This window comes from Mytilus californianus, unplaced genomic scaffold (genome assembly GCF_021869535.1).
Source record: "Mytilus californianus isolate M0D057914Y unplaced genomic scaffold, xbMytCali1.0.p SCAF_14, whole genome shotgun sequence".
NCBI classification, from domain to species: domain Eukaryota; kingdom Metazoa; phylum Mollusca; class Bivalvia; order Mytilida; family Mytilidae; genus Mytilus; species Mytilus californianus.
Genome location: NW_026262626.1, coordinates 173054 through 245142, shown reverse-complemented (window position 1 = coordinate 245142; position 72089 = coordinate 173054). Strand labels below are relative to the sequence as shown.

The window sequence follows — 72089 nt, the reverse complement described above, 5'->3', positions numbered from 1 at the left end:
TTTAAAGGGGTGCCACAAGGGTCGATATTAGGGCCAACATTATTTAATATCTTTTTAAATGACATTTTCTTTTTTATTCATAAAAGTGAACTCTATGATTATGCAGATGACAACACCCTTTCATACGCAGATAAAGATTTAGATAAATTTATTAATACTCTAGAAGATGAAAGCAAAATTTTGATAAATTGGTTCTCAATAAATAAAATGAAAGCAAATCCAGAAAAATTTCAAGCAATAGCTGTAGGTAAAAAAACTAAAGACAAAAACCTAAAATTTAAATTAGAAGGTAATGAAATAGAATGTGAAGATAACATTAAACTTCTAGGCGTAACGATAGATTTTAAACTAAATTTCAATGAACATGTCTCTATAATATGTAAAAAAGCATCCAAACAGTTAAATATATTAAAAAGAATAGGAAAACACCTGACTAAACTCGGAAAATTAACAATATATTATTCTTTCATAATGTCCAACTTTAATTACTGCCCACTAGTTTGGCACTTTTGTGGGGAGGTTAATACAAAAAAGATAGAGAAAATTCAAGAGAGAGCACTAAGGTTTATCTATGAAGACTATTCAGCAAGTTATGAAGATCTACTCTGCAAATCAAAATCACCATCTTTAAAAATAAGAAGAATGCGATCATTGGCTATTGAAGTTTTCAAAATTATTAATAAAGATTGTCCTGTTTATCTCCATGATTTAATACACTTAAAAGAAAACACTTACTCTTTCAGATACCAGAATACAGCCGACCTACCACATGTAAGAACAACTGCATACGGCCTACAATCTTTAAGGTATGCAGGTGCTAAGCTTTGGAATGAGCTGCCAGATGTGCTACGTAAGCAATCATCTTTAAATCAATTCAAGAACTTGATAAATTCTTGGTCTGGCAGCTCATGCCAATGTTTTGCCTGCAAAACCAGTTAATTTCTGTTCATTATTTTAGGTTTAATGCTTTATTTTCAGCATGGCAATTTTATTTTATTATCTTTACTATAGTGCTTCTGCTGCTTTGTGCTAGTTTTAGTAACTAACTAATCTATATGTGCTTTTAATGTGCAAACCATTTTATTTTTGCTTTTGTGCTTTTATCTCACAAGTGCATGTTTCAGTGTGTGTTTAACTTGTAAGATGCTTTTAAGAACTTTTGTGCTGCATGTTTATATACTGATATGAACTCTTGCTTTATATGTCTAATTTATGTGTGCATGACTTAATATGTATGTTTTGTGTAATTTGTTGCTCTATCGGTTTTAAAAGCTCTTCAGAGCTTATGTTTTATACTTGTATTTGCACATACCGACTCTAAATAAAGCTTTATGTCTTATGTCTTATTAATACCACAAAAGAAAGATTGGGATTGATTTTGGGGATGATGGTCCCAACCGTTTAGGAATTAGGGGCCCAAAAAGGGTCCCAAAACAAGCATTTTTCTAGTTTCAGGATAATAACTTGTGTATAAGTATTTCGATTGCTCTGAAATTGTACCACAATGTTTGATACTACAGGTAGAAGGTTGGGATTCATTTTAGGGGTTATGGGGCCAACAGTTTAGGAATTACATGTAAGGGCCAAAAAGGGGCCAAAAACAAGCATTTTTCTAGTTTCCAGACAATAACTTGTGTGTAAGTGTATGGATCTCTCTGACATTGTACCGCAAGGTTTCATATAACAAAGGAAAGGCTGGTATTGAGTTTGGGGTTAATTGCCCCAAACATGTAGGAATTAGGGGCCAAAAAAGGGCCAAAACAAGCATTTTTCTAGTTTGCAGACAATAACTTGTGTGTAAGAGTATGGATCTCTCTGAAATTGTACTACAAGGTTCCATACTACAAAGGAAAGGCTGGGATTGAGTTTTGGGGTTATTGCTCCAAGGGGGGTTTCAAAAAGTGGGGGGGGGGGGGATTTTTTTCCCAATTTTTTTTAAGGGATTCATATTTTTTTTTCAAAATTTTTAAAATTTCGAATTTTTGAAAAGTTTCAAGAAGAAATCTTCAATTGCACAGTATTGCGCAATAAATTTATAAGATCTTTGACCACATTTATTTTGTGTCAGAAACCTATATTATGTCAAAAATTTGATTACAATCCAAATTCAGACAGTATCAAGCTTGAATATTGTGTCCAAATTTGCCCCAACTGTTCAGGGTTCGACCTCTGCGGTCGTATCAGGCTGCGCTCAGCGAAGCATTTTATTATAAGGATAAAAATGATAAGCATGTTAAGATTCATCTGCCAAGTAATTTTTCAAACCAATTGGACAACCCTATTTGCAGTTATTACATCTGGAATTATAAATTTTACGAGATATCCTGTTCTTTTGTTTTTTTTTTTTGTTTTTTTTTATTATCTTAAATGCTGATAAAGAGATATTATATACATCAAAAATGGCCAGTAAGTTAATCCCTTATAGGAGTTATTGGCTTGAAAAGCATTTTTTTTTTAATTTAAATTTTCAAGTTTTTTTTAAGAAACTATAATAGATGAAGGGAAACTTTAAGTGACAAAAATGTTCAACAAAATTAGATCTACGAATAAGTTAACATGACCAAACTGATCATGTTAACTTTATAGGAGTTATTGCCCTTGAAAGATTATTTACCAAAAGTTTAAATCTTTTGGAGAATCTATGTTGGACATGGATAAACATTAAATGGCAAAGATCTTTAGTAAAATAAGACCTACAAATAAGTTATTATGACCGAAATTGCCAATCGAGCCCTCAAAGGAGTTATTGCCCTTGTTTGACATACACCATTTTATTTTTCAAATATAGGAACTAGATTAAAAGTTTCATTTGGGAAAATGATCAACATGATGACATGTATCCACCCTGAAAATTTTCGAAAAATCTAACCACTTGTTTTTGAGTTATTGCCCTTGAAATGTCTATTTTTATAATTTTTAGCAGTTGTTGGCTGTTATCATGAAAACTTTATGAGGTAGATTAAAAGTGTAAATAAAAAAAATAATAATCAGCATTACATGATATTTTTGGCAACAAGTTTTAGAAGTATTCCCCCTGAAATGTTGATTTTAACTGTTTTTGAAGTTTTGGCTTTTGGTTTCTAAAATCCTATAGGAGCTAGGCTAATAAGTAAATTGCAAAAATGATCAGCAACAGAAAGAGTAACTAAATTATGTGCATATCAAAGTCCTCATCAGCAAACTGGCGATCTTTTTTTTTCATCAGGTGAGCGATAAAGACAGAGTTGTGCCTCTTGTTTATATGTCAAATAAATAATTAACTTTTCTCTGTGAAAAAGCCCACATCCTTACTACAACGCATACAACATGTATTTACGAATGTTGTATACAAAAATGGGTTTTGGAATGAATTAATGATTTTTTGGGATATTTTAAAATAGTTTTAGGGATAGGGGATATTTGTAAAAATATTTATTGGGATATTAGGAGTAAACATTACAGGGATATGGGATATTAGGACAAAAACTTAATGGGATATGGGATATTGATATCCCCCCTAAACAATCCTCATTTATGGGGTGTTTTCGGAGTATCTCCGTTAATATTCGGTACAAAGTTCACATCCGTTCCGTACGTGCTTATGATAAAAAATAATAATTATAATAAATTCTTTATTTAAATAGGGTAACTCATTTAGAACTTGTCTAATTTTCATTGAGGCCCTCAAACAAAATACATATGTACATTCATACATCAAAATACAACTTATAATATATATTTAACCTGTATAGAATTTTCAAGAAAATGATTGTAACAATGTTTCTTGAAAAAATCCACATTACGACACATTTTTATTGTGAATGGTAAATCATTCCATAGGGTGCTATAAACAGTTTCGTATAAAAAACTAGGGGTTATTCCCCGACTTAAAATAACCATGGAGGGAAATCCCTTTTTATTCATATAATTGGTGAAAAAGTATCATGTTTTTTGTATTTGATTGTAAAAATTAGTTAATTAGCTTTCAATTTAAACAGGTTGAATGATTAAAATAATTTTAAAAATTAGATTAAATATACATGTTTTGAGGGGAGACAACACTGTAAACATCCTGTTTTTTTGGCAGTGAAAATTGAAAACTTATTTGCAGCCACTGTAGCTCTTTTCGAAGCAGGAAACCGTACCCTGAAACAAGATTTTTATTAAAGGCCAGGTAAAAACCTATGAATTTCATACAGTTTTGATTATGGGAAATGTGCCTGTATCATGTTTACATGGGTATGCGCATGACCTGATTTCAGGTTTTTTATGTTCAGATTAGGCAACTTTTTCCCCATTTTCTCTGGATAGAACTTTTTACCTATATTAAAAGTACACTATATTTTTATTTCAATATAAACAAGAGAAAATTTTGATTCCAGTGATATCTAGTTTTATACAAGTATCTTTATTAACCATTCCACCATTAAGGGTCACTTAGGCATGGTCCCTTAAAATATGACGTCATAGAAAAAACTGTTGATTGCACCCATACCTTGGTTGCAGAATAAGAAGTATTTGGTCTTGGAACAAAAAGATCGTTATTAGACACAGATCGTAAGTTGCAGTGTTGAACATCATTATTAATTAGCATTGATAAGTATTCAGGTGTTAGTCCATTTACAATTTTATACATTAGAATTGATTGTTGGTATTTTACTCCTTCTGTAAAAGGTAGCAAGTCATTTCGTACCTTGACAATTTCGTACCTTTGCCATTTCGTACCCAAAATTACCATTTTGTACCCAACATTTACCATTTCGTACCCACGATAGAAACCATTTCGTACCCACGATAGAAACCATTTCGTACCCTATGGGCCAAATGCATCTACCATTTTGTACCTCATGGACTAGATACATGTTTACTATTTCGTATCATATATTTGTAAAAGTTATATTTTTTTTTAAGATATAAAACATTTTGAGATGATTTTAATTTTTTTTTTAATATAACATAAATAAAATGCATCCAGCCATATAAATGTTATAAAGACCGATGATTGGTTTGGTTAAGCAGCACTTGGAAACTTTAATAGTTTTAATTACACTTTGTTTGTTTGCAGGATTTATCCTTAATTAATTGTTCAACTCTAAAAATATGAGGTTAATTAACCAACAAAGGAATAATTATCTGCAACTGTTATATATATATAACTATAGTTATTACCAGTTGTGTTCGTCGGGAAATGCTGTGAAAAGGGACACAAGCTGATATTCATCCTAAAGGAAACCACGAATACAAATGTTTGCATAAGAATTTGCACCTTTTGTGACCAATCAAAGAACTTGCTATGGCTTTTTCAGTTTGAGAAATTACATCTTCATTTATTTTGTATCCGTATATCTGACCTTCTAAATTTCAAAAACGTTTGGTAAACATCTTTTTTTCGTGTGTTGCATGTTTTCTAGTGTATACAAAAGTAACAAAATCAATGTAATCGGCAGAAAAGTGAACTGTTACTAAAGCGCCAGCTAATATTTGAAATAAATATTTTCAGTACAAAGTTTTACAGATTTCAAAGAATTTCGTTTATTGACTTTATTCCTATATGTATATGTCTAATAAGTGCTTTAATTTTAAATTTTAGACATTTCTCGTGACCTCTACCGCCTTACAGAAAAAGGTCAACGAGACTGTTTTAACCAAGAAATAAAACACATATAAATCTTCCACGAGGTACGAAATGGCATACATACAAACCTTCCATGAGGTACGAAATGGTATACATACAAATCTTCCATGAGGTACGAAATGTTATACATACAAATCTTCCATGAGGTACAAAATGGCATACATACAAATCTTCCATGAGGTACGAAATGGTATACATATAAATCTTACATAAGGTACGAAATGGCACACATCAATGAGACAGTTTTACCAAGAAATGAAACACTAATAAATCTTCCCTGAAGTACGAAATGGTATACATACAAATCTTCCATGAGGTACGAAATGGTATACATATAAATATTTCATGAGGTACGAAATGGTATACATGTAAATATTCCATGAGGTACCAAATGGTCAAGGTACGAAATGGTCAGGGTACGAAATGGTTTTTGCCAGGGTACGAAATGGGGGGGGGGGGGGGGGTACGAAATGGTTAGGGTACGAAATGACTATAATTTTATGCAGTATGAGTTTTGCTGATTGTTGAAGGCCGTACGTTGACCTAATATAATTGTTTTACTTCTATGTCATTTGGTCTCTGGTGGAGAGTTGTCTCATTGGCAATCATACCACATCTTCTTATTTTTATATATACCAACTACATCCCATACATTGTTTTTAATGTATGTACACATAAAAATATATAAAACGTTGAGCAACCGATTCTATCACAGCGGCATGGGGAATGGACTCCACATTTTTTTCTATTTTTTGTTAACTTATTTCACTTATTTAATGTGTTCTTACTCTCATACGATAATGAAATAACAGGTTTTTTTTATATATATGATGCCTTTCCAGAAGGCCAGGAAGATCAAAAATTTAAAATCATACATCGGCTCGCCTCCGGCACATTTAAACACCATAATATTATGTCCATTAAATCTTACGACATGTATCAAATCATAAATAAACGACTTACCTGTTCGTTTCTGTTGGTGGTTAACTTGGTATGTACAATCACTCAGCTATCAAGAAATTTAGTTTTTTCACTCCTTGGTAGCTTTAATTGCGACAACTCCTTTACTGATGACGGATTGGTGTCAAATGCACACGCCGTATGAAATGCATGAAATGATGAAGTCCGATAAGTTTGAAAGGTTTCCCCAGTTGTTTACAGCTAGCTCTATTTGTTTTTAAATACGGAAAACCTTTCGAAACTTATCGGACTTCTGTTTCGAGGTTATTTCATTTTATTCAACTTTTATTTTTCAAGAATACTCGAAAACGAAAACGGAAATAGATGAAGGATCGACATAATCATGGTTTAGTCCCACATGGGAAATAAATTTGAAAAACTTCTAGAAAATGCTGGTTTTCGTGTCTGTTTACTAAAAGTATTGAAAATAAAAAAAAAGATTATATTTAAGAAACATATATTTATTTTTCATAAAAAAAGTGTGTTATATGTAATCATGGCTTAGTCCCACCTTCTATGGTAAATGTAGTAATTACTCATAGGGGTGGGACTAAACCATGATTAAGTATATATAACTTTTGATAGAAAACAGTCTTTATTTAATCATGGTTTAGTCCCACCTTCCATGCTAATTGAAGTAATTTCCCATAGGGGTGGGACTAAACCATGACAATATATAGACACACTTTTTATGATAAAACAAATATACATTCGTTAAATATAGTACTGTTTTTTATGTAAAATATATAGATACTTATTTCTTTTCCAACGCCTTGAAAAGGATTTTGTTTTTGGGAGATGCCATATCAAAATAGGGGCTTAGAATTTTTTTGGGCTATATAAATTATAAAAATAACATTAAAAATTGTATGACCTTGAACTTTTTAAATTATAAAAATAACAATAAAAATTGTATTACCTTGAACTTTAACCTCTATATATGTCAAGATCAGGTCAGCATTAAAATACAGGTCAAAGTTCCAAAAGGAAAAGAATATGTTAAGAATCATATGACCTTGACCTCTTACTATATATAGGTGAAGGTCAAGAAGATATTTGACCATTATGTATATATATGTTTGACCTCATACTTTTGAAGTAAGGAGGCGATGATCAAAGACTTCTATGATACTTTTTTTTCTAACTTTCTGCATTAAACAAAAAAGAGGCAGCATATAGCATAGGAGGAATCAAAACTCATTAGTGGAAGTAAGACTGTAAAACCATGGCAAAAAGTGGAAAAAAAACGATGAAAAAGCAAACAACAGTCTACAAAACCCTATATAAACATTACATCAAGTGGGACTATAGTAGGTTACTACGGATCATGGCTTGTCCCCACATATAATCAATAAGTGGGACTATCGTAGGACACCATTGATCATTGTGCATCCCGACATAAATAACATGGTTTATTCCCACATATATTACATCAAGTGGGACTATAGTAGGACACTATGGATAATGGTTTATTCCCATATATATTTCATCAAGTAGGACTATCGTAGGACACTGTGGATCATGGTTTCTTCCCATATATATTTCATTAAGTAGGACTATCGTAGGACACTGTGGATCATAGTTTGTTCCTACATATATAACATCAAGTGGGACTAAAGTAGGTTACTACGGATCATGGTTTGTTCCCACATAAATTACATCAAGTGGGACTATAGTAGGACACTATGGATCATGGTTTATTCCCACATACATTACATCAAGTGGGACTATAGTAGGTTACTACGGATCATAGCTTGTCCCCACATATAATACATTAAATAGTATTAAATAATTAGTTGGACTCTTTGGATCATGGTTTATTCCCACATATATTACATCAAGAGGGACTATAGTAGGTTACTACGGATCCTGGCTTATTCCCACATATATTACATTGAGTAGAACAATAGTAGGACACCATAGATCATGGTTTATTCCCACATATATTATATCAAGTGGGTGCTATAGTAGGACACTATGGATCATGGTTTCTTCCCACATATATAACATCAAGTGGGATTAGAGTAGGACACTCTGGATCATGGTTTATTCCAACAAATATTACATCAAGTGGGACTATAGTAGGAGACTATGGATCATGGTGCATTCCCACATATAAAACATGAAGTGTGACTAACATAGGATACTATGGATCATGGTTTATTCCCACATATATAACATCAAGTGGGACTATAGTAGGATAGCATGGATCATGGTTTATTCCCTATTATATTACATCAAGTGGGACAATAGTAGGAGACTATGGATCATGGTGCATTCCCACACATATAACATGAAGTGTGACTAACATAGGATACTATGGATCATGGTTTATTCCCACATATATAACATCAAGTGGGACTATAGTAGGACACTGTGGATCATGGTTTATTTCCACATATATAACATTAAGTGGATTATAGTAGGATATTATGGATCATGGTTTATACCCACATATAGGTTACTACGGATCATGGTTTGTTCTCACATATATTACATCAAGTGGAACTATAGTAGGACTCTATGGATTATGGTTTGTTCTCACATATATTACATCAAGTGGAACTATAGTAGGACTCTATGGATTATGGTTTATTCCCACATGTATTACATCAAGTGGGTCTATAGTAGGACACTATGGGTCATGGTTTCTTCCCACATATATTACATCAAGTGGGACTATAGTAGGACACTATAGATCATGGTTTATTCCCACTTATATTACATCAAGTGGGACTATAGCAGGAGACCGTGGATCATGTTGCATTCCCACATATATAACATGAAGTGTGACTAACATAGGATACTATGGATCATGGTTTATTCCCACATATATAACATCAAGTGGGACTATAGTAGGACACTGTGGATCGTGGTGTATTTCCACATATATAACATTAAGTGGATTATAGTAGTATATTATGGATCATGGTTTATACCCACATATATTACATCAAGTGGGAGTATAGTAGATTACTACGGATCATGGTTTGTTCTCACATATATTACATCAAGTGGAACTATAGTAGGACTCTATGGATTATGGTTTATTCCCACATATATTACATCAAGTGGGTCTATAGTAGGACACTATGGGTCATGGTTTCTTCCCACATATATTACATCAAGTGGGACTATAGTAGGACATTATAGATCATGGTTTATTCCCACTTATATTACATCAAGTGGGACTATAGCAGGAGACCGTGGATCATGTTGCATTCCCACATATATAACATGAAGTTGGACTAAACTAGGATACTATGGATCATGGTTTATTCCCACATATATTACATCAAGTGGGACTAAAATAGGATACTATGGATCATTGTTTATTCCCACATATATTACATTAAGTGGGACTAAAGTAGGACACCATGGATCATGGTTTATTCCCACATATATTACATTAAGTGGTTTAAAGTAGAATACTATTGATCATGGTTTATATCTACATATATTACATCAAGTGGAACTATAGAAGAATGCTATGGATTATAGTTATTCCCAATTATATTACGTCAAGTGGAACTACATTAGGATACCATGGATCATGGTTTATTCCCACATATATTACATCAAGTGGAACTATAGTTAGATGCTATGGATCATGGTTTATTCCCATATATATCACATCAAGTGGGACTAAAGTAGGACACTATGGATCATGGTTTATTCCCACACTTATTAGATCAATAGGGATTATTCTAGGAGATATGGATCATGATGTATTCCCACGTAAAGTACATATATATGGACGAATGCGAGGACGGAATAAAGCATATGAACATATTTTTCAATTATATTGCCTAAGGTGGACAGCTGACTATGCGGTATGGGTTTGCTCATTGTTGAAGGCCGTACGGTGACCTATAGTTGTTAATTTCTATGTCATTTGGTCTCTTGTGGAGAGTTGTCTCATTGGCAATTATACCACATCTTCTTATTTTTAGAGTAACAATGCAAGGATTGAAAAAGACAAATGAATATAGGAAGAAGTCGATGACACAATAAAGGATATTTAGTAGAAGTGGATTGTTATGTCGGATTGTATATCATACTTATAGTCGTTTAAATAGTTAGACTATAGAAGAATAAAATGGATCAGAATTAAGTTTATCTATATTCTTTCGCTGTATTCCTTCCTTGCATTTGAAAGTACAAAAAAACAGAACTCTGAATAAACATCAGATTTTTGCATCAAATTTATTTCGTTTTTGAATTTTTTTTAACAGTGAAAGATAGTATAAACACTAAAACGACCTTGATCTTGACCTACAAATAGGTCATATATCAAGGCCATATAATTTCATACATTTCATCTATATAAAGTAAGAGGTCGTGTACTTTGACCTGAGTTTTTTTATGTTGACATTGACCTATATATAGGTTAAAGGACAAGGTAATACAATTAATATGTTATTTGTTTATATAGATTAAAGGCCAAGGTCATGCAGTGATAAATGTATTTTTTATAATTTATGTACCCCAAAAAAATTCCTAGCCCCTTTTTTTTATTGCATGTCCCCCCCCCCCCCCTCCCCCCCAAAAAAAAAAACAAACAAAAAAACCTTTTCAAGGCGTTGGAAAAGAAAAAAGTGTTATAAATATATAATTATATATAATGGATAAAAAGCAGTACTATTTTATACGAATACTATTTGTTTTATGATAAACAGTGTGTATATATATAATCATGTTTTAGTCCCACCCTTATGGGAAATTACTTAAATTAGCATAGAAGGTGGGCCAAAAGTTTAGTGTTTGAAGAATGAAGACCTATATATATGCTAAATGAAATATTTTCTCTTATGGGTGGTATTAAACCATGATTATATAAACAGTGGTTGAAGAATGAAGACCTATATATAATCATGGTTTAGTCCCACCTTATATTCTTTAATAAAACAAGATCTTGCATCATTGAGTGATTATTATTCAGAAGACGAGAATGGTTTTCAATTCCTTCACAGTTGATGCGGGTATGGTATTTTCTAAAGCACCCGTTGATGTAGAGTACGTCCGAATTTATACTTTGCACATCATTACTGAATTCGGGATTAATATATATAACTTTGTAATAATGTAACCCTCGGCTAATATTTCATATTTATGACCTGAACAAGTTACAAAATATTTTTTTTCAATTTTGTCATTGCTAATGAATATTCTGAAATGATTTAACTTTGACATTACAATAGTGTGCGATATTCTATATTTTAATTTGCTGTTATGTTGCCCAAGGAAGTTAAGTTGTCTGAATAGACCAGAATTAGTAACTTTTAGTTTGTTTGGTTTTTATTTACAGCTTGAACTGATTTTTTTATATACTAACTTCACCATGTCGGTTAATTAAAAGCTCGACAGAGCTTATATTATGTCTTTGTTTTGAAAACCACGCCGAGTCTAGATAAAGCTTATTTATTTATATTTACATTGTATTTGTAACATCATAGTTTATATGTCCTTTTGTCTTTTGTTGTCATAAATATCTCGTCATTGGAGCTGTGTCCAGTAAATATGTTAAACAAAAGTCTGTCATATTGTTAACTCTGTGATCTTTCTTTGTCATTTAACTTTAACAGAGTTAATGTTTACTAAAATAGCATGAACTTTGGTAAAGATATTGTTTTACGGAAGTTGATATAAATCCGAGTTAAATGACTAGCAAAGAATGGTATTGTTGTGGTGGGGAATTCCACACTTTGTATTATTGCATTGTGTGACTATTAAATGATAATTATGAATAGTTTCGCACCATTGCTAACATATAATTTTTTTGTTATGGTCCTTTTCATGATATATATAGCTTCTAATGTTTCTACGTATTTTTACATAAAAAGAAAACTCGTAGACCGTTTGACATAAAGCTTTCATACTTGGTATTATCATTGTCGTCATGTTCTCTTGACCTTGCTTGATCGTTAGTTTGATCTGAAAATACCCCTAATCCGGCGCTATTTGTCCGCCATTACTGGACATCACAAAGGTTCCCGTAAAATTTGACGTCATAATAGAAAATCTTTGACGCCACAATGGAAAAGTGATTGTTGTATGACGTCAATGGCGGCGCAGATTCTCGGGTCAACTGGCGCAGATTTCCAAATAGCGATAAGGAAAATTGTTACGAGAGTTATGTGACTTTGACAATTTTTTTAGTATTGTGACAATAACACCTCGTGAACACAACTCCTCTGAGACCATTTCAAGAAAGCCTTCATACTTGGAATACTAGTGTTTGCCATCATGTGAAGTTGACCATATTATACCCTCATTTTGATTTGACAATTAGTATTGGAGTTATGGGACTTTTACCATATTTTGACTATCGTTCAACAACGTCACATTGTGACACACAATATAATTCTTCATTTGTACGAGCGCGGGGAACATTTCGCAATCTTGTTATGTTCGATTAAAAATGATTACTTCATTTAAATTTTAGCAGATTAGAGTGAATAAAATTAACATAACATAAAGACTGGAACTTAATAATCGGGAAAAAACATGGACTTCTGCTTTTCTGGCTCAAACGCATGTTTCTCTGGATCATCTGTCTGACAGTACTAACTCATAAAGATACTTAATAGAAAATCATAACATCAGGTTGCCTCTTTACCAACATTATCTAGTGAATATGACAAGTACTGGTTTTATATTAGTTCTCTATTACCGAAAGAGACATGTGGAAGTACAAGTGGCATTCGTGTCTTTTCTCGGAGTTTTAATAATAACTATATTTCTCTTAAACATTGGGAAATCTAGTGACAAAATATTACCTCCCCTGTAAACACTGAAAACTAGATCTTTTCAATGTTTGTCCCGTTTTAGCAAGGATTCTATCAATTATAAATTCAAGGGAAAACGTTCTGGTAAATAGTAAAATTAGAAATAAGTTGAAATAAAAACAAAACTTCCATTTAATGTTATCATTTCCCTCCTTAAATATCAAACGACGAGAACAGCAGGCTATAGGAGCTTGATGTTAAATTGGTTTAAAATGTTGCTATGCGAATAAATTCCTGGAGTACCAGCTTCAATTTATTTTTCTACTGGCTGTATACCTCTCTGGAATACTCTTATCCGTATATATAGACAGCTAGATCAGAGAAAGGCGGGGAAAAAATTTAAAAGGAATCGATAGATAAATAAGCAGCAAAGATTAACTCTTTTGAAATTAAGTTACTAAGTAAATTCAAACGAACCTTATTCCGATGTAAACATTGAATATGAATAGATCGAGAAGACCACAAATACATGTACAAAAGTTGAGACGAACTTTTCTTAAAATTGTATAAACAAATAGTAAAAAGATACCTACTTTATAAAGATATCTATCTTAATTTTTTTAATCTGCACAGATAGACTTTTCAATTGTTACATTCACAAAAAGGCAATATTTCTTTATGCCAAGGGCAGACCGATGTACTCGAAAACGTAGATGTGAAAAATAAGTATATTTTGGGAAGTTGTAACATGCTAAGGACTTTGTGGAACATTCTGAGAATTGGTGACCCGAAAGATCTCTTGACTTTGTATGAACATAATTTTTTTCAATTTGTTTTATCAATATGCAGCATAGATTAACATTTTTTAGATTTCAGTTTCACAAGCTTCTAATGCAATTTTCTCGATAAATACTGAACATAAACATTGTGTATTTGCATGCTCATTTGTAATATCACAGTTTAACACCTTATTTCTTTAAAATGTACAATTGTTATTTAGAAATAACTTTTGATCAGAATCGTTACCGGCATTGTTCTCGACTGTATCATAAGAAAAATGAATTTTCTTTTGTTTTCGTTCGCTAGATTTCCCACTGTAAACGTTTTCTCTCTGTCGGATTTCCTATACTTAGTTCTGAGTACCACATGATCTGCTTACTCTTCCGGAGTACTTGAGATCAACCCGTTTTTTTTTATGGGGTTCGTGTTGCTCAGTATTTAATTTTCTTTGGTGTGTGTTCTACACCGTTGTTTGTCTTTATTGGCCGTTTTCTGTTTGTTGCCACGGCATTGTCTGATGAGTGTGATTATCTCTTTGGTATATTTCGTCTCTCTTTTAAGAGGAATACATTTTGGAAATAATGTACTTGTACATAAACAATTATTTTCAATGTAAATGTTTGTTAATTTCTCATATCTCAATTTTAAAAATTGCAAATCAATCTGAGAATATATTTGAAAATACATATAGTAATAGATAAATTCATAAAAAAAGGATGTCGCATTACGGAACTGCATTGCTATGAGGTTCCATCTTCATCTTTAGATTATCATTCATGGTGACACATTAAAAAGCTGTTTTCCTTAATTCGTCAACAGCTTCATGGTGTTGATATCACCGTGCAGACAGAGACATTTTTTCACTCTCTTGATTATCTTGATATATTGTGATTAATATTCATTTTTGACTTAATGATTCGATAAATTATTTTCAATTGTGATCAGATATGGGACAGTTTAAACTGCTACCAGGTTAGTCCCTAAATAAAATCCTTATGACCAAATATGACTCATTAAAGTATTTCAACTGGAGTTACATGGCGGGAGTCACTAAAGGAGCAGGAGCTACTGACCCTTCCTCATCACCTGAGTTCACTAGCTGCGGATTTTAGCGGGGTTCGTGTTGCGTTTGGCCTTTTCTCGTTTTTCTAAGGGAAGAGAAAACTGTGGTACATTACAAGAAAAGTCAATGAAAACGAAAACGTTGACTTAGATTATTTAGACTTCCATCACAATGAAGTTTGTATAGCACTTCCATACTTCTATTTATGGTTTATTGCTACACTAATTGCCAGTCCAAGGATTCCATTCGTCATATATATGTATAGCTTCGGTTCTGATATAAATTGAATGATGATTCTGAACATAAACGGTATTATACAAGCAATGCGTACATTGCGACTTTTTGCCGTTTGATTTAGCTTTTTTTATCATATCTGTGACGATCTTGTTTTGTTAGTTGTTTATTTTTTACATTGATACATATTTTGTATCGTGTTTTTTATAAAATACTAGTTAAGAAAAACACCCAAGCGACATTATACTAGTAATCTAGCGACTTTATACTAGTAATCTATAGTATACACAAGATATTAACATGGGAAAAACTCATACGCAAGGTAACGAAAGTTGTCTCTCTTCCTACAGACAGTCTAGAAATATTATATTGTGAAGCTATATATGCAGGACTCGGGGGTGCGATGGGGACGCTGAATTGCGATGGTCACGCTAAAGTGCGATTGTCTATGTGACGTGTGATACCTAGTTAAAAATCTAAAGATGTGCAATTTTTTTTGAGAGTTGAATTTATTTTATGAGTTAGCATATAAATACCGACTTTTATACAGCTGAAGTAAAAACCATTTACGAGATCTATTTTATTCCTCGCTCTCATTCACAGCAACCGATTAGAATAATGAATTAGCATTTGCATTTCAAACTACTGCCATGATTTTCCGTTATCGTATTAAGCACTGATTTAAATGGAAAATGAATATATAGCGGTCAATTTCTGAACGATTGTATGGGTGTTGGCTTATTTTTGTCCAATATAAAATAAGAAGATGTGATGATTGCCAATGAGACAACTCTCCACCAGAGACCAAATGACAAATAATTTTACAACTCAAGGTCACCGTACGGCCTTCAACAATGAGCATAACCCATACCGCCTATATTTTTAGTAAACTACAATGACACAGTTATGGCTAGAAATGCAATGAATATTTGCGTGACTGTTTTAAATCAAATGGGCAACATTCTTGATGATTTACTTTAAAAAAATATGAGAAGCTGCTTCTAAAAAACAAATTGACTTCTACATGTCTCTCGGACATGTGAACAAGAAAAACATTGAAAATATAGTTTATGTGATCCATTGCACTTCAGTATTAGCACCAACGTAGTTCGGTGTAGCTATCAACAAGATACAATGTCACAATGCCATCATCGAACTTCAGTGTCAAACCATCGCACTTCAGCGTGACCATCGCGGTTCGAAGTACTATCGCGTTCAGAGTCCCACATATAGTAGTTTAGTTAATTTATATGTTTCGGAGTTTAGTGTGACGTCCATTTTCACTGAATTAGTACACATATTTGTTTAGGGGCCAGCTGAAGCCCGCCTCCGGGTGCGGGATTTGCTCGCTGTGTTGAAGACCCATTGGTTGCCTTGGGCTGTTTTCTGCTCTTTGGTCGGGTTGTTGTCTCTTTACACATTCCCCATTTCCATTCTCAATTTCATATATTATATAAATTATACGCTGGACGCACGTCAGACATTAATATTCTCCATTTAGGTAGATTAACTGTATACCAACACCTTAGATTGTAAAATAGCAGTGCACAATCGGTCAAGCTTTTTTCTTAAATCTGCGAATTTTGAGACTGATTGGTAATTTTAAAATGTGTAAGACTGTTTAAGCGAATAAAGAAAAACTAATAATTTATTGCATCACTTATAGACTGTTTTAACACATTTTAAATCAATTTTTTTGCTAAACTTTAGATTTATAAGACCGACAAACCATGATCGTACAATTGTAACTACCCCCCGCGGCCTATTTCACATTTCTATGGGAAAATAATTGTTCTTTTATTCCAATATGATAATTATATATATATTTAGCAACATATTGTTATTGTATAATAATATTGTCTTTATCTATTATTTAGAATAATTATGTTCAACCTAACGACCTTTCGCGCACAAGGAATTACGTTGACACAACCGATCCAGTGTACATGTATATAAACAAGAGGCTCTCAAGAGCCTGAATCGCTCACATTTAATATTTTGGTCATATAAACTTATTTGTAGATCTTACTTTTTTGAACATTTTTGCTGTTTACAGTTTATCTTTATCTATAATAATATTCAAGATAATAACCGAAAACTGCAAAATTTCCTTAAAATCATCAATTCAGGGGCAATAAACTAAAAATCAGATACCCGATTTTGCTGATACTTTCAGGGCAGGTAGACCTTGACCTAATGAATACTTTAACTTCTTGTCTGATTTGCTCTAAATACTTTAGTTTTTGAGATATAAGTCATAAACTGCATTTTACCTTATGATCTATTTTTAGCCATGGCGGCCATGTTTTCTAAGAAAACAGATAATACAACACAAACTTTATTCTAAATGACCTAAGAATCCATCAGCTGAAGTTTGGTTTAATATGGTGCAGTAGTTTCAGAGGAGAAGATTTTTTAAAGTTAGAAAACATGATACACAAATATTGTGTAAAATTGAGTCTTTAAAGGACAATAACTCCTTAAGGGGTCAATTGACAATTTTGGTCATTTATTTTATTTGTAGATCTTACTTTGCTGAACATTTTTGCTGTTTACAGTTTATATTTATCTATAACAATATTCAAGATAATAACCAAAAACTGCAAAATTTCCTTAAAATTACCAATTTAGTGGCAGCAATCAACAATGGGTTGTTAGATTTATCTGAAAATTTCAGGGCTGATAGAACTTGACCTATTGAACATTTTTACCTTGTCAGATTTGCTCTAAAAGCTTTAGTTATTGAGATATAAAAAATATGTTCTATATTTAGCCATGGCGGCCATGTTGTTTCACGAAACAAAAAATAAAACACAAACTTTATTCTAGACACCCTAAGGATCATTCAGCTTAAGTTTGGTTTGTGGTTTGAATTTGTTCAGTAGTTTCAGTGGAGAAGATCTTTTTTGAAATAGTTTACACCGGACGGACGACGGACGACGGACGTCAAGTGATGGCAAAAGCTCACATTTCCTTTTAGGAAAGGTGAGCTAAAAAGAAAGGAGATACTAAAGAGGCATACGAAAATCAGATTTCAAATAAAAACAGACAATACCATGACCAAAAATAAAAACGACGAAAGAACAAACAACAATAGCAGAATTCATTACATTGAAAACTAATGACTGAGCAACACGAACTGCACCAAAAATCGGGGTGAACTCAGGTAATCCGTACAAAATGTGGTACCCGTAATTGCTTAAACAAGTAAACATCCGATAATTAGTCGCTTTCGGGGAAAAGAGGACTGGATTGTGGTTACAACAAGTCGAATATATTCGTAGTCATATTCTATGACGGTGAACCAAGCTATGATGGCGGCCGTTACACTTTCGAAGCGATGACTTAACCAACTTAACCATTTAAACCCCCTGATGCAATAATTTCCTCGTAAATCGTAACCGTCTATCAAGGAAATAAAAAAAAACGCATACCCATGAATAGCGTATCAACTGGGAGATATATAATCCGTATGCAGGCGCCTCATAAAAATACAAGTCGACAAGAGTTGTATTGTTTATAAAGGTCATTTGCATATCAAACAGACGTCGTAAATCTAAAAATCAATACAAAGAGTTTCTTTGAATTTAGCCTTTGTGTGTTCAGATTCATTTATGAAAATTATAAAATTAGTCATTGTTACGCTTTGTGCTGAATGTATGTTATAGTTGACATAATATTAATTTATACTCCATCAAATTGAACAATTTGAACAATTATGGTTTAGTGAAACATTATCATAATTATTGTAACAAATGCACTTAATTTAGCTATCCAACAATATCTTTGTATAATATTATGAACGGATGTTGTAGGAACGACTTATAAGGGACAATGATAACTATAAATATCTATCCTCTATCCTACAATATTAAAACACATTCCTATTCTGCAACGCAGATGTCTCATTTACATTAATTCCCAAAACTGTTATAAATTTTGATTCATACTTTTCGTTCAATATTATTAATCTTTTTTTATATACTGCAAACGTACGAGTTGCGGTGTTTCTATTTTAAACAAACATTTTTTTTAAGTTGGAATGCAATCCATTTCTGTGTTGTGTCAGAGTGTCCTATAACTAGTTTATTAACCGATCATTATTTGTATATAGCATGTATTAACAAAATGGCTTGTAATAAAAAACGTGACCAAATTTTATCAGAATTTGCTGTACTGGGATTTTTATAAAGTTTAAAAAGCTGATTTTATAGATATATAAATTTATACTTAAAATACAATTTAACATGCGATCAGTTTTCTAAGTAAACTATCCTTAATAGAGATTTCCGGACTAGCTACGATTTATTATTGTCACAATAATATTAATAATTATGATATAATAATAACAAAAATAATCATGATAATACTAAATATAATTTAAGTGCCAGCAGTTTGCCGATGTTCAAAAAATGTAAAACAAAAAACAAAAAAAATATTATATATTGATTAATTTTGTAATTAGAATCATGTGCATAACAGTGTAGACGAGACCATTGATTGGCGCGCTAAAATATTCCATTGACTGGGTCAGATTAGGTGAATGTTCGTCTGTAACGCCCACTGCTCACGACGTACTTATTATAGACATTTAAACTGTGGGGTCACCAAAGGGTCTCAACGCCTAAATAAAATAATTCGAAAAACTAATCAGGAATAACATTTGTGTTTTGATTTATATTGAATACTTAAACGTTCTTTACTTGTGTTTTTGTTATGTTTTGATAATTAATTTTTATGATATCGCACGTTCTTTCAGCAAAAGAAAAAAGGATTTTTAAAAACTGGCTTTAAAAGTTACAATGCATGTGTTGATTATTATCTTTTTTCGGACGTCAACGCGATTTAACAATTGCGGTTGTCCAATTATGTCATCTTTTTACTTTTATCTGGTCAGAATTTTATTTAAGAACGAATGCATGATCAACTTTAAAAAGTGTGCAAATACAAAACATATAGACAAAATATACTTCTGTCCTGTCTTTTTCGTACTTGCAAGTTATTAGACAGTAAAAAAGCTATTTGGATCAAGCCTTGTGAAATTTGCATTTACGTTATTGAATAGGTAAAATGTATAGTTTGGTGAACTTTTCTGCTAACTACTATACTTGTGAAAAACACTTGGCAACAGAAACGTATTCAGCTTTTTTTTTAATCGACACAATTTACATAGTAATGGACGACTTCGTACATTTTATGATCGCAAATAAAATATGTATATAATATACTGTGCAATGTAGTTCGTATATTCATTTTTTTTTCTTTTGTTAATGGATTTGCCCGTCTTTCTGGGAGTGATTATTTGTTATTGACTCCTTAAGCTTACTCGCAAATAATTATAACCAAGACTTGCATTATAAAAATGTCCAAACAAACCTTGATTTTCCTTTTTTTTTAAACATACATCTCAGCCATAGATAAGGACTTAATTTCGCCAAGTCTTTAATTTTAAGTTAGTGAGTTGACCAAAGTAATATTGCGGACCATTTGCCAGTTTCCATGCGGTATCCGTGTTTTTTCTCTCGCTCTGTTCTGCATCCACTCAAATTTCGTGTTTGTCATGACAAGGCCATTTGAAGCTTTCATGCTATACAGTGTGTGTTTTGCTTATTGTTGAAGTCGTACGGTGACCTATATTGCTAACGTCTGTTTGTCACTGGAAGGGATTTGTCTGACTGTCTATTACACCACATATTCTTATTTTTATATGCAGTTATATCTATGATAAAATTGAGAATTGAAACGGGGAATGTGTCAAAGAGACAACAACCCAACCAAAGAGCAGAAAATTTGTTTTTCATTAATTGTTTTGTTGTAGATTAGGCCGTTGGTTTTTCTCAATTGGATTATTTCATATTTTTCATGTCGGGGACTGTTGTAGCCGACTATACGGTATGGGTTTTTCTCCTTGTTGAAGGCCGTACGGTTGCCTTTAATTGCTTACATCCACTTCATTTGAACTTTGGTGGATAGTTGTCTTATTAGCAATCATTTTATATAAAGTTGTATCAATTGTGACTTTAGATACATTGGTGTATTGATTTTTGTTTGCGTTACGTATAGTGTCAAATTTGTCGTGCATGTTTAGGACTATTAAATATATTGCAGATAGTTTCGTAGTTAAACGGCTTTAGATCTGTTATACGACAATAATACATAAAAAGATAAAAGGTAGGAAAATTAAAAGAGACCACAACAACAAAGACCATCGAGTCCTGTCCATAAATAGTAAAAATAGACGTTTAATCAACAATGAACAACAAAAAACTCGGATAGCCGGACGTTTGGCTCAAAATTTAGTGGGCTAATCCAGTTTAACATGCAATCCCTCCCTGGCCAGACTTGGTGCAGGCACACAATCCAGTGGGTTAAATCAGTATAACATGCTCACTCCCCAGCCCGACTTTGGCACGATATGTAGCTGTGTATTGCTATGTGTTTGTTTAATCTACATTGACTAGATGTATAGGGGGAGGGTTGAGATCTCACTAAACATGTTTAACCCCGCCGCATTTTTTGCTCCTGTCCCAAGTCAGGAGCCTCTGGCCTTTGTTATTCTTCAAGTTGTATGTTTTTTAATTTTAGTTCATTTATTTGTTTAGGTGTTTAGTATGACGTCCATTTTCACTGAACTAGTGCACATTTTTGTTAAGGGGCCAGCTGAAGTGCGGCTTCGGGTGCGGGATATTATCGCTGTGTTGAAGACCCATTGGTGGCCTTATGCTGTTTTGATTACTCTTTGGTCGGGTTGTTGTCTCTTTGAAACATTCCCCATTTAAACATGTAACCTTCCAACTTTTTTGTGTCTGTCTTTACTATATTTGGCATTAAACAATACAAGAAAAATAAACTACAATCGCAGCTTCCAACAGGATTACAACAAGAAAATTAATTTTAAAAATGCGGTCAAAAGTCAAAATTTGCTCGCAGCGGAAAAATGCAACAGCTTGATATTCATTTGAAATAAAGTAATTGTAATGATTTACACAACGTTACTTTTTCCAATATGAACATTCAAATTATTTTGTTTTTTTGTTGTTTTTGATTAATTTACAACATCTTTACAAAGACCACATTCTGATTTCGATATTAAGTAGACCGTAAAAGCGATGTTCATTATCTTTCTTCAGTTGTAAGTTTAACTTAGTTATTTTGTGTCATGAATTAGTATTGATGTCATCTCGTATGTTTTTAAATATGAAGAAAGGGGTAGTCCGGTTGTCTTATACGTCAATGAGACACAAAAAAACGAAAAAAAATAAAAGAAGGGGCAACATTCATTCTTCAACAAAAGAATACATCACAAGAATATAAGTTTTGTAAGAAAAAGACCAAATTCGCGAGACGTTGTGTAGGACTTGAATAGCCAAGGCAAACTGATAAATATCTGAATGAATGAATCGATTTATGTAAAAAAAATCAAGGTATTAAACAAAAAAATAAAATGATTTTTTAATTATCCGGAACTCTTCACAAACAAAACCTACATGTATGCATTGAATAAATAGTAGGCCACTCTTTTAAAATGATTACAACGTAGAAGTACTTATTTTCGTAATCAATAAGATATTTTGTGAATTAACCCCATCAATTTGAAGTTTTTTACAATGAATAAACGTATTTTTGGATTATTTAATGATATCAGCTCTGAACATTATTATTCTTTAAAATAAAACTGTTGTATGTGATAGTATAAAAAATATTTAAAACAAATCTTTTAAAGTTTTGTGAAAAGAAAGTTTCATTTTATGTATCGAAATGTGGGATTATTTAAATCCCCACTGGAAGGCCTCTGACAGACTGAGTGAGCGTAAAATCATTGTTATCGATAGCCGATGGCAAACAAGTTACACCCAATTTACAATAACCTTGACAAATCTCACTACTAGTCTTGTTTGTAGTCTGCTCGACTGTCTTCTCTACTACTTGATTGTCTATTATAGTCCTTTGTACCCCAATGAATTCTTTAGAAAATTATTTAGTAACGCTTCGAATAACTGGAAATTAGTTTGTTTGGTGTATAAAGCTCATCAATTACTTGATTAATCTTTGTTGTCTAATCTCGTTTGCTAATGGATCATATGTAACTCTGAAGGCATGTTTGTTTCGCGTTGATTTTTTCGCTTGAATTGTTTCACATTTTGTCATGTCGGGGCCTTTAATAACTGACTACAGGCTATCGGGTTTACTAATAATGTTGTAGGCCATATGATTACCTATAGATGCTCTAATCACCTTTATTTTGACTCTGTATGTTAGGGGACTACCACTTGATATTTTGAGGAGGGGTGCAGAATTGTGAAAATGAATAGTCTGGCCTGGTTATGACTTAAAAATAAATAACCTCGCCCAAACAGAATGAATATGCACATTTTACCCAACACAATGCAGTAAATAAAGGTGTACAAAAGTAAAAAGTAATGTTTGCACGTCAAAACCGTACAAAGTTAAAAATTAATTTCCCTCAGAAAAAAATCCACCTTTCCCTAAAAATAGCAACTGGTTGTACCCAAGTTTTCTCATTGGCAATCATACCACTTCTCCTTATTTTATGTATGTCTTTCAAAGAAACAATGCAACAAATTGAAATATATAAGTATACCATAATCGAAAGGACAAATGTTATTCTGGTCCATGAAAGAACCTACATGAAGTGCACTATGTCAGAAAAGACGACATTGACGAATGACGGACGTGTACGGATAGATAATAAACTATATATGTTATACCCAATTTACAATAACCTTGACAAATCTCACTGCTAGCCTTGTTAATAGTCTGCTCGACTGTCTTCTCTACTACTTGATTGTCTATTATTGTCCTTTGTATCCCAATGAATTCTTTAAAAAACTATTTAGTAACGCTTCGAATACCAGATACATGTAATTAGTTGGCTTTGCCGTATAAACTCGTCAATGAGTTGATAAGTCATTGTTATATTATAAATAGCCTCTAACTAAATTTTATTTTATCTAACTGGTTGGGGCATAGTAGCATTCACCCTATGATAGATTTATAAAAAAAGCAATCATATGAAGTTCCTTTTCCCTATTATACTTTCAACAGATATCTGTACCATCGCCCTTCCCTAAAAATTTTTACATTTCACAAAAGAATCACATGTACAAATTTAATTGGATTGATTATAAGGATATGTATAATATACTAAGTATAGCAAGTCCTTTTACAATTAACCACATCCACGAAATATAAAAATTAACGTCGATGCTGTAACTTCTTCTAGACCGTCACATATAGCCATCTCAGTCAATTCACGTGCGTAACTCATATGACTATGCAAATAGTCTCATTACTTTAAAACATACCTCACATGTATTCAAGTCTGTGTGATATGTAGAGGTTGATATGATAAATCTTTATGACGGTGTCCCAAAATAAATATAAGGGTATTTTCGGCGAATCTACTGGGTGAAAGCCACAATTGTTCATGACAACAGTGTCCCCGGGACGTAAGCAATATTTTCCAAATCAATCTAAATCATGTAAAGCATTAGAAAAAAAGTCAACGAGATGAAATACATTAATTTTGAAGGTTCACCTAAAATATTGAAATATTCAATTCCAAATGGCTCATGCATGAAGGAGGTTTTCCGTGTTGGTGGCATTGGAAGTATATTTGTGTAACTCTATAGCCTTTTCCCCTACTGTTGAGTGTCCGTAATTTCTAGATGAAAACTCCATATCGATGAAAAGAATATGTTCGTCCATTATGAACGTCTGTATACTAGTATCTTTATGCCAAGGTCATATATAAAATAATGTGAAATTACCATTATATAGTTTATTTACTACCACTGCACGTCCGTCATTCGTCATTGTCGTCCTTTTTTACATAATGCACTTAATGTAGTATCTTTCATGGATCAGAATAACCTTTGTCCTTTCGATTATGGTATACTTATATATTTCAATTTGTTGCATTGTTTCTATGAAAGACATACATAAAATTAGGAGAAGTGGTATGATTGCCAACGAGAAAACTAAGGGTACAACCAGTTGCTATTTTTAGGGGAAGGTGGATTTTTTTCTGAGGGAAATTAATTTTCAACTTTGTACGGTTTTGACGTGCAAACATTACTTTTTACTTTTGTACACCTTTATTTACTGCATTGTGTTGGGTAAAATATACATTTTCATTTTGTTTGGGCGAGGTTATTTGTTTTTAAATCCTAACCAGACCAGACTATTTAATTTCACAATTCTGCACCCCTCCTCAGAATATCAAGTGGTCGTCCCCTAACATACAGAGTCAAAATAAAGGTGATTAGAGCAACTATAGGTAATCACACGGCCTTCAACATTATTAGCAAACCCGATACCCTGTAGTCAGTTATAAAAGGCCCCGACATGACAAAATGTGAAACAATTAAAACGGAAAAATTAAAGCGAAACAAACATGCCTTCAGAGTTACATGTGATCCATTAGCAAACAAGATTAGGCAACAAAGATTAATCAAGTAATTGATGAGCTTTGTACACCTAACAAACTAATTTCCCGGTATTCGAAGCGTTACTAAATAGTTTTCTAAAGAATTCATTGGGATATAAAGGACAATAATAGACAATCAAGTAGTAGAGAAGACAGTCGAGCAGACTACAAACAAGGCTAGTAGTGAGATTTGTCAAGGTTATTGTAAATTGGGTGTAATATTTTTTTCATATAGTCAAGACGAGTTGTGATATAGAATAATTATCCCACTCGGACTTGGTGTGGCAGTGTAAGATCACTCTCTGGCCTCCGGCCATCGGGGTCTTCATGGGATAACTATTACTTACACGGACACTTTTTATGAATAGAGTCACTCGTGCATTCAGTGAGTTCATAGGCACTGTATCGTACACCTTGTGACCTAATTACCTTGTTTTATAAATATAATTATATGAAAGTGCTCATAAAAATTATAGTTATAAAAAAAGATAACTATGTCCCAAAATGTTTCCATGCACAAACCTCTCGTGGGTTTGCTTAGCAGTTAAGCTGAAATCTTTCAAATCGTCTAAATCGAACTATACGGAGAATTTCCCCTTTTTTATTCGTGTTCAAGGAATTTGCCGAAGTCGAATTGTGACAGCACAAAATCAGTCTCAACGTCAAATAAACTACCATCCATTTTGGATATAGTGATGGAATATGAAAAATATATTGTGCCATGTTATCAATACTTGGATCTACTCGAATATCACATTACTGTTATGAGTATGAAATTAAAGAACAAACAAAAACAAAATTGATTTCCAAAAAAAGTAGCTCACAAAATTTAAAAACGAGACAAATCAATTATTTTTCATTACATATTATTCCCCATAAAAAAGAGAAACAGCTTTTTTTTATATTTATGTATTTTGTTCTTTATTTTATTGATTTTTACAGTATTTATACATGTTGTATTTATGTTTGTCTGATCCCCCCCCCCCCCCCCGCCCCTCCCCCACCTTCAAAATGGGGGAGGGAGGAAGCAAAACATATTTTTAAAGACTAAATTACTCCAAACATCGTGGTACATTTACCGGTATTCACCGTTTTTTTGTTCAATCCTTTTAATTATGCAATCGTCTTGAATGCAAAATGTATTACTTTCTTATTAAAAACGTCGTACAACTCCGATACAAAACAAAAGTAACAAAAAAAACGGGATGGTAACAACCAGCCGTATAGTTTTTTTCTGCACTTGTATTCAGGTCAAGGTCCTCGGCTATCGCCTCGGACTTGACCGTATTTCTTGTGCAGGAAAAACTATACGGCAAAGGTTGTTACCAGCCTGTTTTTTGTTACCTTTGTTTTGTATCTAATACATAAAACAATATATTAAGAACGTGGATTTTATTGTGAATATTTAAGGAAGTTACATATATTGAATAAATATGATTGTAATAATACTATGAATTAACTTATTTTCCTATCTATATAACAAAAAATGAAAAATTGCTCCGTTAAAAATATGAATTGTCAATTGCCTCAGTGGACCATTTGATTTTTGATGGAGGGGGATTTTTTGCTGATAGTATATTCATTTTACACCGATTGATGGAACGGCTAATTCATTTTCATCATGTCGTGGACAAGGTTATTTTTACAGATAATACCAGTCCACACTATTCATTTGCAAAATCACCTCATGTGTGACTGGGGAATATATATATGGTCACTAAGATCTTTTTCCGATCGGCCATAAAACCCTTGCCAAAACAGGGCGTCCGTTTTGCTGTGCGGCATGTACAAGTATTCAGCTTAATCCAGGACGGCCTCTATAACAGGACCTACCTATTGTATGTATTGTGAATGTGTTCTCGTCCTGAACATGCATGAAATATTTGCTACTATACGTTTATCAATCAACAATCAATCAATTATTTTCAAAATCCTTTTTGTTACGCTGTTTTCGCCAACGAAATCATGACATCTATAGAACTCTTAAAGTTGTCCAAATTAATAGAACTATTTTTTTAAGCTACCGACCATTCATCTTCGTGGGACAAAACATTTTTTTTTTTATTACTTTAATAAAAAATACAAATTTTTTTTTCAATGATATACCTAGACATCCATGTTGAATCCCTCACCCTTTATTTTCAAGAAACAAGAAATGAAACATTTTTCTCACTTCCCTCCTGGAACAAATTTATTTTTTTTCTTTTAAAAATTTGAATTTAGACATTTTTTTTCATGTACACATAATTAAAACCGATGTACAGATGAGAACAAATTTAATGTGAAACCAGTGTTCATTACATGAAAGTAATTGTAAAAATTTTTACAGTACGCAGCGTTTGGTTTGAACACGGCCTTAGACGCAGTGGTTGTCGTCTAAAGTTGTTTTTTTTTAAGTACAAAAACGGGAAAGAGTATTTCACATTTGAAAGGTATGTTAAACCAGACTTTAGTTTGACAAACCTGCCACTTTGATGTGTAGTGAAAACAAATAAAACGCCTCCAGCGGAATATAAGGCTAAATAACGTGCATCGTTAGTAACGCTACTATCGAGGTTAGGGGGGGGGGACGGACGGACACGCGATGACTTTGGTCGTTTATTCAAAATACAAAAACAAAAATTCTTGTCTTGTGTCACAATTGCAATGAATTCACTCAGGTCAAAGACAATATGCTGATATTTGTGAATCTAGTCATTACTTCTCTTTGGACATGCCGAAGAGTGTAGATTACTTGAAATCTGGTACCAAAATTGTATGTTCCCTTTTGCGGATATACAACATATTGGTTCTCTCCCCCTGTTATTTAAAATGTATTTGTAGGCGATTTACACTTTATTGCTTCCTCTACACCAAGGGTGTAAACTGCCCATACATGATTACTATTGCAATATCGAAGAAACATCTGCAGGAGGGAAAACACTTTTGTAAATCTTGTCTAATTGGTCTATTTTTTATTTTATCATTATCTTTGTCTACTATACTTTTCAACAGAAAAGTAATAAGGGAAAAAGGTAAAAGAGTCATTGAAGGGGAACCATTATAATAATTTACCTCATATTATTGTATGACCTTATATATCTAGATATCAATACAAAGTGTTTCTCTGAATTTAACCTTTTTATATTAAGATTTATTCATGAACATTATGAAATAAGTGAGCGTTACATTTTAAGCCGAATGTATTTTATAGTGGATAAACTAGTAATACTAATTTAAAACTATTCTCCATTGAATTTAACAATTTGAACAATTTTGATTGGGAAATCATTATCATAATTATTCGAACAAAGCACTTATTCTAGCTATCCAATTGTATCTTTGTATAATATTAAGAAAGGTTGTTGTAGGAGCAAAGATAACCACTACATCTTTATTTATTATCCTACAATATTAAAACACATTCCTATTCTACAGTAATATGTCTCATTTACATTTGTAGGACTAGGAGGTGTGATGGGGACGCTGAAGTGCGATGGTCACGCTGAAGTGCGATTGTTTGCGCCGAAGTGTGTTGGTCATTTCGCGATGGTGTATATGACGCGTGATGGCTAGTTTAAAAGAAGAAGAAGAATGTGCAATTATTTTAAGAGGTAGATAATTTTATTAATAAGTATGTAAACGTGGATTCACAGTTATCATTAAGAAACTTATGGTCATTTCGGTTCATCGTACGAAAAAGAAAAACCTTCTGCAGATATCGAAAATGAGAGGATATGTTACTCCCTTTTTCCCAAAGTATTAAAAGGTTAGAAGGCCCTTATTAATTTCTTCACATTTGGAATATGCATGAACTGAGTATTTGCGACTGGAATTTGAACATCAAACATACATCAATCTATTGATCTTTTTGTTTCACAAATAAGAGAATTGTGCTTTCGATGTCGTTTTGTCTTGTGACATAGATGTAGTGTTTGAGACGGTGATCCGTGATGGGACCATAATAGAGCGGCTATAAAAAGATACTATTCGTATACCTACCCAACATTCCATATTTTCTCCAGCTGCAGTAGTAATTGCATTTCAAACTACTACCACGATTTTGAAATCAGTTCTGGATTTAATGGAAAATAACCTTTGCATGTAGCGTCTATAGTGGTAAATTTTTGAATGATTGTATGGACGTGGGCTTATTTTGTCCGAGCCTATTTACAAAGTAATAAGCAACGTTATAGTTATGACTTGAAATGCAATGACTATTTATTATGACTATTTTAAATTAAACGGCTAATACTCTCGATGTGTTACTTAAAGACCCGAAAAGATTTTTCTAACAAACAAATTGACTTCTACATCGACACGTGAAGATGATAAAACCTACAATAAGTAGATTATGTAACCCATCGTTCTTCAGTGTTACCACCAACTCAGTTCTGTGTTGCAACTTACAATATACCATCGTACTTTAGGGTGATCAAAAACGCACTTCAGAGTAAAACCATCACACTTCAGCGAGACCATCGTGGTTGGGAGTACCATCGCGGTTCAGAGTCCTACACATTTATTTTACAAAACCGTTGGAAATCGTGATATACCTCATAATTAAATATTTTTGTTTTGTTTTGATGTTTTGTTTTCTCACTTATTTGATTTCTCCACAAGGCACAAACTACTTACGCCTTCTGTTTATTTGACGATAGTCAAAATACAATTGCCTGGTCACTTGGGTCAATGTGAACATTATATTAATTCTATTATAATATGCTGTTGATTTTTGGTGGTTTTTATTGAATACATGTCTGTTGTGTAGACTAAGTTGCATATAGTATTGTTCTGCAAATGTTTAAAATAATATTGTTAATGTGATATATGCCCTCCTGTGTCCCTAAATTGGTGCATAAAAATATTCGATTCCATTCTTTTCTATACTGTTAAACAAAATGTAAAATTTGTTTTAAGTTTGAAAGCGTTGTGTCATGGTGTCCTACAACTAGTTCATCCTTGTATATACCTCAATTACATTAATTCACAAAACCGTTGACAATTTTCATTCATACTTTTCGTTCAATATTATGATTCTATTTTTATACACTAACGACATACGAGTTGCGGTATTTATATTTAACACAAAGTGTAACTTTTGTTTTTAGTTTGAAATCAATACCTTAAAATTCATGTGATGTGTCATGGTGTCATGATGTCCTACGACTAGTTTATCCTTGAGTGTACTTAATCAAGCGTTATTCATATGAGGCGTGCATAAATAAAATTATTTCACATTGTTATTAATAGAGATTTCCGGGCTAGAGACATTTTAAAAGCTTTGTTAAAATGATAATATTATTAATAATGATATAATAATAATAATTATCATAACAAAAACAATGATAAAACTAATCCGTATGCAGGTGCCGTTAAAACGTTGCCTGAGAGAGATGGAAAGTTCATATTGGGAAAATCAAAAGTAAAGTTTAGTTCTCTACCGACCCTCAGTGTCAATTTCTCGATGTAAGTCAAGATATGAGACATACTTAACTGTATCTGTGGTATCCTTTATTTCAAGTTCATCCAGATAGATGCAGTGAACAAAGTAATCATTTTTTTTCAATTATTAATTGAAAAGACGTGCTTTTAGTAGCGGATAGCGATATTAAAGGATAAATCATCATAACAATAAAGGAACAAGTCGACAAGAGTTATATTGTTTATAAAAGTCATTTGCACATCAAACAAACATCGCAGATCTAACCAAAGCACTGACGTGCTGATTACTCGGATGAACCCAAAATCTGATGGCTGGCGAATAAATAAAAAAATGTAGAATAACAGTTGCTTTTTCAAGGCAAATATCAAACATTTCAGCCACATTAAGATGTTAACATACTAGTATTTACCATGTAATCAATTGTATAGGGTCTGTGGGCATAGAGGGTCGAAAGTTATCACAAACAAATCAAATGTGTTTTGCACTGTCTGAAGACTGGATATTACATTTAATGAATGCATTTCGATCAGACGTGATTGTGTTTAAAACAGACACCCTTGCCCCGAGACTGGAGAAGTTTACGTGACTTTCATTCTTTACTCATGTGACTCTTGCTTGTGTAAACAGTATGGTTTGGTTGTCCTTTTCCATAAAACTCCACACCGTAGACCTTTTTTTTTTGTTCTTTGAATAGTTTTAAATATTCATAATTAACTAACTTTTTCTTAATCATTCCATGACCCCATCAATGCATAACATATTAGATTCATGTAATTCCTACCATGTTTATAATAGCAATTGTTTTATTTGTCTTGTTGAATTGTTCAAATGGAAGAGGTTAATCACAAAAGCATATATTGGTTCGCTTGGTTTAATCAGTAATGGATCAAGGAACTATTAAAAAGGGAGAGTAGTTACGTGTTAATGAGGGAAGGATGATGGAGCCAAACCTTCTATTATACTAAATAGTAATATTTAAGATATGAATAAGGAGATAATAAGTTAAAAATCAGCGGGTCAGCAACCTAACATAAAAGATCATCATGCATAGACATCTATTGATTATATATTTACACTTATACCTCGGTATGATAGTTTACACTTTTTTGGCATCATAATAATGTGATAAGATCAGACTATAAACCCTGCTTTGTCCTGAACCGACACCCTAAACCTGAGTCTTAACGTGCTTTCTCACAAGGAAACATTCCACTTGTAGACATGTCAGCCTACGCGGACACATTGTTCTGACTTCGAGTCGACCAGTCTATGCTCTTACTCTTAAATGCCGCGTGCCTAGTGGAGAAGCAGCAAAGACATATTTCCAAATCTTTGCTTTGACCCGGCCAGGGTTCGAACCCACAACTTTCAACACTGGAGGGGAGCACCCTACAAAAAGACCACGAGGCAGTAAAAGAAAATTAAAATTAGAATCAATTTTGTAAACCATGTGTTACCACTTGTTTTGTTACTACCTATGATGACTTTAATATCAACTAAAAAAATTGAAATATTTTGAAAGTTCGTTTTGGTGACACACCCTGAAAAATTCTGGATCCGCCCCTGTTGAGTAAAAATCAATACAAAGAGTTTCTATGAATTTAGCGTTGGTGTGTGCAGATTTATTTATGAAAATTATAAAATTAGTTATTGTTACACTTTGTGCTGAATGTATGTTATAGTTGACATAATAATCAAATTGAACAATTTGAACAATTATGGTTTAGTAAAACATTATTATGAATATTGGAAGAAATGCACTTAATTAAACTATCCAACAATATCTTTGTATAATATTATGTACGGATGTTGTAGGAACGACTTATAAGAAACAATGATGACTATTACATATCTATCATCTATCCTACAATATTAAAACACATTCCTATTCTACAACGCAGATGTCTCATTTACATTAATTCACAATACTGTTAGAAGTTTTCATTCATACTTTTCGTTCAATATTATTTATCTATTTTTACATACTGCAAACGCACGAGTTGCGATGTTTCTATTTTAAACAAACATTTTTTTTCAAGTTGGAATGCAATCCTTTCCTGTATTGTGTCATAGTGTCCTATAAAATTTATTCTTTCGTGTATTTAATGAAATGACTAAACCGATCATTATGTATTAAGTTATATAGATACAATGGATAAGCGTGGATTCTTGAAAAAGAAACCATGAGCCCGGAGGGCGAATGGTTTGTTTTTCATGAATCTACGCTTATCCATTGTATCTATAACTTAAACTATTGTGTTAATTTCTTTTCAAAATTAAAGCCTTTTCTTAATTAGAAGGTATTGTAAGTGAGTTTAAATAACCATGTTATCGTGTCCAACGATGCATTGATAAATCTCAGATCACAATTAATTGGTTAACAAATACAAATATAACACTTCTACCTTTAAAGATCTTTATATTAACAGGCATATGAATATTATCTGTTTATACAAAATAAGACATATTCGAAATTATTTCTAATAAAATTGAAAATGGAAATGGGGAAACGTGTCAAAGAGACAACAACCCGACCAAAAAGCATATATAAAGTATATATAATAAGTATGTTATCGAAATTTTTCTAGCACTCTAGGCACATCACGATTTTCTCGCATAGGAATTTGCGAACAAACCTTTGTAAAATTATGTAGTAAAACAGATGAAATCATACTATATTTATAAAACAAAAATTGACAAATAGAATGTAATCATTTTTGTTTCAAACATGTGAAATAGCCAATAACAATAAAAAAAAACCCGGTAAAACTCGCTATTATTACAAAAATATCCACTATAACTTGCAAAATTAGAAAAAAAAAACAGGATAACTTAAGAATTGGAACAACAGAGAGAATACAGGGATTCGAACCTAAACCGACAAATCCCGATCTTTAACTCATTGATTTTAACCATGCTAACCTCGCGGCTACCAACTCATACTATACGACTGCCTATTTTGTCTATATAAAGGTACAAGCCCTGTGTGTCCGATGAACCGATGTATATCAGATGTTCATTTAAATATATATAATAAACATCTATAGTGTAACCCATTGGTAGCTGAGAGGTTTCGTCGGTGTGTTGATGTCAGTCACACATAACAGATTTCAAGGAAGGGTTCGATTCCCAGTGAAGGCATATAAAAAATTACAAAAATTAAAGGTAAGTTTTTAAATTAATTCCATTAGTGAACAGAAATCAGTAAATTAGCCAATTCAAACTTAATGAAATTAGGCACACAACGGAAACTATTGAATATAATTTGGTGAGTCAATTTCAGCGGCAGATTTAGGAAGCGTTGATTCTAGAAAAAGTATCCACGGTAAATAAATAGGCTGACGTCACGACAATGGTTTAACACAATGACTTGTATTCAAAAACGTGATCTAATCTTTATCAGAATTTACTGAACTGGGATTTTTATTAAGTTTAAAAAACTGATTTTATATATAACTTTCTACTTAAAATACATTTAATATGCGATCAGTTTTCTAAGTAAACTATCCTTAATAGAGGTTTCCGGACTAGCGACGCTTTATTTTTGTTACAATAATATTAATAATTATGATATAATAATTATTACAAAAATAATCATGATAATACAAAATACAATTGAAGTTCAAAAAATGTAAAAGAAAAAAAAATTTCAGTATATATTTATGAAAGAAATAGTGAATTTCCCTATTGCACGTAAACTACAAACAAACAGCACGTAGGAAATGAATGCATTAGACATTGCAAAATTAAACTTATTGATACAGTTCCACTTTACGAAAACTTTAATGTATAATTTTAGGTGCCAGTAAGGTCGGATTTTTACAACCGCAATAACGAACTGAAAATCGCTGTACATATTCCAAATGCTTTAATTCTCGTTCTAATGTGATTACATCGTCGTATGTATTAGCAAAATTGCTTCATCAGAATTTATATTAATTTTGTTATTATTTATATTGCAGACTAAGACCGTGTTCACCTTGAGCTAAACTAGGTGTGGTGTAAGTGTACTCTACACTTGAACTAAACTCAATTACGTTCCTGTTGATAAAAATCAATGTTAACGTATATGTAAGAGAATGATAATCCCTTTCTTCGTGATTGAGTACGAGCGTTAGCGAGTACTTATCATGATGAAAGGGATTATCATTCTCTTACAAACTTAAAATATTGTGAAGTGCTCCAGACTCAATTGATCTCTTGATTGGTTTTATTCAAGATTTTGTTTCATTGTCAGTGCAATGTTTATAATTAATGGATGACTTCCCTTTTAGGCATTTCATTTATGTATTGGTCTTAGTGATGTAAGGAAAAACTTTTAATTTGGGAATTTTAATAAATTGTGTTTTAAACATTACATGACACAACGTTACAATGAAATGGTAGAAATTGTATAAGTTTCCTAATTGTGAATACGAGTGTAAATTATGTAATATTTTAGTGAGGAATTATCTTTTTGTTTATTTATAGTTCAATTTGATAAATTCAAAATCAGAGTTTCAACTAAATTGTATTCAACAGCCAATTTTATTCAGGCTCTTTACATCAAATACAACTTAATTAACTTAAATTTAAAAGTTAAAAAAAAATGCTTTTATAGGAAATTCAGAAGTTAATTCAATTTCCTTTCTGTACCCGTATTTTGGAAATGACTCTTCTTACTAACTGCGAATACAGTAATCTGAGTTTTGTTAAGCGTATTAGCTAAAGATTCAGGTTATACTAAATTTAAATTTTTTTTGTCATCTGCTTGACCACAATATTTTTTCATCAAATTGGGGATCAGAATATTTTTTTAGGAAAAAAACATAACCCTGTTCCCTAACTGATACAAAAGTTTACAAGGGAATTTATGATTCAATTCTATGTAATGTACATGCAAATTACGTGTACATGTTGTTTACAGATGTGAACAATTTTCATGTACATGTAATTAAAACCAATTTACAGATGAGAAAAAAATTAACGTGAAACCAGTGTTACATGAAACTATTTGTAAACAGGTTTACAGTACGTAGTGTTAGGTGTGAACACGGTCTTACATTCATTCTTCACAATTAAGGAACACCAAATTCTACACTTTCATTGGTTGAGAGCACTTTCCTGTATTTTAAATTTAGTTTAAAACAGGTTTTGACTACATGCAGTCGATAGTCAATGTAGGCCTTGTGTGGGTTAAGTGTTCATAAAACAAGACAGTAAGAACGTGGATTTTATTGTGAATATTTAAGGAAGTTATATATATTGAATGAATATGATTATAATAATACTATGAATTTACTTATTTTCCTAACTATATGACAAAAACTGAAATATTGCTCCGTTAAAAATATGATAACTTTGATAACCTTAGTGGATCATTTGATTTTTAGATGGAGGGGGATTTTTTGCTGATAGTATATTCATTTTACACCGATTGATGGTACGGCTAATTTATTTTTAGCGCGAAAATTATTTTCACGTTTTGTATGTAACTTTTTCTTGCAAAGTCCTGCATTTTGTAGGACAAACTATTCATTTTCATCATGTCGTGGACAAGGTTATTTTTACAGATAATACCAGTCCACACTATTCATTTGCAAAATCACCTCATGTGTGACAGGGGAATGTATATCAGGTTACTAAGATCTTCTTCCGATTGGTCATAAAACTCTTGCCAAATTAAGGCGTCCGTTATGCTATGCGGCATGTACAAGTACTCAGTCATGTCCATCTTAATCTCGGACGGCCTTTATAACAGGACCTACCTATTGTTTTATTGTGAATTTGTTCTCGTCCTGAACATGCATGAAATATTTGCTACTGTACGTTTATCAATCAACAATCAATAGATTTCAAAAATTTTTTTCACCTATTGTTACGCTGTTTTAGCCAACGAAATCATGACATCTTTAGAACTCTCAAAGTTCTCCAAATCAATAGAACGATTTTCTTGAGGTACCGACCATTCATCTTCGTGGGACACCCGTTTTTTTTTATTACTTTAATAAAAATACAAATAAAAAAGAATTCGATAACATACCTAGACATCCCTGTTGAATACCCCACCCTTCATTTTCAAGAAATCAAACATTTTTCTCACTTCCCACCTGGACCAATTTTTTTTTTTCTTTTTTCTTTTGAAAAATTTGAATTTAGACAATTTTAAGCAATAGTGTTAAAGCTTGACAAGACAAGACAAGACAATTTATTACAACTTAGGCACACGTATGGTGCTACAAAAGGATAACAATTATACATTAACAATTACATATATACTTATACATTTACAAGCAAGACACACAATAAATAAATAAGTGATATCATACAATAAAACTGAAATATACCATATTTGGTTGATTTGTTTGCAGAATTCTTAATTGCAACGTGGATATGAAGTTATTGTAATATGCTATGAATTATGAAAATATTTTTTCAATATGTCTTAGAAACATGCACACTTTTGTTAGCACTGGCACGTTACAGTGTGATAATAGACCAGTAAATTTCAATTGGGAAGGATTTTTTGTGTAATATGTAGGTATATACCTTTCTCTTAAAGACATAATTTGTTTATTGGAACATACAAAAAAATAATGATATTCGTCACCAATTGTATTTGAATCGCAGTGACAACATATACGATTTTCTCTTGGTGTATTTTTCCACCGACCAACTTCGATAGGGATTTTAATATTTGAACATCTAAATTTACTGTAGATGTATCGATCTGCCACTTTAAGATTGAGTAAATATGGCTCTCAGTAAAACATTGTTTTGTATGAAGCATAAAACACACCTCAAGCTGAGTTTGTCATATCAGCAGATAGACTCTGTCCGAATTGGTCAACCAATCTCTGTTTTATTTCTTTTTTAATATCCGAACTTTTGATATAACCCTGTGCATTGCAGACAAAAGAAAATCCTGTATCATCTTAAATTTGTTTCAGGGAAGTTAACCATTTAAATGAGTATTGGCCTGAGTTATGTAAGTTATACATTAACTGATACAAAATCCCAGATAATTTGTTACTACCGCTTTGCACTAGCCTTGACCAAAAGCATAGTAATTTAGTTTTGATATCAATTTTTTAATTGAAATCTGCCAGTTTCCCCATAGACCATATAATTTGGTGTTGTTGATCTAACATTCAAGACCCTTTTTAGGAAACTTAAGTGCACCTTTTCAATCATGTCGACATTTTCATGACCCCAAATTTCCGACCCATAAAGTAAAATTGGAGCGACCATACAATCAAATAGTCGAAACTGCAGATCTGAAGGGATGTTTACATTTCTTAACTTAAAGTATAATGCATACAGTGCTTTTTGTGATTGTTCAACAAGTTTTTTCTTTGATAAATTAAAATTAAATTGTATCTTATTAATAATCCCAGGTAATTACATTTTTTGTATAACTGTCGGTGAGCTGTAACTCCTCGCCCCTTAGCATGAATCTCATATTTCTTTTACGCTTCGCCTTCTCAAACACCATTACTTTTGTCTTATCAATGTTTACATTTAGTTTCCAGTCAGTACAGTATTCATCAAACTTGTTTAACATTATTTGTAAATCGTTAGCTGATTCTGCCAATAATATTGTATCATCAGCATATAATAACAAGAAAATTCGAATATACATGCCTAGTTCATTTATACAACATTCATTTACCTTTTCTAAACCTGTTATATCATGCTGAATAAAATTATTTCCAAGATCATTAAGGAAAAGAGAAAAAAGAAAGGGTGATAAGTTTTAACCTTGCCTAACTCCAATTTCGCACGGAAAGAAATTTGAACAACTCGCGTTATGTCTTACATATGATTTGACATTAGAATAGAGGTTATAAATAGAGTTAAATATTTTGCCTGTTATGTTACTAGAAATAAGCTTTTGTCACAGTCCTACCCTCCACACAGTATCAAAGGCTTTCTTGAAATCTACAAATGTACAGAATAAACGCTTTCCAGAGATTAAATAAAGTTGAATCAAACAGTATAAACTAAATATATTATCAAGTGTGGAGTGACCTTTCCTAAATCCCGCTTGGCATTTTGAAAGTAATTCTATTTCTTGTGCAAACTTGTCTAGTCTGTTATTTAGTATAGCTGTAAATACTTTACCTAAACATGATACCAGTGTAATACCTCGATACGAGTCTGGATCTTTAAGAGCTCCCTTATTTTTATAAATGGAATTAATTATTCCCATTGACCAGATTTCGGGTATGATCCCTGTGTCGAATACAAAATTGAACAATTTCACGTAAAGAGGTAAACATACAGACATGGAATTTTTAATAAACTCGTTTCTTATTCCATCATATCCAGCGGCTTTGTTATTTTTTTAAATTTTTAATGACTTTGATAATTTCGTCCTCGGTAATAGGCCCATTTAAAATTTCGTCGAACTCATTTTACTCTAGATTAGGTAATTGAAACTCTTCCTCTTCAATTGCCACACTTTCGTTAAGCTTTTTAAAATGTGCATACATTACTTCTAGTGAAATTGGACTTTCCTTTTTGTTGTTTCGGAGAAAATCTATTTAAAACTTTCCAAAATTCTTTCGGGTTATTTGTTGATATATTACGAAGCTCTTTTTCTGTCTTCAACTGATAATTTTGAAAACATTTGTTTATTTCTTTTTTTGTATTCATTACTTGCTCTTTTCAGTGACTTCTTATTATTTATACTTTTCTGTTTATTATATTTATATTTTGCCGAGTGAAATTGTTTTCTTTTCAGCTGACATGATTTATTAAACCATGGTTTATTCCTTTTTTTTGGCCCCATGAGTTTTTTTAATCGGATTATTATTAGCAAAGGTTCCAAAAGAATCCTTAGCTGCCTGCGAGTAAAAATTTGTTAAACTAGTTATAACTCTGTTTATATCATTATTATCGTTTTTGAAGGATTCTATTTCATTACACAAATCAAGAACTTTTTCCTCGTTCTTTCTTACATTTTCGATGAATTTGTGTTTATCCTTTTCAATCCATTTTATTGACTTCCTTTTATGTGAACGTTTTTCTTTTTCTATAGTAGTGACCTCTGTTGTGAGTTTGACATGAATGCGGTTATGTACATCTGAGAATAATGCATCAAAAGGAATAATCTTATACTCTTCAATACGCTTAAAAAGGTTTGACGAGACAATAAAATAGTCATTTAAACTGTTGTCTTTCGTAGTAGCCTTACCTATACCCTTATCCGATCCAGTCCTACCCCCTGTAATATACAAATTATTTCTCTTACAAAACTTTCTAATTTATAACCCTGAGTGTTTGGACGCATTTTATTTTCTGAACATCTTTTTAGTGGAATCTTTAATGAAATTAAATTTTGGTAATCATATAAAAAATCGGTTATTTCATCGTCTAAGACCTCTACCAAATTTTCATCTGGAACGACAAAATCCAAAAGGGTTCCAGTTCTGGTATTAAAATCACCAATTAATGAACACAACTGTTCATCATTTCTAAGTGTTACCATCTCCCTTTCTATTTCCTCAAAAGCATCTTTTGATGCATATCTGCTATTTTCTGGTGGTATATAAACACATCCGATCGACATGTTTGATTGGTTTGAAATATTTTTTAGTTGCATCCATTGAACAAATTCACAGTCGGTTTTGATGAACTTGATATTTCTTTCTATTAGTGTACTATATATGACCGAGATGCCACCAGATTTTTTCTTGAAATTTTTTCTACATTTTGAAAAAGAAAGATACCCATCGGGCAAAGATAGCATATCAAATTCATCAATTTTTGATTCAATACATACCAGAATATCGTATTTTTGAATAGTTTCAATGAATTCGGGAATAGTCAATTTAGATTTTAAGCCACACACATTAATACAAGACAATTGTAGCCCCCCAGGTTCATAGTTTAAAAGTTCAGAAGTAACCTTAACTCTTGTAGCGGCGTTGTCCTACACATATTCGTTTTCTTCATTGTTCGTATCGGAGGATTGTGTACGCGTTCGTTTAAACGGTCTAGGTGGTATTGGATGACTTGCACCACTTTGCTCTTGATTGTTTTTCAATAGGGCCCCTCTGTATTCAGATGCTATATTCTGTTCTTCTTCTGTACTTTGATATTGTTTTCCATTAATAAATAGTTTGTCTCGGACCAACTTAACTTGTTTCCCTTCTTGTCTAGCTTTTTTAAGAACCGGGTACAATTTTTTCCGCCGAGTTTCAATCTCTTCCGGGAATTGTTCATTAACTCCAAAGCTCTTTCCTTTTAATTTGTTTGTGTTTCTAAGCACCGCTTCTAGTTCTTTTCTGTATAAAAACTTTGCCACAATAGGCTTTGTGCCATTAAGTCCTGGCTTGCCAAATCTATGGACATTTCCAAGTTCTACATGAAATTCTATTCCGAGTTCGTTGTGCATAAAGCGTCGAAGCTTTTCTTCACAGTTTCCATTTTGTTGAAAACCTAGTCCTGAGAAAATTAGATTGTTTTTCATTGATCTGCACCTTAAATCTAGAAGGCTGTGTTCTATTTGTTTAAAATTTTCTTTCAGATTGTCATTTTCTATTTGTCTTTCAATTTCTGTGTTTCTTCTCTTCATATTCTCGATTTCTTTTTTGTTGCTCGTACACCTTTCAACGACAGTGTCAAGCAACCCTCCTATGTCTTCCACACTTTTTTCAATAAGTGAATTTCTTTTGATTAAATTTAATATCGATGTTTCAATTTCGGTGATTTTGTTGCACATTTGACTAAGCGAGCCATTCATTTCATCTATCTTAGCGAGCTTATCCTCTAATTTCTGTTGCCGCACATCTATTCTTTCAAGGATCATTAAGATTTTATTCATATTTGAATCATTATCGGATTGTTCCATTGCTTTCTTACTTTCCTCGATCAGCGATTTTGTGTTTAGAGCTATGTTGTATATTTGAGGAGGTTAAACAATGGTAACTAACGTTGAAGCACATATTGGTCTTATTTGTATTAAAGCACAAATGGGTAAACATCGGTATTAAAAGGAATAACTATATTAAGAAGTCGACTACACACCTCTATTTAACAGATCCTACTCACAAAATTTTGTTTTGCAATCACACATTTTGTTTATTTCATAATCGAGCTCATACTTAAGTATTGATGATAACAAAGTTCTATACAAAAAATGATGAAAAATGATAAAAACGAAAAAGCAATGTGCTCCGAAAATTAGGAAAAAAATCATTAAATGCATTACTCACTTGAGCCAAAAACATACTTTACCATTTTTACCGCTGTCATTGGTGTGTTTATCAAGATCTAATACCTCTATATGAACAAAAGGAGATGTTGGGTTTACCTTAGTGGTACTGCAACCCAGCGATATAAACAAAACAAACCTATCAAGAGGTTATTTAATAGTCTTCTACGATAAACTGATTCCTATGCATAATGTCAAGTTATAAATCACTCCGTGTCTAAACACGTTACGACTTAATTCCATAGACAATCAGAGATATGACAACCAAACAAAATTCTCAAAAAACTACAAAAAACATTAGAGATATAACTCTTAGAAATACTGACGATGTTCCAGATTGACGACTGGCACATACATATGTGATGAGTTTGAAATAGTTCACCACTCTTTTTTAATCTCCATAAGTGGAATAACAAATTGGTACCTCAAGGAAGACACAATGACATTAAGTACAAGAAAATTTCTTTACTCTTTAATAATGGAGTAAAAGAATTGAATATCAGACACTCTAGTACATGCAAAACGATAAAAAAGATGTATCATAGCGTTGTTATCGAAAGCCAGGTCGAAGAACTTCATCTAATGATATGAAAACTTTGCCGTCCTACACTCTTATATCAGTGGCTCTACTTCAGAGTAGATTCCATATATCAACGGTGTAAGAGAACAGAAACAGAAATATTGTGATATGCATAAACCGCTGATTAAATTTATTTTTCCGGTTACATTACACGATGATTATGACAACTTTAATGGGTTTTTACGTTATTTCTCTCCAATACTACTACATGACTGAACACTACCATTTACTATAATAGTGTTTTGATCTGGTACCAAACAAATATGAAGCGTATGTGCAATTTACAAACGTGTTTTGATTTTTTAAATGTAAATAGTTTGAAGATGTAAGACCGTGTCGATGTACCAATATCTCATTCACGAAAAGACGAAAAAATAAATCAAATACATCAGGAATGGCATATCTATAATGTCATACCTTACTCTCGTACATGTTTGAATTATACGGTCTTCATCTACAGGTGTGTGCTCCTTACACAAAAACCTGCTGCAACAGAGTTATGAAAAACAACGACTGAAATCGACACTACATAAGTTTTACGGTCACCAGCACGAATTGGTTGGCCAATGCGATGTGTCTGTGTCTCAACTCACTAACGACATGTTTTCCTAGACTTAGGTCTTTAGATAAAAGTATAGTCGTATGATCTTACTGATGACAAATTTACCAATTGTGTCCTATTCCTGATAGACATTTTGACTGAATATGATTTTGCATGGCGGGCGGTGCATGCATAGTAGGATACGGTTCGGTACAGTTACCCAGACAATGCTCTCGGTTAAGATTCTTTTGGAGTTCATGTGATTTCCTTAATTTTTATTTCTTGCCTTGATTTGTGTCTTCATAATCGATTTGCAAGATTTGAATATCGATAGACTACTAATGTCGCCTTCATTTACAACATTTATTTAATTATACCATATAGGTTACGGTCATGGAAATCCATGACGTATGGTACTCTTATGAAACAGGTTCAATGGTATATGTAAGTTAACAGCAGCACCTCTCAAGAATTCATACAAATTACGGGCTATGTAGTACACGTTTATCTCTTCAGAAAGCATACGAATGATCAGAAGTCACTCATATCTGATGGATATCAATTCTCAAGTTTTTAGACAGAAATGGTTTTGCAACATAAATATTTACATTTTGCATGAAACCTTGGCAGGATAACCTAAATGATTATTATTTTTAAAAGTATCAAAGTAGAGGTAACAATAGTTTATCGATGTTCCAATCTCAAAAATCAGTTACAAAGATACAATTCAAAGTACAAGCCAAAACTAAACTCCAAAAGAAGTAAGACCGTGTACGTCGACAGGGTCAGCGCCTCATATATGTTTGGATAGTAAGATAACATGTATAAGTGCAATGAAATGAAATTAAGTATTCACGATTCCCCTGCCGCCTGTTGTTTTGTGTGTACAATTTACGATGATACACTTCCGTCTAATAACTTAAACATGAAGCTATTTGTATGATGTGAATATCAAAGATAAAAATATAAAACAATATGATATGATAAAACATTTTACTACATAAATAAGTAACAAAATAACGTACGTAAATACAAAAGTTGAAATAATCTACATGTAAATACTAATGTATGTGTAAATATACAATATGAAAATAGGACTCCTTTTTTGTAATGACAGATCTTTAAAGCTAACAAATTATGATAGAATATAGCGATCTCCTTGGCACAGCCAAATTGTTCATGATACAAAATTTGAACAATCGGAAGTGAATTTGATGCCTCATATAGTATTTTGCATTTATTGGTTTCAGATACATGTATTTGACGTCTGAAGGCGTAAAATGCTAAAAAAAACAACAAGAAAGCCCCAAAAGTAAATTATTATGGACGAAAAAATTAGCTTAGGAACACCTGCACATAAGAAGACACAGTCATCTTTTCAAAAAAATGAATAAAATAGTTGCTATTGTACTAATTGCAAGGCAAAAACATAAAAAAAAATTAAATGAAATCCACTCTTATAATACTTAAAGAAATTATTTTTTTTAAATGGACAACAATTTTCTTTTTTAATATTCATTCATTTTCGCTCCTTTACCTGTTTAATCTCTATTGGTTGCTTGTTCTCTTATCTTTTCACGTGTTTTCGTTTATTATTTTGAAAAATGAAAATTTATATATTATTTTCTCTTCGGTATATATATTGCGGGAGGATTTGTTATTTTCCTGGGGGAGGACTAGGGCACACTGTTTCTTTCGTAGAATTTATAAAACATTTTATATGAAAAACCAACAAAATAATAATGAAGTCTGTACACACCCTTTTCTTGATTTTTATTCTTTTTCATTATCACACCAATAAGAAAACTTATAAATGCTTCATATTTGTAAACGCAATTATATTCATAAAAAAATGTCTTAACATTAAAATTCACATCATTGTATCCAATTCATAAAAAAAACAACCCATTGCACGAAAAGTCTCCCTATCGGAAGAATAAATTTAATTACATTAAAAGTCATAGAAGCCTCGTGCTTTAGAGGTTGAAAAAAAGAAATTGTCTCTCAAATAGTACCTTGATAGATATAAAGTGGTAGAAATGTATAAAACAATTATGAACTACAAGGCAAATTCAAAAAGGGGGAAGTCCCTAAAAACTGACATAATCAAACGCTATCAATAAACTGAACGGTAGAATCTATAGCACAGGAGATTACAAAACTTAAAAGAACAATGCAGTGTATTTCAGTATTAATGCATACTAACGTATGATGATATGAACATCTCTCATGGTGATATTCACCCAAGACTTTGCATCGCAATGGTATTGTTCGGAAAGTTATCAAAATGTTATAAATCGTAAACCATTTACTGTCTAAAACTTCCAATCTTTGTAAGTGTATCCTGAATCATGGTGACTTCACCTGAAATATATATATAAAGCTTAACAGATATGATAGAAGTCTTGATATTTTTTTATGATTAGATCACAAAATAAACTGAATAATAGTCTATTCTGTTATTAGGGATATGAATGTAAAAGGTTATAGACACCCATTATAACACAAACGAATCTTCAATTTTATAAACAAAACGAAAACACAAAACAAAACAGTGGTTAAGTTGTAAAGTTAACTCTACTGCTACATGTATCATATCTGATTGTTTGGAATGTCCATTACGTGAATTTTGTTTAAATGGTGAATATTTCCATAGCCTTTCTTTCTGATTAGTAAGAAAACAGAACATTCTAAAAATTGCGTTCGTTTGAAGTGCTCTTTTTGGTGTACCTTCATCAGTAAAGATTAAACCAGTGTTGCATAAATACGGAGCAAGTTAGGAGCTATATAACCAAATGATAACCTAAAAAGAAATGCCAAATTCATCTCAGGTCAGTTTTTGGTGCTTAGTTTCTTAATAATTTTTTAATGTGGCAACGGGGAATTTCAAATTTATTGATTGATGGATTGGTGTTAAATGCCACTTGCAGCAATTTGGCTATTTCGTAAATATCAGTTTTTATTGACGAATGATTCAGGAGTGCTCGGAGAGAACCACCGACCTTTGGAAGGGGGAATTTTAGATTTTTAGTTTGTTATAAATCAGTTCAGTACCGAATTAAATTTATTCGCAACGACCGAAGCGAATTAAGGCTTGGCATATGATGTTGAAATTTTATTTTTATTGACGAATATTGTTATCTGTTGGTATTTCGCCACATTGATTTTTCATTGGAGAATATTCTATATATTCGAGAATTCATGCATTTCGCATGCTTTCTGAAACACAAAATTGTTAGGTTGCTTCAAACTGTACTTTAATTTCCCTTTTGGTTGTGCATGCTTCTTGAACACAAAGTTGTTAGGTTGCTTCAAACTGTTCATTTCAACTTCGAACTATAAAATACTGTAACTTTTTTCATCAAATGAAGTAATATTCTTTACAGAAATATCAATACGCGATAGGAAATATCAATCCTTATGGTTTGAAAGCGTTTTGATTTGTCAATTGATGAATGGAGTGCTCATATCTCTGTGTAATTGCATTGATGTTTTTGATGTTTTAATGAAGTTTGAAATCAATGAAAACACGATGATGTTGAATTTCTTTGTTTTTGGTATACTACAATATACAATAACTAATCTATCTCTTAATTAACAATGCTCATCCTCAACCACGTGAAACTCAAACTAAAGTTTATACCTTGCAATTCTTTGACTAGAGTAACTACTCCCTTTTTCCCATCGATAACATCTATCCTTTTGGTGAAAGGGTTGTAACGCACATTAAATGAGCGAGGAATCTTAGATGCATAATCTCTAAATTAAACATAATGAGATAATGTAATACTAAACATATAACAACCGCGAACTCATCATTTGATTTTATGTTTTGCAGATACTTATACATTTTGTTTCACCTTCCATCCTACCCATCTACCTGTTGGTGTAACATGTTTCAGAGTCTGTGTTTGCCAAGTACAAATCATACAGTTTAAGGTCTAGTATTGTTTTAACATTACAGTTTAATTAAAACAATCATTTGGCGACATAGTTTCAGTAAGAATTGTTAGACATATATATCTACAACGTATATGTGTCCTTTGGTCTTTTTGTGAACGGTTATTGGCAATCATAAAACATATTGTAATTTTTATATAAAATTTATTCCGGGTATGTCACATGATCGCGTCGTCATATTATTGCGTATGCTGTTGCTGTATTAAATCTACTTTAAAAAAAAAGCCACCTATACATGAACGTCATAATTTCATGCCAGCAACTTATTTGTGTAGCTGTATTGCTGTCTTAATTGCATTTTCAACAGTATTTTTTAAAATTTTATTTGTTTTTGTTAGAAAATAATTGTGAATGCCCTACAACTTTTATATTACAAGTATATTTAACATTACTCAAACACTTCCTTAAACCTCACATTCATAATAATATATATATCTCAAAATTGCTTACTTCATTTTATCTTTAGCAGACTTAAATGAATCAGCAACATAGTATATTGGTTGAAACCTAGTAATAGGATATTCCTGAATAGCTGCTTTTTCTGGCTCAAAATCCCGTCTCTCTGGTTCATCTGTCTGACAGTACTAAATAGTAAACACAGAAATGATAAACCATTTGATCAAGTAATGTTTATTTACGTTTAATTGTGAATATGAATATGAGAAATACTGATACAGTTCTCTATCTAACAACAATCATTATCGACTAATGTACTCCATATTAGTTCATCATGTGATACGAAACTATACATTGATATGTAACAGACGGATTTTAGTGGATTTAACTTGTGCACGTACTATTGCATACCATAGTTTTAGAAATGTAATAATCAAAGGCTTTCTGTGTTAATATGAATAACAATTAATAATCATTTTAGCAAGCACTTGAATAATATCGCCTTAGTACAAATATGTTTTATTGACAATATTGGGACACTAAATGCGAATAAAAGTAAATTTATAAAAGAGTCCGAAACGCTTTTCTTGATTTACCTGCATCAAGAACGCTCCAAACCAAATCATTTGAAAGCCAGGGATGTAAAACTACGTTGAAACGTTAGAAGCTGTATAGCAAAAAAATCATCTTAGGACACTTTCCTGATGGAGTTAGAGCCTAAGTTTCTGAATAATTTCTTAATTTATTAACGGGGAACTTTAGACTAATACTAGTCAGTCCCAAAGCATCGACGACAAAGCTGGTGATATACTCGGCGACTAAATGTCCACCACCTTAAACAAGATACAATTATAGTTTTTTCAAGGCCAAATTGATACAATTAGGGGCTAGGATACACTTACAAGCCAAATATCTACGGGCAAGTCAATTGTCTAGCAGTAGTATGCTTCAGAATTGTAGTGAACATACACCTTTAACAACAAACGGAGCATAAACTGTACGTGTTTTACTAGCTAACGAAAGTGTCTATTTGACAATGAAATATTACGTACCATTTCTTGAATCTTAAGCCAATAACCTTTGCAATTATCTATACCTTTAATTTGGGTTTCCACACATAGAGTGAAATGGTTAGGGCTCTTCTTTTTCGGGATTTGTTACAATTGTGTTGGCACTATTACTAGAGATTGTTTTTCAACAGAGATGTCTTACGCCTAGAAATCATTTTTATTACGATTCAGGTAAATATATACGGTAATTACCTATACAGATTAAAGTTGTGTGTCTTTTTATACGTAAATACTTACTTCTATTTCTCCAAATGAAGACAGAATTCCAGCACCATACGCCTTCACATCTTTTCCTTCACGACAGAGCCCAAACTCTATTGTGAACCAGTACAACTATAATCAAATTAATTGAATTTGAAATTCATATAACTACAGATAGATATAGATAGATGGTGTTTAAAATTATCTCAATTCATTCACAAATCATACCATTTTTATAGGAATATCATAGTATTAATTGGCATTTGATTTGTAAAAATTGAGGAAAAACAAAACACAATCTTTATTACATACGTCTTGTGTATTATTTAATAACATTCCAATTGAAAACTGATTAACGATGTGAAGTATATGTATTGAAGTGTACTACAAAAGTAACTGTAATACCTTTATAGTATGTTCATTATATAACAGAACTGAATACTTTGATTATTTGAACATTTGCCAAACACTTCTCAGAAAATGGTCTGTTAAAGAGGGCAACAGATCAATGATTGTTGATATATAATGATATGTTAACTTTCTTATTCGAAAACCGTATTTCATTTTTCAGTCATGACTAGTGTTATATCGGATGCATTTTTCGTTCCAATCTCTTTCGACCCAAAGATCTTTGTGCCAAAAACAAAAATAATTAGACATTTTTCTCTCAATTTTCCAAGTATCATTTTCTTCAGCGAACACATGCTGTTTTTTTTTTTAAGTTTGAAGACAAACTGCCACTGAAAACGAATGTATCCGTTGATCGACACACTCGCATAGATATCAGCATATATGCTAGATAAAATTAATTGCATAAGCACAGATTAAGTGCACGGAAGGATAAAAAATCTCATTAATATTAATAAAAATACGTCGTACTGGAGAATAGATTTTTTTTTCAAATTTTGTTTACCTGCCTAACGTAAAGCTTCTTAGTCAACTAGAGGATTTCGAGTAATTTAACAAAAGTTTTATGAACTGGCTGTTTCTGTATTTGCCCGGATAAAGATGTTCGCCCAGCCTTATTAATTTATAGATCATATTGTTGTATGGTTTTAGGCCTCTATTATGGTAAAACATATTTTCAAGAATGATTGAGTTGATAGGTTTACGGTATCTCAAAACAGTTAAAAACAAAATTCTCGCTCAACTTTTGTTGTTTGTACCCCAGAACGAACTTTTGCATCCAGCTTCGGGCAAATGTTTAGTTTTCATTTCAACAGCTGTTGACTTCAAACCCAGTAAATAACTGTATTATGTATCTTGGTATCGGTAATATTGGTGTACAAATAAACAGTATAACGGGAATTATACTACTTAAACAAAAATTACATTTTTAAGCTAATGGAATTCATGTTATGTTTAAAATTTGTCACATTTACAAATAAAATCAACTTCTTGGTATTCCAAGGTTTACTCGTAAAATGTAACATACCGTTGCAAGTTTTTTTACATCATCTTCTGCAGCTCCCAAACTGGCTAATCCTAATTCTTGTGAAAACTGTGCAAAATCAGGATCTGCAAACATGGGTACGTGACCAAGCAACTCATGGCAAACGTCTCTGTATATTTAAATGCCAATTGTAAAGACAATGATAACAATAAGTCTTTCCAAAAAAACTTGTCATAGGTAATTTAAATAACTTTTCCAAAATTAATAATGACATAAGGAAACGGAATACATGTTTTAGAATGCATTCGGTATTAAAAGTTCTAGAAACCCATGATATATATATTACCTATAATGTTTAATTTGATAAGGGATGGTTGAGGCATAACTAGTAGACATCTTGAAGCAGTCACAATTCGTCATTTTTCAAAAATGTTAGTTTAGTCTCGAATTGTTTTATTTGGAATTTTTACCAGTGAAGCATCAAAATCTCTAGTCAATAAAAACAGTAGTCAATGCCAATTTTGCGTGTTTCGACATATTTTTCTTTCAATTGAAGATTGTGGTAAAACATTTTTGAGCGTCTGACCTAAACATAAAAATCAGAAAAACCGTCGGCTTCAATAGATTTCCAGTAAAGGATTCAAGTAGTGGTCATAAAAACATATAAGGGTACGAAGTATCCAATAAATATCTCAATTATACTTCTTATTGCTTCTGTTTTCATACGTTATCTTTAGAAGTAATAATGCTTTTAAGTCAGAGTTTGTAAAATAATCAAAGATTCAGTAGTGCCGTTCGTATAAAACAATCAATAAGGCCAAATAAAGTACGAAGCTCAAGTGCATTGAGGACCCAAATTTCTGAAAGGTTTTGTCAAATACAGCTACGGTAATATATTCCTGGGTTGAAAATATTCACAGTTTATAACAGATAATTTATAAATTTGATCATATCAATAATAATTCATGTCAACACAAAAGTGCTGACCACTTGGCTTACAATCAATTATAATAATGTTTTCACTGCTTGCATATTTTGGAGTCGCCAATTACACGAGTAGATTAGTCTTTTAAAATGATAAAATCTTTGTTTTTATTATGTATGCATATGTACATTCATGGATATTAGGCGTAATAATATACTTACGGTTCGGGTGTATAGAGTGGTTTCGAACCATGTCTAATATACTGTGTTGCATGAAAGACACGAAAAGCTAATCCTGCCAGAAAGTCTCTTGATGATAGCAAACCAGCTACTGGTCGTAACGAGAATCCGGAACGATCTGCACAAAACAAGTTATATCAATGTACATATATGAAAGAGTTCATTAAAGATATCAGCTCTCTCTCATATTTCAAAGAAGAAACTTAACTAACAATATTATAATTTGTAGGAAAGGCAGCTGTAGTATGATATCTTATGAGGAAAATATCCACCAGAGACTAAACCAATGAGGCAAATATACAAAGGACGACGGGTCAACTGTACGGCTTTTAATTATAAAAAAAAATACAATATACTAAGCCAGAAAAGAATATAACAAGAGAAATTTTGAAACAACTAATAACAAATGATTTCTGCTAATAAAAAATAACAAAAAATGAGGCAAATATACAAAGGACGACGTTGATTTTTATAACCACGGGTCAACAGTACGGCTTTTAATTATAAAAAAGAATACAATATATTAAGCTAGAAAAGAATATGACAAGAGAAATTTTGAAACAACTAATAACAAATGATTTCTGCTAATAAAAAATAACAAAAAAACAATTGGCACAGACAGCAACCAAGGACCACCGCTAAATAATAGGCTCTTGATTTCGGACTGTCAAATAGAATAAAGCAGAGATAAATGTGTGTGTGTGAGCTCGCAACTGTTCCCTCACCTAATAATGTGGTGTTACATCACAGAATAAGAACAACCTTTAAAATTCAGCGGGAAAAGGCTTACTCGTCACATTGTCACAAGGCAGAAAAAAATTCTTACAAAAAGAAAGGAGAAACAAAATACCGATATAGTGAATACTCGTAGTTATTTAATCAAGCCAATTTCAAATGAATAAACAGTAGTTTTATTTACTTAAATATCACATTTTCTAGAACTAAAGGCGTCTTGTATCCGCCTTCTAAATGCACCATAAAACAAACGAAGTTATTTAATCAAACGTTCAGCTGCACCTGCATATGGAGTATATATCTTGCAGTTTTAGCGACATTCAACGGCTTGCAATAGTTATCATGATTTCCTTGAAGGAAAGATTTGATTAAGAGCTAGCTTTGGAACCAAGGATTCTTTTCATTGAAGTTGAAGTTGAAGTCATCTTTTCGAAAGTTTTACCTAAGCCATCATAATTTTAACGCTGTGAAAATTTTGTGACTGAGAGGACAACGGATATATCCCGCTTGTCGTAGCTACAAATTACTTCATCAATTAAAAGTAACCATCCTGTCCGGTTTATTCTTCCCTTCCTTTAACAATATCTACCGAATCAAGATATTCACTAAATAAGATATCGAGACATGCTCACCCCTCAGAAAGTTTGATATATCTTCCAGCTGTGGAATGTTATCAGGACCATATCCACATTTCTCCTGTAGGAGTGGAAATGCTTCAAGGAATTCTTTACAAGCATGTTTTGGATACAGTGCTGTTAATTTAGTGTAGATGGAATTCCTATTAGAATGCAAACTTTTATTGATTATATTTTTCTTAATACATGTAGCCTATGTCATTACTTATAATTTCTGCCAAAGATGTTTATGTATAAATGCTATTATTTTATGTTCAGTCCCTCCTAATTTGCCTTCCATTATTAATTACATTTACCGTATTAACAATCATTTATCATATTAAAGATATTGGTTATATGCCTCAAGATACATGTAATCTTGATTCCTATTAAATCGTGTTTTGGTGCAGACGTCTCAATCAATACGATTTTAAAAGACTTTCTTATAAGTAGGTTTTTCCACATACAAACTAGTTCTGAGTAGTTCTTGTAGAAAGTAACTATAGCAATTGTGTTGATGTGGTGACATTTGCTGCCGTGTTCCATTGATATGCAACTTAGTCATTTTTTTTAAATTACCGGAAAATTTGAAATTTGATTTTCTGTTCTTTTGACAAAGGTATATTCTAGGATTTTGGCCACTCGTCAAACCAAAATTTATTCAAGTATCTATTCTCCGACTAAACTTGCTCAAAAGCTCTATAATTGTTCTTATCGAATGTTTGTCATGTAAAGTTGCCATGCATTGTGTTTTGATTTTACGTCTAACTTACCATGTTTTGACTTCATCCGCCCTATACTCTACACGTGGAATAGATTCTCCACTTAAAGAAAAAAAATGAGATCATTTATACATTTGTATTGCGTCTGTCTCTATTTCAATTATTTTTATTTGATGATTTGAAAAAAAATATTCCTCTGTATTTAATAATTTTATTTTATTTTATTATGAACATAGTAATTTGGAAAGGCATACACAAGTTGTGTCTTTAAAACGAATTTTATAGATAATCTTGAGTTAGTATATAAAATCGTATTAGAAAACTTTATTTTGATTCGGCATTAGTATAAAACATGTTGATATGAGCTCTGTTAAATATATAAAACTATATAAAAAAAATAAAAAAACAAAGCATCATACACATATAAAACATACAACTGAATACAGCCATGCAAAAACCAAAATTTCAGATTTACAGTGTTATATACTTAACCCTTCAGGAACACCTGAAATCAACCTGCGTTTTTGGGGGGTTCGTGTTGCTCATTCTGTAGTTTTCTATGTTGTGTTATGTATACTGTTTGTCTTGTGATCGTTTTTCGTTTTTTGCCACGGCGTTGTCAATTTGTTTTCGACTTTCGATGAGTTTGAATATTCCTTTGGTATCTTTCACCTACCTAGTTATGATATGTCGAATATATTTGTTATTTGAACTGAACATTTTTTTGAATGATAATTCAAATAAAAGATACACAAAGACATCATGTAAGGAAGATTCTATAAAAGTTTCATGGAATCCTGTCACTGGTTTCGAAGGAGATGCTAATTCAAGATGCCATCGTCCTCGACATGGCAAATTTGAAACTTTCATTAAAATCATGTTATCAGTCTAATGGGAGCATTGGACATAACGATACCTATATACTCCGCTTCATTAAGCGGTGGTATAAAAAAGGAAAAAAAAATGTTGTTGCTTATCAGTCAAACCATTGTCTTGATTTTTGAAATTTCAGTATAAATTGTTTTAATTTAAAGTTAGACAAAAACGATAGTTGATCCCTTAAGAGTAATACCAGGTCCTTTTTGCTCTAAATCCTGTATAAGTTTGCAGTTCTTACTGTTTGTAATTTTTAGCTATATCTGCAAAGTATTTTCTTCTCTCCCTGTATACAGCATCTGTAAATCCCTATAAATAGAAAAACCCATTGATGAAACCTTCTCATTTTAATCAAATTGAAGAGGTACTTACAATTAAAATAAGATATAAATGTTAAAGTTAGACTTACTGTGTGGATAAGCACTGGTATGCGTGGTGATTAGAAACTGTGATGGAAGAGGAATAAGAGTTAGGGTTTTAAGGACTTTATAGGAGTTAAATATGAGAAGTGTGTATCTCAAGTCAATCCTCATGACGTCATAACGAAGTTTATATTTGTATAATATAACTCAATGTTTATGCAAAGAAGAAACTAATGGCTCTATTATGGTCAACATTTTAATGAAAATAACTTACAGGATGGTCTGCTTCAAGTTCCGCTCCAGCGCTCAGAACTTTGTCTACAAATCTGTCTAGGTCCGAAACGTGTTTTGGGATCCATATTTCTACAAAAAAAATGTTAATTGCCTATGTAATTTATAGAAAAATTGCAGCGGACATATTATAAAATAGAAACAAGCACAAAAGATGAAGCTTTTTATAACAATTCCCCTTTGTTTATTTTGACTGTTCCTTTGATGCTTTTGTTGGCTAAATCGCTTATTAATTGTCACCCAATTTTGATAGACAAGCGTGTGACATTGAGCGTTACCGATGTAGGTTAATCCAGAAATTCACATCGAACGAAGTAAAATAGTACGCATTAGTTTGATAAATTTTATGATATATTATAGTACTTTGCTGAATTTTAGTTATGGAATAATGTTGTGCTCATCATTCATTTTGGCTATGCAAAAAAGAAGTAGACAAGGGTCGAGACGTAGTGCACGACCATATTATTGTACCGACCAGAATAAAAGTAATGTCAATATCTTCCTTTATTTGAACTACAGAATGAAACCAAAGAACAATGAACAATTCTAAAATTAAAAATAGGCAGAGTAAAACATTTTTATTTCAAGCAGACCACAAAAGTCAAATGTGTACTTCAGATTGCGCTGCAGTTATTCCTTCATAAAACACTTTTATAATGCAATCAACTATTACGTTAATCGCCGCCAATTTAAGTTAACGTAATATTGATTGACGTGTCAAACGTGTATCTTATTAACAACGACTGCAATGACTAGGATATAACGGCATTTTCCAGAAGTAATTTATTCACTCTGTTCAAAAAGAACGAATTTTGATTTTTAAGAATATTCTTACAGAAAGTATAATTAAACATGATAAGTGGTGTATCGGTGTTTAAGTTCAGTTTTATCGAAATCCTTCATTTGATATAAGCATGTAAAGGACCACGAGTAGCTGCGAGAATAGTTTGCACTGTAACAGTTCTTGGATTTTCTGTATGAAATCTTCTCGGAAGTATAGATGCCTATATTAAAGTGTATGCTGTATACAGTTTAACTGCTTTCAGCTTGCTAACTGTACATATTCTGTGATACGGTCCAATTACGTATTCGTTTGCATGCTCCTCTCCTTGTCGTCTGTGATACCGACATACCACAGATATAATGCTTTTTTGAACTCATTTTTATTGTTTGTTTCATCTGTGTGCTCTTGGTTATTAAACTGACCAAATTTAAGAGGGAGATTTCAATACTAAAAAAAGTTGAAATTCACCATATCTGGATTTTGTTTTAGATCTATTGCGCTTTAAAATTTGATAACTTTTGGATTTTCAATATTTGGTTAAGCACAACTCTAGAGAAAGACAGTTTCGACACAAGGGCGACACATTTGTTTTTTTGGTACTTTATGATTTCGTTTTTCATCTCTCAAGCATTTTAAAGTAAAATATCTAATTCAAAGTCAGAATCTACTCAAAATGAAAAACCTTAAGCAATTAACAATCAAGCAATCAAAAAGAAATCATTTACTAATATGAGATAATAATGTACCTTCACCAACTATGGTGACACCTTTGCCTATTTTCTTCAGTTCATCAATAGCCGATTGTAAACCATTCATTCGTGTTGTTGGTACAACCATGAAGTCATAAAACTCTTTGAACTCTTTTGATGGACGCGATTCAACATGACTAATACTAACATCATGATTCTAGAAAAAAATACATATTCAATAGATATAAGAAGATGTGGTATGAGTGCCAATGAGACAACTCTCCATCCAAGTCACAATGTGTAAAAGTAAACCGTTATAAGTCAAAGTACGGCTTTCAACACGGAGCATTGGCTCACACCGACAAGCAAGCTATAAAGGGCCCCAAAAATGACTAGTGTAAAACCATGCAAACAGGAAAACCAACGGTCTAACCTGTATAAAAAACGAGAAACGAGAAACACTTATGAACCACATCAACAAACGACAGCCACTGAACATCTACAGAGAACATGCGTTGAAGTACTGTTGTCAAACGAAATTATGATTAACGAACACCATCAAATATGTAAATGTTCTAACATTATTAGATAAAAAAAAAATCATAGAAACTTCCAATAACTTTGCATCAATGCTTACTGACTTCAATTAAGTCATACGAAATGTGCAGAATGAAAATACTAAACTATTTTCTACTTAAGAAGTTTAAAAAATAAGCATAAATTTTCTGTCTGTATGATAAATACTGATCAAGAACTAGGGGTACTTTGTACCTTTTCATATCATCATGCTTTCGGCTGCATGTTACAAAAAACGTATGTAAGATACATAGGTAACATTTTGCATCAGGTTGTATTGTCGCGTTTGCTCGTTTGAAAAATGTGATACTTTCCAGGATTAACCAAGTGAAACAAACATGGCAACAGGGAAAACTAAGCAAATACTATAACAAAAAGTGAGAGCTATTCAATTCATATTACAGACTGATAGGGGAAAAACCTTTTAAACTTAATGCAAACTGTGTCCTTCAAACTACCATAAAAGATTGATTGTAAGAAGCAGTCAGAAATTTTCATAAGAAATTCACGGCAACCAGTTGGGGTCCTTTAACTTTAGAACATAATTTTTATAAACTCTGCAGAGGTAAAAACCTTCTTCAAAATCCGTACAGAAAAAAACAAATATTGTGCTTCAAAACTAGGGAAAACACTCTGCGATTTATTTTCTTTTTTTAGAAACGGTCATTCCAAAACGATTTACGTTGGGCATTGCACAAGATCGTGTCTTTCTTGTCGTTAATGAAATTGCTGTATGAAATCTGCTCGGATATCAATGGCATTGATTTGAGTGCATATGTTATCAAAAGTTTGAATATTTTAGATAGCTTTCAGTTACTTTTATCATAATTTGATACGGTAATGTTTACTTTTTGTTGTCCCCAAAACATTAATCACCGAGTTATGTGCTCTGACCTGATTCGTATTGTACGTACATATTGTTATTCAGGTAATCGAGATTTAGGTGGGTTATCAGTGCTCAAAAACAAACATAACCCTGTCACATTGCCATGTATATGTTATAACTTCTGTTTTGAACTTTAAGGAATTTGTTGTTGATGGCAGATTGATCTTTGATGGCATTTTAGTATTTACATTTTCCATCAATTTTAAAAAGGAAAAGAACGAATTTTGACCATTACTCTGTGAAAATCAAACAACTATCATGGTAGTAAGACTTGACTATCAATTGTATTTCTACCTTGTCCGTTTTCATGGTTACAAATAATTTTAAACGGCGATTTTGCATCAAATATTTTTCAATTAGAATTATGTGAATTTAGAAAAAAAAAATAAGCAAGACTTGAAATTAATTGCAACTAAAGAAAAAAAGTTTACTTGCGTATTTGCTTATCGTTGTGTGCAATGCTCTAACAGAAAATGTCTGCCTTTCTTTATCGTACTATTTCATAGTATAACTAACGCAAGATGTTTCAATACGGGTTCTGCTTGCCAGTATAGGTAGGACCACATATGTTAAACTCATTAGTGAGCAATACCCTGGAAGTATTATATTGACATTTTAATTCCATGGTTATACAGACATGCTCATCGTTCGCTCTTTATGTATTTAGTAAATAATTACTATACCTTAAATATTGATAGCGCTGGAATCAAATTATCGAACTTAGTCGTAAACTTCACAGCTACAATGTCGTCTGGTTGGGCTGCACTTTGTGGTTCCTAGAAACAGGACAAAATATTTATGTCCATTAGCAAACATTTTTGGCATATTTAGAGCGAGATATATTTTTATAACCAGTTTACCGTATATTAATGTACTTCAAGGTATTAGACCTGCACAGTTTGATTCTATTTTAATTCTAGCTCACAAGGTATCATACTCAACTATATCGTTCTTGGTGAAGGTTTAGCCAGAAAAGCGCTTCGGACAATTGATATAAACTACAAGCAGAAGGGATCAATAATTTCCATTTTCTCATTCACGTAGGGAGTTTATAACTCTTTTATAAATTTTGCCCTTTGTCTGGGAAATTATTTTGGACAATACTAACCTTAATCCTTCTTCAGCAATATGATTCGACGCTATGGACTCAATATATAAACTCACTACTCAGTAATGATTTCTTTTGTTTCAAAATGCAACAATTCAAGATAAATATTCAACGAGTGATCGAACAACGCATCTGTTCAATAATATGTGCTTGTGGATAATAGTGATGTTCGATAATATGAATTTTTATAACATTGATATATTGTAAATTAAGTAAAAAATCAAAGGATCTATATCTTTTCCATAGCGTTTTCTATTTCGTTTGATGCAACCTTCTTGACAACGTTTTGCCAACAGTTGTTGCTGTATGACGTTTGGTGGTGAAAATAAAAGATTTACTTCGAACGGCGACCTATAGATGTCTACATTCACGTCATATGGACTCTGGTTGATATTTGTCTCATTTGCAGTTATACCAAATCTTCTTTTTCTTATATATGTCTAAGGACTTATCCCTTTTATCAAATTTAGAAGGTATCTTATAAAGTTTACATGTAGAAGATATCTTATAAAAACTAGATTATATAAGATATCTTATATATTATATGAGATATCTTATATATTATATGAGAATGAATGAATACTAAAACGGCTTGCCATTTATGCATACATTAGCGTTAATTTCTGTTTTGTTACGATATGTTATTTGCGCCAACTTTTATTTTTCAAAGGTCCTTAATTAAACTGTTAAGTACACACGCAATAGCCGTAAGAAGTTGACATAAATCCGAAAAATATGTACGTTGAAAAAAGCTTTAAAAATCAGTCTTCAAGCAAGTGTAAATTGTCGGTCTTTAATGTGTGTGTAGACTCATTGTTTTATTTACATCCGAATAGGCGCAAAGGTATATTTCATCTGTACTGTAAATAATACAAGGTAATTTATAAAATAAGATGCTCAACAGTAACATTGACACAAACGAGATATGGCGCAAAAGAACGCATTTTTGGCGCAAAGGTATATCGCTGTCGAAAATATATTTGTGGTAGGAAGCCAAATAAATTTTGCTCTAAAGGCTTTGTAAAATGAATCGAGAGATACTTGTATCATGATTAAACAGGCATTGTCATTGCGGAATTTTACTACCTTAAACTCTTGGGGTAAAACAGATGACCCTTCATATTTGAATTCTTTCTTACTGATTTTTAAATATTACGCAACTTGTAAAGTACATGTATTATTGTCTTTGCTTTTGTATCACAAGTTCTTTAAATGACGACTATTAATTATTTCATTCTTGGTAATTAGTTCCCATTTCGTGTTATTTATATGTAACAATACTCTTAAGATGTAATTTTAATGTTTCAATATCCGCCGGGATTTAGAGGATAACGATTGGTTTGCACTTAACTGGAGGTGGGAGAATAGGGAAATCAGGATTTTGATTGAGTATATATTAGAATATAAGTCCAGGATTTAAGAAGGATTATTGTACGGATTTTATAACAAAACTCTTTATTTTATTTACTTTTCGTTTCTTTTTTATTACATTTAGGAGCTATACTTTGTGTATTTTTTATTTTTGTTTTTCGTTAAATTATTGTAATAAGTTTTCTCGTTTGTATGTATACAATCTTGGAAGTAGCAACACTTTATATGTGCCGCCCCTTAAATTATTTACATAACAGTTCATTTTCCTTTTCACTAATACTGATAGCTATATCTTACATTCAAGAGTCATTAAACAAATTCCTAAATTTATTTTTTTATTCAATATCGAAAAGAATACTTTTATTACAAAACCTAATCAATTTCATCACTTCCAAACATTAGAGAATGCATTGTCCTAATATTGTCAGAGAGTCTTTAGTTTCGAATGCCAAAAAATGATCATTTGATTACCTGATGAAGGTATATCCAGAAAAGCGTCGGACGCATGAAATTTACAAAGGTTTGTTTTAATTTTTTTTAATATTTATGTCGCCAATTTTATACTTTGGGGTTTATGTTTTATTTTTTGTTTTTTTGTTGTTTTTTTTTTTGGCATTCTCTTTCCTTATATAAAAAAATTCAAATATTGTATATAAATATTTTTATTTATCCTGTCACTTTTTTTGTCCATCGACTAACCAAATCAATATGGCCAGAAAAGAAAAGTTTCAATCGACCTGTATTTCGTCAAAACTATACATGAAGGTTTTATATACAAATAGGCGTAAATATATACTTATTTTTTTGGTGCAAATAGTACTGGGTACTTTGAAAATAAGGGACGTAACGGTAGCATTGGTGCAAATGAGTTTTGCGGCAAAAGTAACGCATTTTGAGCGCACCATTACGTATACTATTTTAGCACAATTGGATATCACAACCGAAAACATACTAGTGGTTGGAAGAAATGAAATTAGTATTTTGTGAACTTATAATATTATCAAGATAAAAACAAAAACATTGCGGAATGTTACTTCCTTAGACTCTCGGTGTAAAATAGATGACCTTTCATATATGAATTGAGTCTTGTCTATTTTTAAATATTATTCAACTTGTAGTCTTTCCTCTTGTGTCACACATTCTTTAAATGTCGTCTTTTAATTGTTTCATTCTTGGTAATTAGCTTCCGCTTGATTGAATATGACTATAGGTACACCCAAGTTATTTATATAAAATAAAACTAACAATCTTTATAATTTTTTTTATTAAGCTTCGACATCCGCCGGGATTTAGAGAATAACGATTGGATTGCATTTGACTGGAGGTGGGAGAATAAGGAAATCAGGATTTTGATTGAGTCTATATAGCTTATACGTCAAGAATGTAAAAAGAGTCATGACCCAGTTTTAAGTATATAAGTAAACAAATGCATCTTGGGATCTCGCGTTAGTGAACTTGAATAACTATGTTGGTATAATTTGTGTTCTTTTGGTTTTTGTTTAACAACCTTTAATCCGCATCTTATTTTCTTAATTTTAATATAATATGAAGTAAAAACAAATATTTTGTTCTAATTTTTCATCTTGTGTCAATACCCCATCATTTACTTTTTATTCTTTTCATTTATTTTATTTTAAAGTTAGTAGTTACATTCTGTGCATTCTTTTATCTTTGTTCTTCTTTAATTCACTTGTTCTTGTTCATACTTACAAAATATTGAAGTAATACTATATATGTTTTATATGTACCTCAGTTAAATTATTTACATTACATTTGTTCCTTTTTCTTTTCCTTAATTCTTTAATTTCACGTTCTAAAATTCTAACATTTATATTTTTAAAACCATATTTCAAAAATAATTGTACTGCAACAATAGTCATTCAATAACATGTAGGTCACTCAGAACCAATTGAGAATGGATAGTCCCCATATTTTCAGAGTCCTTTAGTTTTAATGTCAAAAAATGACCACTTGAAATATTGATCTCGCTGATTTTTTAAGGGGGGGGGGGGGGGGTCTTTAAGGCATTCTCGTTCCTTATATCAAAAGTTTTAAAGGTTGTATCAAAAGATTTTTAGCTACCCTGGCACTTTTTAAGTCATATCAATATGGTGAAAGAAATATTTTTCAAACATTTGCTTGATTTTTATTTCCTCAAAATTATACAACTACATTTAAAAGATCAAATGCGGTCCGTTTTGACAATCTTATACAACATTCCTTACCTCTGCAGAGTCCATGTTAATTAATGTTGTAACTGTAATAATATGAGGAGTTCCCTTTTATATGAACATGATTTATATTGATTTCAACACACGTGATGTTTCCCGGTCATTCTATTGAACTGTAAACCTATTATAAGGTTCTTATTTTAGCCATCATATCGAAAGTTACGATTTTATATGTATACTTGGAAGAGCAAGTTAATATGAAAAAAATATTCTTTCAAAATCTTACGTTAAAAAAAAATGACGATTCAACAAACTTTTAAGGTGACAGAGGTTCCATAATCTTCTTTGTAGAATTTGAAGAATATCTTAATTTTTTAAAGAAAAAAAATAAACACAAGCTTATACCGGGTCAAATGTTTTCCTTCCTATTTGGTTGTAAAAAAAATAATAACCGTGTATACATTTAAAAATATACTATGGATATTTTTCAAATGTAGTTTAACCTTGTCATTAACATTTTGTAAAAATGTTTGTGAATGATGTAAATAATGTTGGACGTATAGTTGATTTAGTATATATATTCTCAACAGATGTGACAAATCTTGGAATTAGTATTTTTGTATATGAAAAGTATGGAAATGTATTCTTTCAAAAAACCATATCATTGGAGAAATTCCTTAGTGTTGTTCTACTACAGTGAGTGATTTAAAGTGTTTCACATCCCGAAAATTATGCTGATTATTTCACATAAAAACACAATTTTTAAAAAAATTGCAAAAAAATTATTTCTGGTCCGATTTTAATATTAACAGTTCAACTCATAACTTTTTGCAGTTTTTTTAATGTTACCGATGAAATATTTTTCTGAAGAGTTATTACTGAAGATATAATTTGTATACAAATATTGTGTTGCTTACACGTGCTATATATTATACTGGAGTGAAATATCCCAGCTAATCCTCAAATTTTATTTTTTATTTTTGGTTTTGTATTTTTTATTTTTCATTCTCTTTCCTCGTGTTAAGAATTTCGAATATTTGATGTTTGGATTTTTAGATGTCCTGGCACTTTTGTATACCATTCTACTAACAATATCAATATGCTGAGAAAAGGCATTTTAAAGATCGCTTAATAAGTAGTTTATCAAAATTATAAAACAAGATTTTATATCCGAATAAGCGCAATAATATACTTCATTTTTGGTGCAAATATAATGCATTGTATTTTAAAAATAAGAGGAGCAACGGTAGCATTGGCGCAAAGAAACGCATTTTTGGCGCAAGTGGATATATATCCGCTGAAACATACCTGTTGTCGAAAGACAAATAAAATTAGTAGTTTTTAAAATAAATGTTGTTGCATCAAGATCAAAACAGGCAAAGACACTGCGGTATGTTACTCCCTTAATATCTGGGGTAAAATAGATGACTTTTTATACTTAAATTCTCTCTTGCTGATTTTTTGAATATTATGCAACTCTTAAAGTACATGTATTATTGTCTTTCCTTTTGTGTCGCATGTTCTTTAAATGACTCTGTTAGTGGTATAATTCTTGGTAATTAGCTTTCGCTTAATTAGATATGATTACATATGTACAATGTGACTCATTTCTTGATATTTATATGTAATACAAAAAGCACATATATTTTTTTATAATATTAAGTTTCAATATCCGCCGGGATTTAAAGAAAACGATTGGTTTATACTTTACTGGAGTTTGGGGAATACCATATGTAATGGGATATTTGATTGAGTTTATATTAAATACAAATGCAGGATTTAAAATAGATTTAAGTATATGATAAAAATAAGCATCATGGGACATCACGTTAGTTATCTTGAATGTTTACATGTATTTTGCATAATATGTTTTAAATCGGGGTTTGCCTCATATCTGTTTATCTGCATCATATTAATATGTTAACATAATATGAAATAACACAAATATTTTTTATCTGATTTTCAGCTTGTGCTATAATTGATAAGTTCAACCCCACCCATCGACTTATCATATTCACTTGTTTTTCCTTGTAATTATCTAATTTTACATAAGAGGTTACATTTTTTGCATTTTTTTTTCATATTTATTTTTCTTTAATTTACTTGTTCTTGTTCATACTCATACAATCTTGAAGTAACAACACTTTAAATGGACAGCCCGTTTTATAATTTACATTACATTTCTTTTACTTTAAAGCATTAATTTTATTTTTGAATCGACATCCTAAAAATATTTGTATTATGATATTTATTCAGTTACTTCACTAGGAACCAATAAAGTATGCATGGTCCTCATATTTTTAGAGAGTCTATTAGTTGTATAAGCCAACATTTTTTTTAACTTGATATATTCAAGTCGTTGATTTTTTAATATTTTGTAATTTTTGAATTTTGTTCCGTTTTGCCTTCCCTTCTCTTTTCAAAGAATTTCAAATATTGTTTAAAAATAGTTTTCCATTTTCAAGACTATCAACTAACCATATAGTTATGGTGAGAAAAATAATTTTCAACTGTTTGCTTGACTATTATTTCCTCAAATTATACAAGTAGTTTTTTTTTAATTTCAAATACAGTCCCTTTTTACAATTTATGCAGTAATCCTTACCTCTGCAGAGTCCATGTTGATAAATGTTGTAATACGAGCTTTTCTATAAGCGCACTATTTTATATTGATTTTACAAGGCACGTGATAGGATTTTTTTAAACCAATATTGCACTGAAAAAATATGAGAAGGTTCCTAATTTTAGCCGTCATATTGAAAGTAGCAAAATAATGTATATCTTTTCTTGGAAACGCAAGTTAATTTTAGAATGATATTCCTTTAAAGTCTTTCGTTCGTAAAAATGACGATTTGACATAAAATTTAAGTAACATAGCTTCAATTATTAAACTCTGTAGAATTTGAAGAACATTTCTATAATAACATAGCAAGCATAAATCATCCTGGAATTATTATTTTTGTATATGCAAAAAATAGAAACTGTCTACTGACTAGTTAGCTCTAAATTCTTTTTTTTTTTTCAAAATTGCGTAGACACTATATCTTCTTTACATTTATTCATATCTAATTAAGGAACATGTACGTGGGAACATTTACATATGAGTTGATCTAAATAAATATTGTTTTCATCGTTATATATTATTTCATACAATTTTGTCATTTTTTTTTCTGTTACAAGTTATAAGTTGAAAGTTTGTTTTGCAATAAAAGATATGCAATTCATTTTATTCAACGGTTTTATAATATACATGGCTACCACTAGTACATCATATCCATTACGGAATTAATTCTTTTTCAGAAATGTCAAGCTTATCTATAAAAGTATTTATATCAGAAAATTTTCCTTATCTATATTTAAAGCATTTAAATATATGTGTCACACTTTAAATAGACTTGCTGCAATATCGGAAGGTTATTGATTACACGACACCATTTGAGATTGTTCATTGTCACTAGTTTTCGTGACATAATTGGATGAGAGCCATTTTTAAAAATTGGAATATAACCAAATATATAATAGTTTTATATTATGTACACACAAAACATTTTTCTTGTAATGATATGTAATAATTAAACACATGTAAGATTTATCGGATTTCTTTTAAAAGAAAAAGTAATTCAAAAATATTTTTATATACAATGTAACTAAATTTCCAAAAACCATGAAACATATGATATCATAGGCGTGAATTATCGATTTAAACATAAAATAAGGTACAGAAAACATCAATAAAGGATCAAATAAGACACCAACCATTCATTTGTTTTGGTGTGGGCATGGCTATTTCAATTCAATTGTTTGATTCTTAATTTCTTCAGAAAATATATTGTTTTTGAAAGGAAATGAAAAAAGTAGTTGGTTTTCTCTGAAAATAAGGGGGTATACAAAATGTGTGTATGTTCGGAAAAAAAGATGTTTCTTTTTTATCAAAGTACAAAACAAAATGTTTGTCCCTAGAAGAAATCTCATGCCCCCTTCAAAAGATGATTGGTCGTTGCCTAATAACCTCCTTCAAGGACTTGGTGTAAGGGCACATTATTTACTTTGAGTTTTTGACATGGATGGGTCCCTCTTTGAAATATCTTATTTATATTGAGAAATTTTTACTCCTCACCTAAGCAGTCTGAGATACAGATTTTACCACATCTTACTCATCTTTTAAAAAGATAGAAATAGCTTACATAAAAATTTTTATAAATCATTGGGACATCTGATACGAAGTTGCATAGCATTGAAAACCAAAATGTTCAAAAGAAATTGTACCAAATCTAGCTAAATGACATTTAATATTGATATTTCATGTAGCACAGGAGTACTGATCACATGCCTATTTATACCCTCGGTGACGAAACGTCCACCGGCAGTGGTATCGGACAAGTGGTATCGGACCAGTGGTTGCAAACAAAATAATCAAATACAAGATACAAGGCTAATATTTAGTGCGGTACATGCACGTTTCGTGTACCTAAGGCTCATCATGAACGTTCAAAAGAAAACAGTTTAAAAGACCAAATCAATCTCGATGAACAGTTAAGACGAATTATTCCAAAAAAGTTGCACCAAATCAGGCATATGCTATATATACCTCGGAGTTGGAAAAGCGTTAAAGTAGTTCAACAATTCAACTACAACTGATTTATAGATTATGACAGTATCAATGATATGTCATGTCAATACACGAGTTGTTGCTGACTTACAAAAGTGAATAAAGTGATATATTTTTTTCTATTGAAACCTGAAGTCATTACAGAAACCAAGTACTGTGGATTCATTTTTATTCGTATGTTACCAATTTTCATTGATTTCGTGGCTATAGGGAAACCACGAATTTAAATGTTCAATTAAGTGTAATTGTCTATAGGTTTCTATACAAACAATTCCAAAACCTCTCAATCAATTATCCACGAACATACAATGTTTTCCCAATCCATGATAATTTTTACCCACGAAAAGAAATTAATCTACAGTAATTTGGACATATTTCACTAAATGCATGCATAAAAATAGGTACAATATTTTTCAACATTCAAAACATACATTTGTAAATGTTCATCACTTGTTAAAACAAAATTGATAACAACATGTTATAAATTTCATACGTTCGAAGCGTTCTGGATTTACCTTCTTCGGGAACACTTAAAGCCGAATATTTGAAAGCCAAAGATGCATAATAACAGAAATAATTGAGTTTTAAGTTACAGAGGGTGTTCATAATAGATAATTGTAAACCTCAAATAGTTTATTTTGTTGGTACAATTAGAGACAGTTATCAAGTCTCAAGGTAGAAATTTACCTTGTTAGGGAAAAGTTACTCGTCCTGTTACATGTATAAGGATATTGGACATATAATAATAGGCCTTTACGAAATGATTAAAATAATAAATGGTTATTTCATTTCAATTCATTATGTGCATTGTCTTCAGCAGCCAATTTAAACTTACATTGGCTCAAACAGGAATAATCAATGGCACAAAGTTACGATAAATTGTCACAAACGTAGAACGCCCCGTTTTTTCTAAACAAAAGTATGGCGTTTTTATATATAGAAACAACATAATATATATAGAATAACCATACATTGTCTCGAAATATACATTTTATTTGTACAAGGCTTAGAAACAGGTAGAAAGCGAGGCTTTGCCGAGCTCTTCTATTCTTTTTTGAGCCGAGTACAAATAAAATTTATATTTCGAGACAATGTATGATTATTCTTTATATACTGCAGCTCTTACTACTGTACCAAATGAAATATTTAGAGTAAAAACCATCATTTTGTAATTTGAGCGAATTCCGCGTACCTGTACCTTTTAATGACGTCATAAATAAAACTCTACGGAAACGCATTGTCAACGTCATAAACAAGGCGATATACGGGGACTGTATACCACAAATGATTATACGGTCAATGCAAATTGACTGCTCAAATAGCATAAACCCGTAACGAAACAAAAATTATATATTATTTAATTTTTATATGATAACGCACTTCGCGATCGTAAAAGTGGATAATATACAATGTCATATGACAAAATAATAGGATGGTGTTTTTCAAACACGAGTACTTTAAATATTTTCAGTTTGCACGCTAACTAGCGACAAAAAAATTAGGAACGCTTAAATGATTAAGAATAAACAATACCAGGATCCTTTGTTTACCTAACGCTTTGTTTTTCATACTTAAACCACTTGGAAAAAACCCAAAACTTCAAAGTAGAACACTCATATTGTTAAATATTTAAATATTTAACGTCACAGTACCCAAATTGCACCGAGTACCCAAATTGCACCTATTTAGCAATAAAGGAGCGGAAATCTTACAAGTTTTTTTAAAGACTAAACAATTTGTATTTATGTGATTTGACATTATGCATGTCTTTCAACATAGCTAAATATATGTAGATATGCACAAAACTGTAAAATCTATGGAAACGTAGCCATGCGACGTCCACTAAAAGTCATCTTTTATAAATTAGCAAATAAAACATGTTACAAGCATCCATTTCTTACAAAATGAAAACTAAGCATGGACTAATGTCAAATTGTTCTAAATAATTGAAGAAATAAAACAAAACCTCTGTTATTCGATTTTTAAGGATGTGAATTTAAGCATGTATGCAATTTTTGTACTCCTCATTACAGAATCATGGATCGTTTGGAGGTTGGTTCAAACCCATTTTTCTATGATTCAATATGGATTCAAAATTAAATTGATGGAACTATATAGTAAATAAGAATACATCTAAAAATTAACCCAGAATGGAAACTTTTGTCTGGATCATAAATAAACGTAGGTGAAAAAACTGTCAAAATAGGTGCAATTTGGGTACTCTAACGTTAGAAAGACTTGTATACAAAGCTCGATTTTATGGACTAGGTTTCAATTGACTATTTTCAATCGATCGTTCTAACCTGAATATTTGTAATACGAGATGACATTATTGACAATATATTAGTGAAATGATTGTCATAGCATATATAGCTTGTGTCGGCCAAAACAATCCCGTCTATGTGAACTATCTATAAAGTCTTAAATTTAGTCCAGATCTACAATTTGTCACTTGCAAATTCAAATCGTCCACTCAGGATTAGAACTATCCTTTAATATGTTTATATATCTATAAGCTGGTAGTTTGCCTAAATTTTCCAATGGAATGAATTTGTTTGAAAATCTTGAATGCAAAACGTTACAATTGTCTATACTGTTCATCGTGTTCCCTTTTGTTAGTGTTAATTTTTTTTTTCTCTCAAGATTTATTTGTTTGTTTCGTTTTTCTTAAATTTTAGCCTAAAATTAAAACTGAGACGTTTAAGATTAAATAATACTACACAACAGTTACTGTATACTGAAATTAGCTAAATATTTACAAGGGTAGTCATCAACGATTACCGTTGTAAGTCGATTTTATATATTTAGTGATAAAGTCTTCCCTTCGAAAGTTTAACGGACGCGATCATGATTTGGTTGACCGTTAAGATATGTGACAGATGACCACGGATGTGTCCCGATTGTCTTAGCCATAATCCATAAACAATGACTTAAACCTACACTGTAAAGTCACTTATAAAAGGCATGACAAAATGTCAAACAATTCAAAAGAGAGAAAGACAATGGATTCATTTATTTAAAAAAAATTAACGAAAAACAAATATAACAGACAGCAACGAATGATAACAACTCCTGACTTGGGACAGGTACATGCAGAATGTGGCAAGGTTAAACATTTGTGCGAGCACTCATCCCTCCATTAAAATTGTCTGTTTATCTTCGACTTATGATTTTTGATTGACCTATCGGTATGTTCTGCTTCTTTATCACAACGTAGATACACTCGGAAACGTATGTGTCTAATATATTCCAAATATACACAAATACATTGTACAATGTTTCACATATCAAGTAAAACAAAAGCTTTTTTTTTTAAATAATACATATCCCGACCCAAACAGTGTGTAAGGGCGTGATGCATTATTTGGTGATTTCTGTAACACCGGTCAAGTTTATTATCAATCCGTTTAAAATTGGACATGATTTTGCAACTAGACACTAAGGATGATTATATTTTTGGTTGTTTGGTTTCAGTTTCTGTAATTGTTTCCTCATACAAGTGATGACACAGCATCAATCAGAATATTTCGTTCTTGTCAGCTAAAGTCCAAAATTACAACCATTTAAATTTAAACGGTCGACAGCGGAAGAGATAATATAAAAATCTTTGAGTCGCATTCATGTCCACTAAACATCATATTGTATTCTTGGGAAGTTATTGTTCTGTGCGTTCTAATTGGTCCTGACGTGTAATTTTCGTGTACATTGAGAAGGTTCAAGGTAACTTTCAAAAACAGAGGATTTATTTTTTTCAATTGTGTCAATTTCGAAGTACACAATACATTGTGCATTTGCTAGATTTCATTGTCCGATAAAATGTATACAGTTGTGTCCTGTAATTCCGCCCGTCCGGTAAACCCGCCAACTCCCATTTACTTTGAATTGTCACTTCCGTGAATAATTCGTTTGCCATTTTATTCATAGGAACTGTACTTATTATTACTGTATGTCAAATTTTAAAGCAAAATTCTTTATTACGAAAATATCTAGTGATATATATATATATATTACAGTTCCTAACGCTAACGATAATCATATTATTGCTTACAAAACTCGTTTTTATGTCTGGAATCCCTTTATAAGTGGTCTATTAATAGATCCCCTTTTCCTTTCATAAACTGTGATAAACTGGCCCTCCATACATATTTACTGCCCATGGGCAGATTTACCGGACAAACACATTTCCGAAAAAAAACATAGATGACCCACTTGTTTTGTTGATTTTAAAATTTATTTCAGATATATTTTGGCAAATGAGATAAACTTCTCAAAATTGATTTGTCAGTGAATCGATTTATATTAAATTTGATACAATTTGTATATTATTAAGCAGAAATGCATACGATCAAAGCCTTATGTGGGCGGATTTACCGGACTGCGTCGTACTGTGATGATATTACTCGGCAGCTGTGTTATCCAATGCATGAGGGTCTGGATGGAGTTTGAAAAATAGAGAATAATGGGCAAAAATGCAGAATAAAGGACAAAAAAAAGGAAGAATAGAGAAAAATATGCAAAAAAAATAAAGAATAAAGA

The 72089-nt window shown here is 31.8% G+C and overlaps 1 protein-coding gene across 4 annotated transcripts; it reads right to left on the bottom strand.

Annotated features, from left to right (window-relative positions):
• Window positions 1-44551: 44551 nt before the first annotated feature.
• Window positions 44552-65645, bottom strand: LOC127723971 (protein henna-like). Of its 4 annotated transcripts, XR_007992286.1 has the most exons (14): window positions 62999-63201; window positions 58978-59070; window positions 56890-57049; window positions 55343-55431; window positions 54948-55015; window positions 53882-53932; window positions 53127-53272; window positions 51742-51877; window positions 50638-50764; window positions 49239-49334; window positions 47986-48119; window positions 47219-47334; window positions 45706-45939; window positions 44552-45672 (listed from the first exon to the last, which is right to left on the bottom strand). XR_007992286.1 is itself a non-coding variant. In XM_052230682.1 (13 exons), the coding sequence occupies exons 1-13, from the start codon at window positions 65562-65564 to the stop codon at window positions 45884-45886; spliced, it is 1287 nt and encodes a 428-aa protein (XP_052086642.1). In that variant the 5' UTR covers window positions 65565-65645; the 3' UTR covers window positions 44552-45883. The 4 variants fall into 4 exon arrangements, 3 of the variants coding, with proteins under 3 accessions (XP_052086642.1, XP_052086641.1, XP_052086643.1); XM_052230682.1 differs by lacking the exon at window positions 62999-63201 and adding an exon at window positions 65550-65645 and having other exon boundaries at window positions 44552-45939; XM_052230681.1 differs by having other exon boundaries at window positions 44552-45939.
• Between the last annotated feature and the right edge of the window lie 6444 nt (window positions 65646-72089).

What these genes read in the sequence shown, in the direction of transcription:
- LOC127723971 (XM_052230682.1), bottom strand. An exon ending in CAGCGCTATCAATATTTAAG is followed by an intron (nt 57,050 to 58,977) that starts GTATAGTAATTA and finishes ATTTTTTTCTAG; the next exon opens with AATCATGATGTTAGTATTAG. An exon ending in TATATCAAACTTTCTGAGGG is followed by an intron (nt 51,878 to 53,126) that starts GTGAGCATGTCT and finishes TGTTTTGTGCAG; the next exon opens with ATCGTTCCGGATTCTCGTTA.